Genomic DNA, 69,144 nt, shown 5'->3' with positions numbered 1-69,144 from the left:
GCGCCGCAGAGGAGGCCGGGGCCGGCGAGCACCGCAGGGCAAGGCGGGGGGCCGGGCGCACGGGCTGAGGGAGAAGACAAGGGAGAAAAAAAAAGTGAGAGGTTGACAGGTGGGGTCCATTGGTGGCAAATGGGACCCTCATTAACGGTGTTATCGTGCCATCCAACCCGTATTCCCAATTCCTCCAACCAAACATGAAATGGGTTCACTCCGTCCCCAAAATCAAAAGTACAACCAAACAATGGATGGGTCGGCTCCGTCCCCAAAATCCGGGTTGGATCCAACCCAACCCATTCATCCCGCAACCAAACACACGGTAAATGGATTTGGCGCGCGGCCATGGCCATCGGCAACGACGGCAGCGGCCGATGCCCGCGTGGGCGGAGTTGGGATAGGACTTCCACTGGAGTTGCGAACTAATTTGGGCTCCTATTTTTTTTAGGCCAGCATGCAAATAGAATTTTAAGGCCTCAATTTGCAGGCTTCCACTGGAGATGCTCTAAGAATATAATATTTCGAGTAAAATGCATGGCCGGCCCCTAAATTTGGCAGCAGCTGTCATTCAGCTCCCTAAACTCCCAAAATGCACATCTGGAACTCTAAACTTATTAATTGGTTCACGTGGGATCCAAATCACCGTTTCCCATGTTAATTGCCAGTGTCAAGCTAACCGGGCAACGGACATATGGGGTCCACATGTCAGATGCACCTCCCTCCTCCCTCCGCCTTTCACAGCCATGGTCCGCTCCGCCGCAGCTAGCTAGTTTCGTCCGGCAGCCTCAAGCCCTCAACGCCGAGCCATCCATGCACGATCCTAGCTAGCTAGCTACCACGGCAACCAGCCTTGGAACCTCTTCTCCACCGGCTCCGGCCGACTACCTCCAATGACGCCGATATGACGCGGTTGCTCTTTCGCCGCTGCTGCAGGCAGCCCGCTCCCCGGTTCCGAGCCTGCGTCCGGGTCGCCGGCCCTTGCGACCGCGTCCTTGACGACGGCGACCCTGCTCCGCATCGGCTTGCAAGGCGGCCCGGGGCGGAACAGCACGGGGGCACGCGAATGTGTCCACCAGAACCAGGACGCGCACCCGCCGCTGGCAACGCACGGGTCGGCGCACGCCGCGGCCACGCGCGCAGATCTCCCCGCTAGCGGCGACCACGGCGCCGCGGTCGAACGGGTGGGTGACGCGCGGCAGCACGTCCTCAGCGAGCGCCCGCTTGACGCGGTCGGGCCCGCGCAGACCGCGCGAGGGCCGCCTCCGCAGGGCGATGTCCCCGGCGACCTTCTGGACGACCCGGGTGCCACGTGGGCCGGCGACGGGGAAGTGCCTCCGAATGACGACGCGGACGTCCGCCGACAGCGCCGGGGGCGGCCCTGCCGCCGGGCCTCCTCGGCGTCGTCCGCCGCGGCAGGCGGCCGAAGATGACGGCGGCTGAGGGAAGAAAGAAGTGGCGGACGGCGGGAACGCCGGCAACGCGCACCACTGCCCCCTGGATGGCGTGATCCTGCAGTCCGCACCTTCTCCAGCGCTTTGGAACGATCGGTGCGACTCGATATTTAAGGCGGGGAGCGGTGGGATGCATGGGGCTCACCTTCTCCGAGTAGATTATCCGCCTCCGATACGAAGTCGAAGAGCCCACGCTCAGTCGGATTGAGATTTGAGAAACAAGAGCGACAAGAACCGCTCGAGCATGTCCGACTCGGAGTCTCGGAGCCGGGCAAAACAGAACGAGAAGAAATTGAAGCGCAGTGCGCTATTGGGCTCCTTGCAGCCCATACGACCTCCGGCCCATCTAAACCAGCCCGCAAAGCTAATAGATCAGGACTGAGCTACGCTGGGTTGGCTTGCTCGCCAGGTGCACGAGTGGCCAGACGCGGGTTCGATCCCAGTGAGCCACACCCGTGTGCCTCTCAGGGGATTTTCCCCGGTAGCTGTCAGGATGTGTTCCGATCTGGATTAAAGGTATATACACGTGCGTGTTTAGTGGCAGTGCATGTTTCCTAACAATGGAACTCTGGTGCTTCCAAATTCTCCTCTAGTGTGTGTGAGGATGTGCACGCGTGTGGTGTGCTTAGGTTCGTAGCGTCCTCATTGTACCCTCTTAAGAAAGGATGTTGCTCATGAATATACACCAATAAGGCAATAATCGTAGCCATGTGCATCCTACCGCAGAAGCACTCTGCTTGGCGGTCCGCTCGGTTCTTTTTTTTTCCTCAGCGGCAACCCATCTTCTCGCTTCATTTCAGTTCTTCAGAGTTCCGCCGCTCTGACGGCTTCCGCATAGAGGCGCCACTCGGCACTCGGCAGGGAGAGGTCTGTGCGGGATGGTTTAGAGGCGACGGCTTTGCGAGGAGGCCATTCACTAGCGAGAGTTTCTGCACAGGAGAATTCAGGTGAGGTGACATCTTCCACGAGAGGGGCCATTAACTGGCTAGAGTTTCCTCCGATCCTGGGAGGATTATGTCGAGCCATCGATGGAGGATCTTCGATTGGCCTCTCGTTTTGGTTTTGCTCGCCGATTAGTTAGTACGGCTTGCCGATTTCATTCCTAATATCCTACTGTGATGTTTCATTCATTTCTCCCACAATGTATATATGCAGTCGACAGATCTGCATTGGAGATGTGCAGATGCAACTTGTTGATGTGCATATGGTACTGTTTATCCTATTTTTGTTCCTTCTTTAATTCCATTCAACAATTATTGTATGCATGTCTTTGGCTATTTCTCCAAATGATTGTCATGAATTTCTTGCCTCTGAATTTCTTAGTAACAGCACCTGCTTTTACCCAAACTTGGGTTTACCAAGCCACATGATGCCTAAATGAGAAGAGTGGATTTTGCAGTCATGTTCTTTTCGGTCATTACTTTGTCACCACTAACTAAACCACCAAGCTTTATATTACAGTGTTCTTATTTCTTTTAAGACGGGGTGCGTGGTGCAGTGCAGAGTTTCCTAAAACCATTGAGCAAAAGAAAATGCTGATGAGATGTCCGACGACCCGACGGGCATGACCTGGAAGTCCTCCAGTCCTCCACAGCGAGCAGATTGTCCTCGGCTGCGGTAGGTAATTAGAGACGGTAGGTAATTGCATTCATCATAGGGGAACAACAAAAATAATGTTTTCGGGTATCGAATGTCGTCCGCGGTCATCTCAGTCCCGGGATGTATTTCTGCAATCCCTCCAGAACTCCGAAGTCTCCCTCCAACTTCCCCCGGCGCTCCGATCTCTGTGGCTGCAGCCCAAGAAGCGTCGAAGGCTCTGGCCGGCGACATGGCGGAGGCCATAGCCATATCCCTCTCCACCAAACTCGCCGTGGCGCTGACCAAACTCGTCGTGGCGCTGTCCCGCAGCGCCGCCCTCGGCCTCTCGCGCCTGTGGGGCGTCCGCTCCAAGATCGCCGCCGCCGCGCAGGACCTCGATCTCCTCCGCGCGTTCCTCCGGTCCGCCGACTCCCACCCCGGCACGGACGCCCTCGTCGCCGCGTGGGTCAAGCAGGTCCGTGACGCGGCGTTCGAGCTCGAGGACGCGGCGGACGAGTGCTGCTACCTCTCCGGCTCCGGCCACGGCCGCGTGCGGGGCTGGGTCAACGCCAGGGCCTGGTTCGCCCTCTCGAGGCGGCTGCGCAAGGCCCGGGAGAGGCTTTCCTGAGGAATATTGAGCACTCTATCTTGTTTGTGATGAGTGAATTGTCAACCGTGCGGTGTGATCGTGCGCTTGGTCTTTGGATTGCAGGTACACGGGCGTCAAGTGTTGACGGAGAACTGCCGTGGAGGTGCTGTGGCCGATGTACCGTGCGGTAGACGGCGGTGAAGGGCAGCCGGGACCGGAGCTCATGCCGGGCGGCAGCTGTGTCGTCCACTCCTGGATCAAGGGCGCAAGCGGCAACGGAAGGCGGGTTTCTTGGTTTGCGCCACAAAACCAAGGAGGCGGACGGCGGTTGAAGACGCCAAGTCGTGGAGGCACGGGCGTCGGTCTCGGGACTGACGGAGGCGACGGGCATCGACGGTGTCTAGGGCCTCGCTATGGGCGAGGAGGTGACGGGCGTCGGCGGCGTCTAGGGCCGTCAGAAGGCCAAGGCGGGAACAGCGTCTAGGGGCCACGGCGTGGAGGCGGGAATCTTCCCGCGCGTAAAGTTTTGGCGGTTTTCTCAAAAGCGGCCACCTACCCAGGTTTCGCGGACCCCCCCCCCAAAACCGCGAACCGGATCTTCATCGATATGGCGGCATCGCGGAGAAGACTTCGTTTCGAAGAAAGAACCTCGGCCGTCGGATGAGTCCATTGTATCTTTTCCGGTTTTTCCCCTACGGGCTTTCTAGTGTATAAATTGAGTCTATGTGTAGTTTAGTCATTTAGTCTAAAGTTAGTGGGTTAAATACCCCTTCACCCACTTTCTCTTTCCTTCCTCTCTCTTTTTGCCTGAGCCGCACGCCACCTCTCCTTCTCCCGGGCGCCCCTCTCTCTCACGGTTCCCTTCCTCTCCTCTCTAGAGTTAGGGATTTTAGCCACGGATTTGTGAAGACTTTGTATGTGAATTGATCGGGAAAGGAGGCCCATCCCTCCTTGTGCCCTCCGGGGTTTTGATTTCAATTCATTTTCATTCATCTTGTGATTCGTTTGATTGAATTTCGATTTTCTTTTGTCGATTCATGAGCACGAGTTAATGGCTTGATTCTTGATGATTTCGTGACTCTTTGTAGTGATTCAAAACAATCTAGCCTAGTGCTATACCTTCCGGAATCACGAGTCCCCCCTAATCAAAGTTGTTGCGTTCTTGAGAAAATCCCAATCTTGCTCGGATTTTCTTCGATTCCTCTCAAACCATGGAGTAATTCGTCGATTCCTTCCGTGGTCATGTTCACAAGTCATTTGTGATCGTGCCTACGAATTTTGGTGAGATTTGGACTTGATTTGATCTTTAGATCATCGGTTTATCCGGTGAGTGGGTCTGTGTTTTGTGCTACTCTGAGCATCGGTTAAACCGACGATGTGCTCCTTATGCACGTCGGTTTAACTGGTGACTACTAAGTCATTTTGCAGTCCCTCTGGACAACTGCACCGGCGTTTGGATTTGATTTTGCCGGATCATCCGGTGTGTAACACCGGTTGAACTGACACTGTTCAAACTCATCCGTCGGATCAACCGGTGCTCACTTTTTCTCTGCTGCCGGCTCTGCTCATCGGTTAAACCGACGCTGTTCAAATCTGTGCGTCGGATCAACCGGTGAGTTATACCATGCTATTTCTCGCGCTGTTTTTCGGTGATTGCTTCCACGTTGGATCTTATTTGTTCATAGGGCTTTCTTATATTGGTGTAGCTCCTCCATAGCTACTTAACACTGTGTCTAGGACTCTAGGGTTGGGCGTGTACTTAGGGACTAAGCCGATCTTTCCGTTTGCAAGAATTTTAAATCGGCTCCCATTCACCCCCCCTCTGGTCGCTCTTTCGGTCCCTCAATTGGTATCAGTGCTTGGTTAAGGTTTTCAGTACCTTGACCGGTTTGAAAACTATTTGGCGACCATGGCGAGTCTTGGTAAGATCCCTGTGTTTGCTGGCGAGGACTATGCTTATTGGAAGGTGTGTATGCGAGCTTTCTTGCAAAGCATGGGAGCCGAGGTTTGGGAGATCACCAAGAACCAGGCTTACGAGGTGCTTGCCGTTCAGACCACACATCTTCAGGTGTCCGAGCACGAGGCCAACGCCAAGGCTGTCAATGCCTTGTTCGCTGGCGTTTCTCGTGCGGAGTTCTCACGCGTCCAGAGTTTTCAGGAAGCCCACAAGGTTTGGACGTGTCTTGAGAACTACCACGAGGGCACACCTCAGGTCAAGGCCAGACTGTTCGAGACTCACCAGCGTGAATATGAGAATTTCACACAAGGGCCGGGTGAGAGCATTGGCGACATGTTCAGTCGGTTTCAATCGATTGTGAACAAAGTCAATGCGAACAGATCTGCCGATGCCCTTGAGTACACAGAGCATGAGAAGGCCCTCAAGTTGCTCTACGCACTTGACCGCTCTGTGTAGGATCTCAAGGTGAACACGATCATTGAGTCTGCAGGCTATGAGACTCTGACCGTGAATGAGCTTTTCAGCAAACTCAAGGCCACGGAGGTGGATAACCAGACACGAGCCAAGCTCAATGGTGCCCCTCCTTCCAAGAGCATCGCTCTTGTGACTGGCCCAGGTGGATCAAGCTCTAACGCTAACTCTGCTCTTGGCTTTTCTCTTGCCTCTCTGCCCTCTGTTACAGATGAGCAGCTAGAGATGCTGGGCGACGACGACTTGTGCCTTCTCATCAGCAAGTTCCAGCGTGTCTACCACAACCGGCAGAGGCGGAAGAACCCAGGGTGCTACCACTGCGGCAATCCGAACCACTTCATCGCCGAGTGCCCCAAGAAGTCCGGCGGTGGCCAGAACAACAACACCGACTACTACCGCCACCACGACCGCGACGAGGGAGGCTCCAACAAGGAGCGTCGGCGCCACAAGCACCGCAGTCGTGACCGGAGACGACGCTTCGACAAGGAGTCGCTCAAGAAGCGCTTCCAGTACAAGACCAAGAAGCGGGAGAAGGCCTTCCTGGCGCAGCTCAGCGATCTCGACAAGAGCTCCGACACCGACCGCTCTTCTTCACCGACCTCTGACGACGATGACGACAAGAAGAAGAAGAAGAAGCGGGACAAGGATGCCACCGGCTTCATCGGCCTTTGCTTGGCGGCCGGTCGGCGCAAGGGCTTCTGCACCATGGCGGGTGAAGCAAATGATGCTCGTGCATCTTCGGGTGAACATGCTACACCGACGCACGTCGACTCTTCTCCTGGATCCGAGAGTGATTCAGAGGTAAACTCCACCATCGACCTCCTTGATATTGAGGTTTGGGAGTTGTACGCCGCTCTCGACAACCAGAAGAGGCTGCTTAAGGAAGCAGCTAGAGAGCATAGAAAGCTTAGGGCTGAGCTGGCTTGTGCTAGGGAGAAATCTAGTGAGGATGAGTGCGTTGGCTGCATATCTCACATGAATGATCTTGTTGCTCTCCATGCCAAGTATGATGAGAACGTCGCGAACTTGATGTTGCCAAGACCTCGCTTTCTGACGTGTCTCACGAGCTTGCCAAGGCCAAGCATGAGCTTGAACTGGTTAAGGACGCTCCCATTGTTAGTGATGTGCTTGAATGCGATGAGTGTCCTATCTTTAAGTCTGATCTAGCTTCTTTGCAGTCTAAGTTTGCCCACTATTGTTTGTGAACTAGAGGAGCTTAGATCTAGGCCTGTTCTGCTTGGTGCCTGTAAGCTTTGTCCCACGCTTAGGTCGGAGCTAGATGAGAAGAACGCCTTGATTAAGTCTTTGGGGAAGACTAAGGTCGGGGAGTCTAGCCCACCTATTGATTGTCATGTTTGCCCTGGTTTGATCTCTGATTTGGATAATCTTGCAGTAGAAAAAGCCAATTTGGAGAATGAGAATACCTATCTTAGGACGATTCTTAGTTGGGTTTCTGTTAGTGAGCCATAGTTGGGCATGATGATCAAGCAGTTCAAGCGTGGTGATGGGTTTGGGGTCGGTTACACATACACAAAGTCAGAATTTGACAAGCTGTATGGTAAGATTGGCAAGGCTGCTAGAGCTCCAAGTGCACTAAACACTGCTAGCACGAGCACGCAGCCTTTGCTTGTTGACCCCGTGGATGGTGTGCTTAAAGAACCATCGAAAGCACCTCCACAGAAGCATGTTTGGTTTCCAAAGCGCAATGAGCTGAGGAATCCCCTTGATACGCTCCCTGCTGCCATAGCCAAGGTTGCCCAGAAGAAGGGGGCTGCTCCTCCCCGTCCACAGGCGAGGCCTCCACCTCCCAAGAGAGAACTGAGGTACCACTGCGAGTACTGTGACAGAGAGCGTCACCTGGAGGAGTTTTGCTTCAGGAGGAAGCGGGCTATGAGGCGTGAGCAGGAGAGACGCAACCCGGACATGTACTCTGCTCGGGTGCATGGTCCTCCTCGGCGTGGTGGTAGGCAAGATGCTAGGGCGCGCCATGTAGGTGGAGGACAGGGAGACGGTGGTGGTTACCGTGCTCCAGCGGGTGGTCGCTTTGCCAGTCGTGCTCCTGGTCGTCCTCAGTACGGCTATGGACCACGGGACTGAGGCTTTGGAGGAGGTTACGATGCACCACTCTTTCCTCGTGGTGGTGGTCGTTAGCCTCGCGGTAGACGGGACAGGGGATACGCTTTTACTGATTTTGCTAACCCTTCTGTAGAGCAAATGGCTCGATACTGATTTGCTTCACACTTTGCTAACCCCAGTGTTGAGACATTTGCTCACCCTTTGTCTCACTACTGATGTGCAGGTCGGAGGCTTGAAGAACAGGTGGATCATGGACTCCGGTTGTTCGCGCGATATGACCGAGAATGACAAATGATTCTCCAGCCTCACCCTAACGCGCCACAAAGAATACATCATATTTGGGGATAATGGTAAGGGCAAGGTACGTGGTGTTAGCGCTGTTAAAGTTTCTGATCGCTTCACCCTGAGAGAGGTTGCTTTGGTTTCGAATCTTAGCTTTAATTTGCTCTCTGTTTCGCAACTTCTTGATGAGGGGTTTGAAGTTCGCTTCAAGGAGGGTTGTTCTCGAGTTTTGGATTCCAGAGGAGACCTGGTTTGCCGGATCGTTCCTCGTGACCGAGTTTTCTTGGTCAATTTCTCTGGAACTCCTTTTGGCCCTTCTCGTTGCTTGTTGGTGGGTCCTTCTTCCGATCTGTGGAAGTGGCATAGGAGACTCGGACATTTGAGCTTCGACTTGTTGTCTAGACTTAGCTCACTTGGCCTAATCCGAGGATTGCCTAAATTGAAGTTTGAAAAGGACCTTGTTTGCCATTCGTGTCGTCACGGGAAGATGATTGCTACTTCTCATCCGCCTGTTAATCAGGTGATGACCACTCACCCTGGAGAGTTGCTACACATGGACACAGTTGGTCCTTCTAGGGTGATGTCAGTTGGTGGGAAGTGGTACGTTCTTGTGATCGTGGACGACTTTTCTCGCTATTCTTGGGTCTTTTTCATGAGAACCAAGGATGAGGCTTTTGAGTTTGTTCGAGACTTGATTTTGAGGTTGAAAAATGAGGTACCCTAGGCCATGAGAGCGATTCGCAGTGATAATGGCACAGAATTCAAAAACGCTCGTTTTGACACCTTTTGCAGTGATCAAGGTCTTGAACACCAGTATTCTTCTCCCTACACTCCACAGCAAAATGGAGTTGTAGAACGGAAGAATCGGACGCTGGTTGAGATGGCGAGGACGATGCTCGACGAGCATAGAACTCCTCGAAAGTACTGGGCTGAGGTGGTCAATACCGCTTGTTATGTGTCCAACCGCATTTTCTTGCGTGCTTTCATGCACAAGACTTCTTATGAGTTGCGATTTGGACGCCAGCACCGTACTGACCATCTCAGAGTTTTTGGTTGCTGGTATTTTGTGCTGAAAGAAGGAAATCTTGATAAGTTTGAGTCTCGATCGTCTGACAGCATTTTTCTCGGTTATGCATCTCATTCCAGAGCATACTGTGTGTTGCTTCTTGATTCTAACATCATCAGAAAGACTTGTGAAGTCACTTTCGACGAGACTGCACCGTGCAATTCTTCTGTCTTTGAGGTTGCAGGAGATGATGAGCTCGGCACCTCCATCTTTGAAGATGAGGAGGAAGAAGCTGCGGAGGGTGATGCTAAGGCTACCACGCGTGCTGTGGACCCAGTCGCCTCCGCCACGAGCTCGGACGATGATGACGGCCCCGATCCTACTATGCCTACTTCTCGGGGGCCAGTTGAGCAGGTGACTCAGCCTTCACCAGCTACACCTGAGGAGGCACCAGCCTTGGTTGAGGAGGAGGCGACTTCGACAAGGGAAGCACCGCGACACATTCAGCGTCGTCATCCACCTCAACAGATGCTAGGTGACCTCAATGAGCGAGTCACACGGTCCAAGGTAACAAGTATCGCTGGCTTTGCTCATTCAGCGTTTGTTGCCTCCTTTGAGCCCAAAGATATTGGACACGCTCTTTCTGATTCTAATAGGGTCAATGCCATGCATGAGGAACTCGAAAATTTTGAAAGAAACCAAGTTTGGGTTTTAGTCGAGCCTCCACCTGCTTGTAATCCCATCGGAACGAAGTGGGTTTTCAAAAACAAGCAGGGTGAGGATGGGTTGGTTGTTCGAAATAAGGCTCTTCTTGTTGCCCAGGGGTTTTGCCAAAAAGAAGGGATTGATTTTGAGGAAACTTTTGCCCCAGTTGCTCGTTTGGAAGCGATTCGGATTTTTCTTGCATTTGCTGCTTCTAAAGGTTTTAAAGTTTTCCAAATGGACGATAAATCTGTCTTCTTAAATGGTTTTATCGAAGAAGAGGTTTATGTGAAACAACCCCCTGGTTTCGAAAATCCCAATTTTCCAAACCGTGTTTATAAACTTCAAAAAACACTTTATAGTTTGAAACAGGCACCTAGAGCTTGGTATGATAGACTGAAAACATTTTTGCTGGCTCAGGGCTTTAAAATGGGGATGTGTGGATAAAACTTTGTTCCTCATGTGGTCTAGCACTAATTTTCTATTAGTTCAGATATACGTGGATGATATTATCTTTTGTGGCTCTTCTCACGCTCTTGTCTCCAAGTTTTCTGAGCAGATGTCCAGGGAGTTCGAGATGAGTATGATGGGTGAGCTGCAGTTCTTCCTTGGGCTGCAGATCAAGCAAACTCCTCATGGCACGTTCGTCCATCAAGCCAAGTACACCAGGGACTTGCTGCGGAAGTTCGACATGAGTGACTTGTCACCTCAGCCGACTCCGATCAGCACTTCGACGGCGCTTGATGAGGACTTGGACGGTGAGTCGGTGGACCAGAAGGAGTATAGGAGCATGATCGGCTCTCTCCTATACCTGACGGCGACGCGGCCGGACATTCAGTTCGGCGTCGGCCTCTGTGCGCGGTATCAGGCTTCGCCGCGCACCTCCCACAGGTAGGTGGTCAAACGCATCTTCAGGTATCTGAAATTCACCCCTGAGTTTGGTCTCTGGTACTCTGCGGATTCTTCTCTGATTTTGGTGGGCTTTTCTGATGCCGATTTTGGTGGGTGTCGGTTGGATCGCAAGTCGACATCCGGCACTTGTCAATTTCTCGGTACATCTTTGGTGTCTTGGTCCTCTCACAAGCAGGCTAACATAGCGCTTTCTTCCACAGAAGCTGAGTATGTTGCCGCTGCTAGCTGTTACTCCCAGATACTTTGGATGAAACAAACCTTGCAGGATTATGGACTGAGTTTTGATATGGTTCCCATCTTTGTAGACAACATGTCCGCTATTAGCATTGCAAAGAACTCTGTCCTACACTCCAGAACCAAACACATAGATATCCGGTTCCACTTCCTGCGAGATAACCATGAGAGAGGACACATAGACTTGATTCATGTCCCTTCAGAGAGGCAAACCGCAGATATCCTAACCAAACCGCTTGAGCAGGACACCTTTGCTCGCTTGCGAGGGGAGCTTGGGGTTTGTTACCCCTTTTGATCGCTGATTTTTCCTTGGTTAGCTTTGTAGGTATTGTTTGTTTTTCTCTTCGTTTTCTAGGTTTGGTAGTTGCATTGTGCATATGCATTGTACATTTATGCATTTTGCATTGCCTCACTTGCACTAGCATTCCTGTATACATTGCTATGATCTCCTAGTGCTTGCTAGTGTGAGTTTATAAATGTGATCATGTATAGTTTGCTCCGCTTTGTATATGACATCATCTGAGTTAAGCTATTTTGATTTGAAAATTTGAAAACATGGTCACCCTGTCCTGGCTACTAGCATGTTAGGGCGTGATTGATATGCTTTGCTATCTCATTCATGCTAGTGTAGCCTTTCGTACATCAATTCATACTTGACATGATCTAAAATTGATGAAATTGCTTGAATTGTGCTTGAAATGGAATGGAAAGATCTAGGTGGGATTGCTTGTCGCACTGATCGAGCTTTCAGGACGGCTCACCTTGCACTTGTGAGAACCCGGCCAAGGCTATACATGACTGAAACGAGTGTCTTAAGCTTCTGATTGCCTTTGGCATAGGCTTGGTCTCGTTGCTAAGTAAAGCATGACAAGCTTTCAACCCCTGGCATTAAATTGCTTGATATAATGAGTTTGCAAAATCAATGTTTACAACATGCTTTGGATGTTTTTGGCTCACCAGTATGAGTTTGATTAGCACTGTCTTTCATTCCCTACTTGCTAGTGCTAGATCAAGGGTGATGCTTTTCTTTCTCCTAAACTGGAACTTGCCTAGCTCTAGACTGATTTGATATACCCTGTTGAGTTAGATGCAGGTCTTGTTTATGGATGCACACGTGCTTGTGACTAGTTGTTACTCATATCCTTGTATCCCTGAATGCTTTCACTTACACCTCCTGCATTGCATTCATTGCATAGTATATGTTCAGGGGGAGTTTTAGGTCTAAGCCTTGATGTGTACATGTGCCACCAAGGGGGAGAAGGTTAGTGATCGAACAAGGGGGAAAATTGTTTGATTTTGGAGAGAACCAAAAACTTGTTGAGCATAGGACTCTGAGGGTGCATACATTTGGTGAGAGTTGCACTAGTAAGGGGGAAATGCATTCAGTGGGAGTTTCTGCTTTGTTTAGCTCCTGGTTTTCCCTTCGCTTCTGGCATGACTGTGTCGAGCCCTGCCTCTGTCTTTGAGGAGTCATGCTTGTATTTGATCGATTGCGTCGAGCCGTTGCCCTTGTCTTAGGGAATTGATCTTTGCTTGGTCAAGTGACTTGTTCTTGCTTCTTTCGAGCTTTTGTCACTTGTTCAAGTTCTCTCTTGCTTCTTTGTTCTTCACTGTTTTTGTTTCAATCTTTGTTCGTTTGTGGTGTGTTGACAATTCACTCATCAAGGGGGAGATTGACGAATGTTGAGTACTCTATCCTGTTTGTGATGAGTGAATTGTCAACCGTGCGGTGTGATCGTGTGCTTGGTCTTTGGATTGCAGGTACACGGGCGTCAAGTGTCGACGGAGAGCTGCCGTGGAGGTGCTGTGGCCGATGGACCGTGCGGTGGACGGTGGTGAAGAGCAGCCGGGACCGGAGCTCATGCCGGGCGGCAGCTATGGTGTCCACTCCTGGATCAAGGGTGCAAGCGGCGACGAAAGGCGGGTTTCTTGGTTTGCGCCACAAAACCAAGGAGGTGGACGGCGGTTGAAGACGCCAAGTCGTGGAGGCACGGGCGTCGGTCTCGGGACTGACGGAGGCGACGGGCGTCGACGGCGTCTAGGGCCTCGCTGCGGGAGAGGAGGTGACGGGCGTCGGGCGGCGTCTAGGGCCGTCAGAAGGCCGAGGCGGGAACGGCGTCTAGGGACACGGCGTGGAGGCGGGAATCTTCCCGCGCGTGGAGTTTTGGCGGTTTTCTCAAAACCGGCAACCTACCCGGGTTTCGCGGACCCCCCAAAACCGCGAACCGGATCTTCATCGACATGGCGGCATCGCGGAGAAGACTTCATTTCGAAGAAAGAACCTCGGCCGTCGGATGAGTCCATTGTATCTTTTCCGGTTTTGCTCCTACGGGCTTTCTAGTGTCTAAATTGAGTCTAGGGATAGTTTAGTCATTTAGTCTAGAGTTAGTGGGTTAAATACCCCTTCACCCACTTTCTCCTTCCTTCCTCTCTCTTTTTGCCTGAGCCGCACGCCACCTCTCCTTCTCCCTGGCGCCCCTCTCTCCCTCACGGTTCCCTTCCTCTCTTCTCTAGAGTTAGGGATTTTAGCCATGGATTTGTGAAGACTTTGTACGTGAATTGATCGAGAAAGGAGGCCAATCTCTCCTTGTGCCCTCTGGGGTTTTGATTTCAATTCATTTTCGTTCATCTTGTGCTTCGTTTGATTGAATTTCGATTTTCTTTTGTCGATTCATGAGCACGAGTTAATGGCTTGATTCTTGATCATTTCGTGACTCTTTGTAGTGATTCAAAAACCATTTAGCCTAGTGCTATACCCTCCGGAATCACGAGTCCCCCCTAATCGAAGTTGTTGCGTTCTTGAGAAAACCCCAATCTTGCTCGGATTTTCTTCGATTCCTCCCAAACCATGGAGTAATTCGTCGATTCCTTCCATGGTCATGTTCACAAGTCCTTTGTGATCGTGCCAACGAATTTTGGTGAGATTTGGACTTGATTTGATCTTTAGATCAACGAGTTTTTGGGCGAGACGCGGACTGAAAAATCGTTTCTGGACTCGAGCATAGTTTTTCCTATCACCGGATGAACTGTTGTTTTCAAGATTATCACGTCGGATCAACCGGTGAGTAAGATTCTCATGTGTTAGGGTTTTGTTGTTGAACCGTTGCACCGACAAGTGGTTTTTGTTCCTCATCGGTTTATCCGGTGAATGGGTCTGTGTTTTGTGCTACTCTGAGCGTCGGTTAAACCGACGATGTGCTCCTTATGCACGTCGGTTTAACCGGTGACTACTAAGTCATTTTGCAGTCCCTCTGGACAACTGCACCGGCGTTTGGTTTTGATTTTGCCGGATCATCCGGTGTGTAACACCGGTTGAACCGACGCTATTCAAACCCATCCGTCGGATCAACCGGTGCTCACTTTTTCTCTGCTGCCGGCTCTGCTCATCGGTTAAACCGACGCTGTTCAAATCTGTGCGTCGGATCAATCGGTGAGTTATACCGTGCTATTTCTCGCGCTGCTTTTCGGTGATTGCTTCCGCGTTGGATCTTGTTTGTTCCTAGGGCTTTCTTGTGTTGGTGTAGCTCCTCCATAGCTACTTAACACTGTATCTAGAACTATAGGGTTGGGCGTGTACTTAGGGACTAAGCCGATCTCTGCGTTTGCAAGAATTTTAAATCAGCTGTCATTCACATCCCTCTTGGTCGCCCTTTAGGTCCCTCATTTCCCAGCTGTCCGCCGCCAAGGAGCGGTACGGCATCCGCCCCGGCCGACGGCCCCGCGCCGCCTGCGGACTCCACGGTCCGGCGGATTCTGGCGGAGAGCGCGCACTTCGTGGAGAAGGAGGAGATCGTCGGCTTCTCCGCGCACGAGGAGCAGCTGCTGGAGTGGGTGGCCGAGGACGACGAGCCGCGGCGGACGCTGGTCTCCGTGTGGGGAATGGGCGGCGTCGGCAAGACCACGCTCGCCACGCGCGTGTTCAGGGAGGTCGCGGAGAGCAGGCGCTTCGACTGTGCCGCGTGGGTGGCCGTCTCGCAGCGCTTCACCATGGACGACCTCCTCAGGAAGATCCTCAGAGAGCGGCGGCGGCGGCGGCGCGCGTGCCGAGAACGACGACGCGGGCGCGGATTACCAGTCGCTCGTGGCGGCCGTTCGGGACCATCTCGGCCAGCAGCGATCTTGGGATTGGGGAAGCGGCCAGCATACTAAACCTCAGCATCGACGACCTGCCGCCCAACCTCAGGAAATGCTTCCTGAGCTGCAGCGTGTACCCTGAGGACTTGTGGATCAAGCGGAAGATTCTGATCAGGAAATGGGTTGCGCAGGGCTTCGTCGAGGACAAGCCGGGCCGGTGTGCAGCGGAGGATGTCGCCGATGGCTACCTGGACCAGCTAGTCCAACGCAGCCTGATGCTGCCCGTCACCAGGAACGACTTTGGCCGGACCAAACGGTTCATCATTCATGACCTTATCAGGGAGTTGATTATCCACAGGTCCAGAGAAGTGGAAGGCTTGTTTCATTTCGCAAAGTGCAAGATCACAGTGGATCACAGCACCAGGATTCGGCATCTTGCGGTGGATAGATGTGAAGAAGTGAGATCCGAGCATGTTCCGCAGTTGGGCATGCTTCGCTCCTTCAGTGCGTTTGGGTCAGAATTGGATGCTTCATTCGTGTCTCACTTCAGGCTCTTGACTGTGCTAAACCTCTGGTTCGTTGAGATGAGTACATTACCTGATTCGATCACCAGTCTTCACAATCTGCGGTATCTCGGGATCCGTTCAATGCTCGTTGAAGAGCTTCCAAAGGATCTGGGCAAACTGCAGAAGCTTCAGATTTTGGATGCCAAGTTGTCCATGGTACAAAGGCTACCAAGCAGCGTAGCAAAACTGAAGAGCTTGCGCCACCTGATAGTTTTAACGCGTGGGGCAACTGATTTGTTGAAGCCGTATCCCGCCATGGCAACAGGGGTTCCTGAAGGGCTAGAGAACCTGACCAACCTGCAGACACTCAAATATGTTCAAGCGAATCAAAAGATTGTTAGATCCTTAGCAAACCTGTGGCAGATGAGGAGCCTGGAGCTGTCTGGCATTGATGCAAGCCTTATCGCCGACTTGTCGTCATCGATCTCTAGGATGAGCTTCCTTGTGCGGTTGGGGTTGGGAATGAACCCTGGAGCAGACGCGGTGCTAGATCTGGAATCAATGTCTCGACCACCATTGAAGCTACAAAAACTCAGTCTGACCGGCAGGTTAGCAAGAGGGAAGCTGCCATCATGGATCTGCTCCCTCACTAGCCTTTTGCAGTTAAGGTTGAGTGGCTGCCAAATTGCACAAGACTCACTCGTGCTCCTCGCTGCGCTTCCTATGCTGGTAAATCTTAGCCTTGTCGAAGCATACCATGAGAGGAGCATGATGTTTACAGGAGATGGTTTTCCTGCACTTCGGAAACTCAACTTGGAGGGCTTGCCTAACCTTAGTCGCATAGAGTTTCAAGAAGGATGTCTTGTAAACCTACGTCATCTGGTGCTTGGCCAGTGCACTGGACTGACTGAAACACCCCAAGGTATGGGGAACCTCAAGCATATCCTGAATTTGGAATTGTTTGGCATGCAAACAGAGTTTGTGGATAAGTTGAAGGAGCAGAACGGTGATGCTGGATATCACAACCCTGCCAGTTCAGATTTTTATCAGGCGCCAAGGGTTTTGAGATTTGAGAAATTTGCTAGAAAGTATTAAGTGAAGGTGGATCCTAGTCTATCTTGCTGATCAATAAGAATAACCTGACAGCTACTGTTACCTGCAGATCAATGGTCAAGTTCTTTGTCACATTTTGCTCTGAGTTCGTAGTTCAGTAAAAATAAATCTCTTGCCTCTGAATTTCTTAGTAACAGCACCTGCTTTTACCCAAATTTGGGTATATCAAGTCATATGATGCCTAAGTGAGAAGATTTCGCAGGCATGTTCTTTTCGGTCATTACTTTGTCTGAAATCATTTGACCTTAGGGACACCACTAACTAAATCACTAAGCTTTATATTAGAGTGTTCTGATTTCTTTTAAGATGATTGGAGACCATGATCACTTTGGCCTTCCTAGATTCAGAAACAGGCATCTCATAGAAGTTCTTAGCAAACCAGAGTATACTGAATGAAAGTACCTTTTTTTTGTCCATCAGCCAAAGTGTATCGACAGAGTCGCAATATTCAACGAATGGGATGCGCAATTTATTCTAAACTAGAATGAGACGAGTTCTGTTCCTGCTACCAAGTCACCGCATCCGTGCCGTCATTTTATTCTAAGTCACTGAATCCCAATGAGACGAGAATGGGCTCTTACAGGTATCTGTATCTGTACAACAAAAGTTTCCTAGGATTTTATCTGTGTGTGCCGCATACGAATACACCATACATACAGTTGGGGTTTGGAGTTACTTATAACAGTCGACAATCGTACTATTGATCTACATTTGGCCATTTTATTGGATGAAAATAATACATCTTTACCAATCTCTTCCTCCTCTGGTACTCATCAGCTCCTGACCTGATCTATGATTCTACTGTCTAACTTTTCATGAGCCAATAAGCTCCTGACCTTTTTTTTTTTGCAACCAATCGAGTACGGGCAGAACAGACACATGATGATAGCAGCGCTCAGGTTCTGCATCTGGATACACATCGTAAGAAAACAAAACTTGCTAGTGGCAAAAGGGTCCGCCACTGTAATTTTCATTTGAACGAAACGATCCATGCACTGGTTACACATCTTTATCTTAAGAAACTCGCTACTGGAAGCTTAGAGATAACTCCTGCTACTACTGAAGCAGCAAGCTAGTCGTGCCCCGTTACAGTCTAATAGCTATTCTGACGTCTACTGTAACTGCAAAACACTACTAACAATCTGACCACTGTGGTGGCCAATGATCAGTGCAGCATCCGGGTGGTTATGCGGGAGATGTCCGACGGCCTGACGGGCTTGAGCAGGAAGTCCTCCGCGCCTTCTTCCATGCACCTGCAGAAAAAATGAACAGAAATTCAGATCGTCATCGCGGCTCTCATAATTCATATTTATCAGGAAGAAGGTGACATAAAGGATTGGCAATGGCATCGGTTGGTTCAGGAGCAGACCTGCTGATCCGTGTCGGCACGTTCTCGGAGGACATGATCACCACCGGGATCTGCTTGAGCTCCGACGATTCCTGGTTACCAAGATTCGTCAGATGGTAATGTCATGCGCATGAGCATTCCCCATTTGTGAAAGAACTTATCCGAGAGTCAATGCTTAGTTTACCTTGACCTTCTTGAGGAGGTCGTAGCCAGTCATCTCCGGCATCCAGTAGTCCGTGATGATCATGCTCACATTCGGCTCCTGAACCGCAAGAAAACAGCAGCCAATGTTCAGTTCAGAGAAAGGAACCAGATTGGAGCCAGTCATTTTGTTTTAATTTGTGCATCACTGAATGAACAAAGGTCGACAGAATGACACATACCGAACCCAGTATCTCGAGCGCCCTCTTCCCGCTGTCCACGGCCGTGACTGCATCATCAACAGAATCGCAAGGTTTTATTTTTAGTTAATGGAATCCGGCCGTAAACTTTGTTCTTGCTCTTGTCATGCAGTATAAGTGTAAAACCGAAGAGAAAGCAAACTGAACTCGGCGCGCCTGACCTCTGTAGTTGGATCGCCGGAGCAGCGCGGTGACAAGGGCGCGGTCGATGGAGCTGTCGTCGACGGCGATGACGCAGGGCTCCACCACGACCACCCCCGCGTCGTCGCCGACGACGGGCAGCACCCCGCCGTCCTGCTTGGCCGCAGCACCACGCATCTCCTCGGCGCGGTCGCCGCCCCGCCCACGGCACTGCAGGTCGTCCCCTCGGCTCCGATCACCGCCCGCCGCCGCCTTCGATGAGGCCTCCGTCGACATGGATTGGAGTGTCGTGCGGGTGTGGTATGGGCGTGCGTGCGAGACGACGGTAGCTGGTGGCTACTACCGGCAGACCCCACGCCGGCAGGGCGGCGCTATTTATACGGCGCGGCAGGGAAGGACGGATGCGCCGGGTATGGCAAGTGATCGGTCGGCGCCGCCGCGCGATCGGGGATCGGGGCCACCGGGTCGGATCGCGATGCGGGTACTGAATCGAATCTCCCCCGCGGCCGTACGTGGATCGCGTATCCCCTCGGATGTGGCACGGACATATCGGGGGCAGGCTGCCCCCGCCCTGTCCGGGCGCGCCGCGATCTCACGCGTGGCCGGCCGGCCGGACGAGGCGGAGAGGATCGGTGCCCTGCCCCCCGGCCGTGCCGTGCGTGATGCGGCGCCCGGCGGGGTCGCGGCCGGTGCCGCTGCTCGTTCCGCAGCTGCCTGCCTGCCTGCCTCCCCCGCGCCGAGCAGGCTGCCGGGGCAGGCGGATCGAGCCTGCTGGCCACATGCATCCGTCGGAGTAGGCGGGCGGGGTTCGAGGAATGTCGTCGTGTCGCGTCCTGGGCTGGCACGATGCTATCCCCCGTCCCATCCTGGGGCGCGCGGCAGCTTCGTGCCGTGCGCGGTGCACGGGCCGTACCGGCCGCACGCACGCCGCGCCGCCCAGTTCGTGCGGCGGGAGTGGGGCCGGCAGGAGTTGCCCGGTGTTTGCCTCACCGGCTCGCCCTGCTCCTGCGGCCTGCGGGGCCCCGGTCGGTAACTCGTGGTCTCACTCACCGCAGGACCTGTCACGGTGCTGTGGGATTTGCGCTCAGGTTGCGCTGACCCTGGTGTCTGAGCATCTGCCGACTCCTACGTGGAGTGGAGTTGATATGATCCCATACATTAAAATTCAGATTATGGCGAGGCTCTAATGGTAGGATCGCATGAGATTGTACACAACATGCACGATCCTGCTTAGCGTCAGTCAGATCACTATCATATAAAAAAAACCACCATAAAAAATCTTGCTTACCTTTCTACTCCGTCTGTTCCATTTTAATGGCGGTGTTTGGTTTCTAAAGTGATTTTTACGTGCACATTTTCCGAGAAAAGAATCTCCTATACATGGAATACTAAATGATGTCTATTTGCAAAACTTTTTCAGAGACGAGCGTAACATTTCGAGACGAATCTAATGACGGTAATTAATTGATCATTGCTACAGTTGTGCTACAGTAACCATCCTCGAATCACGCGATCAAAAGTCTCATTAGATTTGTCTCGCGATTTACACGGGGAGTTGTGGAGGTGGTTTTATGATTAGACTTTATTTAATACTCTAAATTGGTGGTCAAAGGGCCAAAAAGTTTTCGCGAAAACTTTTACACCCCAAACCAAACATGGCTATTCGCCGTTCTAACCTCCTCTGTCAAATTATTAGTTGTCCTTAGCTATGACAGTTCAATTTGCTTTTATCATTTCCAAAAATAACCACGAACTCACTGCCCTTCTTCTATCGACTCAGTTCCCTATCTAGAAGGAGTTGTGGCTCCATCCTCCCTAAGAGCAGGGCATCAGCCAATAGGAATTGCACAAATATTCATCCGCCCGCTTGGAGCCGGCGTCTCACGAGTCACCCGCACATGCTCTCTCTATCCACGTACGACTCTACGCCGGCTCCTTGTAACACCCATGTGTTAATCACCTGTAATTAGGGTTAATCATATGTTTAACATGACAATTAGTACTAATGTTAATCATGTAAAGGCATTTAATAAAGTTTGTTAGTACTTTAACACATGAAATGACGAGTTCTTCAAAGTACAGTTTTTAAACATTTAACGTATATTTCAAATTGTAACAAACATGTTTAAAAATAAATTTCAAACCTTTGCTTAAATGGACTTTTGCCTAGAACCAATGTTATGGTTTTCAAATGATGAACAACTTCCGTGTTCAAAAATTTTCGAGTTGCCACACAAAAGTAGGAGAAAAAGTTGAATTCCGAAGTGTATAGGACATTTTCAAATGCGCTCAAGTTTCAAATTTTATCTTTTAAACCATTGTTCCAATGGAAATGTGCCTAAAATAAAAGTTGTAGATCTTGAAATTTTAAGTAAGTTTGGTATTCAAAAGTTTTTCATTTGAGGCCGTGAAGAAGGAGAAAAGCTGGGTTTACAAACTGGAATTTTGGAACTTTGAGTTATTTACAAAACTGCCATTACCACGATCTTCATCTCTCTTCCTCTTATGCTCACGCCGTTCGTCGCCGTCTCGCCGCCAGCGCGGCCACCTGGCCGGCCACACGCCGAGCCTGAAAGGATCGAGGCCCAAGAAGGGGGGGTTGAATTGGGACTTTTTCAATTTATAGAGAGTCCTTAGCCTAGACTAGTATTGTCCAATCTACAAATTTGAAACCTAATAACTAGAGCACACTAGCAATGGGTCCTTAGGTAGGAGAACATACTAACATGATCATCTTTCCTAGGAAGAACCACACTTAGCAAGAACAAGTTCTAGTCAAGAGATCAAACTATCATGCCATTGTCCTAGTTAAACAAACAAGCAAAGAAGAGCAAGATCATAATAAAGGAAATTTAATGCTTGAATGTAAATGCGAAGGACACGAGACAACCGGATTTTTTCCCGTGGTATCGAGGAGTTGACGCTCCCCCCTAATCCACGTTGGAGCACCCACACAAGGGTATCACTCCCTTGCTTCACCAAGGAGCAAGTGATCACTAAGAATGCTCCTTCTCCATCTTCAGAATGGCGACCTTCACACCGTGTAGAAGCTTCTTGTCTTGGGGCTCCCACAAACTCCAAGAGCTCACCAAGAACCTCCCGATCACCGAGACCGGCAAGGTGCCGTCAAACACAAAGAGTAACAAGCTCCTAAGCCTTCACTTGACCCTAGCTCAAGCACACTTGCTACACTTGCAAGGGTTGAATTCTTCAAGGTTGAAGCACAATCAATGTACTAGATCTTCACTCTTTTGCTCAAAGCAGTCTCTCTTCTTCTCAAGGGTGGCCTCATGTATTCAATGCATCAAAGGCAGTTCAAATCAGCCAGGGGGTGCCCTTATATAGAGTGGAGAGGGTCACACAGCCGTTGGAAGTTCACTGCAGAAAAATCGTGACCATCGGAAGAACTGACGGGTGAGAATTTGAAGGCGTCGGTTCAACCGGTCTCTCTGTGTCCAAATAGTAGCCGTTGGGGGTTCTGACACAGTATCCAGGTTTGCGTCATTACACCGGTGCATGCTCCGTAGGTGCATCGGTTCAACCGGTGCTGAAGAGGTTCACTGATCAACTCAAACAAGCTTTCTGGAACATAATACATCCAATGCACCGATGGTTGATTCTGAGGCGTCGGTTCAACCGGTGCTGAAGGCGAATCACAGCCACCCAAACATGCTCTCTGGAACAAAGTACGTCCATTGCACCAGTGCTTATCTTTTTGACCATCGGTTCAACCGGTGCTATAGAGTTTGTTGACTTGATTTCTGCTTGCATCCAGAGAAGATAGACCGACAGGGCGTCGGTCCTTCCGCCAAGCATCGGATGCACCGATGCATGGGTCATCGGTTAAACTGGTGCTACTGTTTTTCTTGATTTTCAGCTGAATTGACTTGAAGTTTGAATGTTACTTTGATTGTTTCTTCTTCCAAGTATTTTGTTGACTTTTTTTTTGACTATCTTGAGCTGTTTTTGAGCGAGTGTGCAACATTTCTAAGGCCAACTCAATTTTGGTCAAGCTACTAACTCATGAACCCCTCTTAATAGTACGGTCAAGAACTAAAAACTATAAACCCTAGCTAAATCAAGTGTCCTTCATCTTCTTGTGACACTTGAGACTAGAAATGTCCTTAATCTTTGGAATTGAGTCCTTGGCATGCATGATTGTTTTGAATTGAGGGGTCTTCTTTCATATTTCATATGAGACTATTCTAATCATTTATTTTTCCTTCAAAAAATATGTTAGTCGCGTACGGTTGTCATCAATCACCGAAACTTACCATTAGCATCTATCGGCCTAGATGCGCTTCAATCTCCCCCTTTTTGGCGATTGATGACAACACAAAGTAGAGATTCACAAGATATGAAATTGAAAGCGATAAACAAGCATGCAATACTAGAAATAAAGCACATGTAGGGACATGTCAACGCAGAGCATACACAAAATCCAAAAAAATATGTCCATACACAAAATCCATGAAGATTCAAACACGCCACAAACCACCAAGCTCCCCCTATCTATCTCCCCCTTTGGCAACAAAGCACCAAAAAGGAAGGCGATCTAGTCCTGAGCTGGAGAAGGCGGAGTCTTCATGCTGGGTCCGGTGGAGAACTGAGTGGCAGAGTCGTCAGCATCGTCGTCCGTCCAGTCTTCGTCGGACGAAGAGGACTTCTGCTCGACCGGAGACGTCGGAGCAGTAGAAGTAGCCGGAGTAGAGGTAGCAACTGGCTCGGTGATGACTGTGGAGTCCGTCGGAGGAGCAGACGTGACGGGAGTCATGTCTGGCTGAGTAGGGCGAACAACAGACGGACGGAGCACCTCAGGCTGTGAGGGTGACTCGAACATGAGGGACCGAGCTGAGGGGTGCTGTAGCTGATGTAGAACCTGCTTCTGCCTGAGGAACTCTGCACACTGCTCAGCAGTCCAAACACAAGGCTGTGGAACAAGCGCCGGAGCAGGAGCAGGGCTGGCAAACATCCCGGTCTGAAGAAGAGGTGACATCAGGAAAGACGCCAAGGGTGTCTGCACAAAGCCGCCAACAGGTGGAGCAGGAGCAGTAGGGTCGAACTGGATCTGCTGGGGTGTAGGGAGCTGAGGCTCAGGCAGTCCAGTGTGATGGTAGAGCTGTCCGAAGCATCCCGAAAAGAATGTGAACATCTGCTGCTGAATCTGGGACTGCTGCTGAAGCTGTATCCTCATGGCCTCCTGCTGCTGCCGGATTCCCTCAAGCACAAGTGTCTGGGCCTCCTACTGGCGAGCCTGCTCGGCTTGCATGCTCAGCTGAGCTGCAGCAAATCTGTCCTGCTGGTCAGAGAGCCTCTGAAGAATAGCAGCGAGAGAATCAGGCTGAGTGACCTAAGCAGCGGTAACTGGAGGAGCAGGGGTGCGGGCTGCAACAGAGGATCCTGCCTCATCATCATGAGCACCTCGAGGAACAGTAATAGTAGGTATGTAGTCCTCGTCATCCTCCAAATCCTCTGAATCAGTGACCAGGTAGTGCGGGAGCTGGGCCTCTACTGCCGCGAGTGAAGCGTCCTCATCTGCCGTGGGATCATCTGCAGCTCGGCCCTCAGCCAAGGCACGCTCATCCAAAACCTGCTGTGCTCTGCGCTGGCCTCTCGGGCCACGGCGGCCATCTCGAGGAGTAGTAGGTGAGTAAACTGTGAAGTGCGTCCTCGACTGCGCCAGCTCATCCATATGAGCATTCTAACTGAGCTGGGCAAGAATCCAGCAGATCCAGTGAGCGAAGGGGTGACGACGGTGAACTGTCATCCCATCCATGATCACGTCCTCTAGCTCGCAGATGAAGAAGTCAACAAGGTCAAAGTCTCGACCTGTCATGATGTACAGTAATAGCCACTGCTGCAGAGCTGTGATCCCCTCATTGTGGCCTATCCTGAACAGCAGACTCTTCCTCAGAGCAAGATGGATAGTTTGTGCCACGGGAGTTAGCCTGTCCGGAGTCCTAGGAGTGCCAGGCAAAAATGGCTTGAAACGAACATGACACCATTTATGCCATTACGAGTGATTTTGGTGATCGAATGACAACACAACACTTAGACTAATATGATTGTTAAGATGACCATTCTCAGGCTTTTAGGTTCAAGTGATGACAAAGAGAAAGAGAAGATAGGCGTAGCAAGGCCCGAAGAATCGACGCAAGGGCATCGGTGCATCCGATGGTTGTCGGAAGAACCGATTCCATGGTATTTTGGTGCAGAAGGAAATCGAAGCCAAGTCAGCTTATAAGCACCGGATGAACCGATGGTTCAAAAAGGGGCATTGGTGCATTGGGCATACTGTGTTCCAGAGACGATGCAAGTCGCGCAAGAGACAAGTCTTCAGCACCGGTTGAACCGGTGAAGCATCGGTGCATACCATCGGTGTAATGACGTCAGCAGAAGAGGAGGATGCTGTGAGTGACCGGTTTAACAGACGGGAAAGCATCGGTTCAACCGGTGGTCAATGTGTCAGCTGTCAGGAGTTCAACGGCTACTTCGGGTATTAGAGTGACCGGATGAACCGACGCTACCCCATGCAGAGGCATCGGGTCATCCGATGATACGCAGATTTTCAGCTGACCGTTGGAGCAACGGCTACAAGACTTGGTGGCCTATATATATGCCTCACCCCGACCATTTGAAGGTTGCTGGAGTTGCTGGACATCCCAGACACACCCAAGAACATCTCCAAGCCATACAAAAGCATCAAGATCATATCCTTAGCCCTTAGCACACTTTGAGAGTGTTGTGTAAAGGTTAGCTCTTAGTGAGTGTGATTGCAAGGCCTTGAGCCTTTGTGCCGTGGTTCTCTAGTGAACCAAAACAAGAGCTTGGTGCGCCGGCACCTTCGAGCTTTGAAGCTCGCAAGCAACGTCATCGACCCTCCGACTTGGTGTGGAGCGGCGACGACACTTTGTGCGGGGGACGTGGAGACCCCCATCCTTTGTGGAGAAGCTCCTTAGTGGAACCCGGGGCCAAGGTGACCGTGATTGTGTTCACGGAAGAGACTTGGTGGCCGAGTAGCAATACTCTTAGTGAGTGCTACAACAACGTGGATGTAAGTGTGCCTTTGTGGCTAACCGAACCACGGGATAAACACCCGCGTCAAGACTTTACTATCTCTTATCCCGCTCTTTAAGCTTCCGCATTACTTACTAGAAATTTGTGTGCCTTTACTTTCATAGAATAGTTTCTTGATAGGAAAGGCAATAGGTTGCTAAACTCTTTTGGGATAGGGGTTTCACACTAGAACAACCTAGTTGCACATCTAGAAAGCATGTTTTAGTTTAAGTTTTATGCAAACTAGTTGGAGCCATAGGTCTAAGTTTTATTAGTGCCTAATTCACCCCCTCCCCCTCTTAGGCTAGAGCACCCGATCACTTTCATGGCTGCTGAAAAAGCACACTGACCTCCTCGTCAGACAGAAAGTGGGTCGCGTGAGGGCGACGAGGGGGCACCGTGTTGCCATAAGCCTGATAGTGCAAGTAGTGGGGCTCCTCGGCAATCCGAACTCTAAGTAGGGTAGCCAATCTGGCTCGAGTCAAACTTAGTGCCTCTCCTGGAACATGAAATCAATAAACTGTCGGTCCTCCTCAACAAATTGGGTAGCGTAGAAGACGCGAACCCACTCTCTGATGTATCGGGACCTCTCATTGAGTAGTACTGGCAGCCCATCATAGTGCTCAAAGAAGGGGAGTACTGGAACTCCACCGGCTGCCACACGCATAGCCACCCAGTGAAGCATCTTGTGCTCACTGATCTTGATATCCATCTGGCAATAAGCGTGGTAAAAGGACTCCTGGAGCAGAGTGTGAAAGCGACGGTCAACTCCAATATCCCTCTGCTCAGGAAACCACATCTCAGGGGTGTCATATCTCAACCTCTTGACCCTAGGTCCTGGAATACCCCTGAGATCAAGCAACTCAACCTGTGGAGGCTCCTCCTCTGCTTCACTGTCTTGACCAGCTGCCTCTCTGTCACTGCCACTATGCTGCTGCTGTGCACGGCCTGCTGTCCTCTGAGAGCTACCACCTCGAGTCCGTGGTCCAGAGCGGGACTGTGGTGAGGTCTGAGGCTGACGTGTACGCCCAGAGCGGCGTAGCAACTGTTGTGGCTCACCCTGAGCCTAAGGATCCCTGATCCTGAGCGAACCCTGCCTGTCTACTGCATCTGCAACTGCCTCTGCTCTTTCTCACTCTCGGTCCTCACGAGTGCGCTTCTTCCTCTGTTGTACCACCTGCTTGCCCTTACCCTTCTTGTCTCCTGCCATCTGTCATAGAGAATCGATAGAAGATAATGGAATTAAGGTGGGAAGTATATAATAGTACTAGAACATTATCTAGAGGAGAGAAATCCTAAGCAAAGCAGGGATTTGATTGAGCCTAAATATGTGCTTCTAGGGGATGACATCGTGTCTCAAATGATTTTGCTTCTAGTATGTGCTCTTAGAGTGAAACAAGTGCAGAGATACTCCTAAATGTGAGAGAAAATGTGCACAAGTGATAGCAAGATGTGACAAGATGAAGCTCTATGTGTGAGATAAGTGTGTGAGAGATGATTTAGAGTGAGTGCAACACACTGTAGAACTAAAAACAATCCATACCCTAAGGATCCGGAAGAAGAATGGAGAAGAGTGTCTCAGGAGCAATTCGTCGAGCACCCGATGTGTAGTGCTTGGGGTGGAACAGAGCCCTGGTGGAGCTCGAGCCTGGGGTGCCTGGGCACTGCCTGCGCGTGGCGCAGATGGAGATGGCGGTCGGAGGAGTGCGGCGGTGGCGGCGCGAGGCAGCTGCGGCGAGGCGGCGGCGCTAGGGTTTTGGTGGCGGCGCGGCCTGGGCGGCGCTAGGGCGACGCGAGCTTAGAACGGCAGTGCTGCACAGGCAAGGCAGCGATGCACGGCGGTGATGCGCAGCGGCGGAGCGTGGACAAGAGGCGGCGCTCAGATGCGCGGGCGGTGGAGCGGTGCGGGAGCGGGAGCGCGAGGAACGGCGGTGGCGGTTCGGATGAGGAATAGAGGAGCGCGTGAGACTGCCAGGTGGGGCCCGTGGAGGGGTTAAGTGAAACAGGGCAAGCGGGCCCGCAAACCCTAGATGACACCGGAAGATCTGATGGTGCAGAGATATGAGCATCGGTGTATTCACCGAAGTAACTTTGACCGGATTTGGACGAGTTTGAATCTTGGTCAACAGAGGGGCATCGGAAGATCCGCTAGGCAGGCACCAGAATATCCGACAGGCGTCTGCGCAATGGTCGGAGAGTTGTCCAGAGACGCTGCTGTGCCAAGATTTCCACACAGTAGCACCGAAAGAACCGTTGCAGGGGCATCGGTTCATCCGTCAACCATCGGATGCACCGGTGGCCGTCGGTGTAAGCGCCGGTGTTCAGTCCAGAGAAGATGCAGAAACTGAGCCACGAAGACTTAAGCACCGGTTGAACCGATGCAGAGGAAAACAAGGCGTCGGTTTAACCGGTGGTTAAGAGAATTTTCTGTTGAACTACAAACTCTACTTCTGATCCAAATTTTCAAAACCAAAGCCATAAACACTCAATTTGGACCATTTTAGAGAGACAACCTCACCCCTCAAACACTCATACTTAGTGCTCGAAAGCTTTTACATAGACATAGGCAAATTAAGATCCAAGCAAGGTTTAAAACACAAAAAAACAAATGTATGAGCCACTTTCTCTATGAACTTCGAGATTGAAACTTTAAGTTCGATAGGACGTGGCTCAATAGGCATGAAAGCGCAACATTGATCTTATCATCCTTGTAGAGTTGATATATCATATTTAGCATGAATATCTTTCTCGAAGTGTGATTTGCTCCCTTGTGATGCTACTAACGTGATGCAATGCAAAGCGAGAAATTTAAACATGGATGCATTCTATATGACAAGGCACATGCATTGCAAGAATTTAAATTTATCTTGTCAAGTTTGAACCCTTGGCAAGCTTCTTCATGATGAATCATTCTTCATGCCATGAGCGAAACCAAGACCACCGGCTCATGCAAGACCCATGTTCATCACTATCTTGACAAGGTTAGACAAGCCCCTAGCATTTGTACATATGAAATGCATCTATATGACAAGGCAATTACATGACATTAGAAGCATCTAGAACGTTAAGCACACTTCGCAACCTACAAAAGGTGCTCTCATCTAGAGGTTTTGTGAAGATATCCGCCAATTGATCTTCGGAACGAACACCACAAAGTAGTATATCATTCCTTGCCACATGATCTCTTAGAAAGTGATGACAAATATCTATGTGCTTGGTGCGAGAGTGTTGAACCGGGTTATTAGCAATTTTAACGGCACTCTCGTTATCACAAAGGAGCGGGATCCTATCTAATACTACATCATAGTCCAAGAGACTTTGCTTCATGTAGAAGATTTGAGCACAACAAGCCCCGGCGGCAATGTATTCCGCCTCCGCGGTTGACAAGGCCACGGAATTTTGTTTCTTTGACGACCAATAGACTAATGAACGCCCTAGCAAGTGGCACCCACCCGATGTACTCTTGCGATCCACACGACATCCGGCAAAGTCCGAATCCGAGTATCCCAAGAGTGTAAAACTAGCGTCTTTGGGGTACCACAAGTCTATGCTAGGCGTATGCTTGAGATATCTAAGGATCCGCTTAACGGCACTAAGGTGTGATTCCTTAGGATTAGCTTGAAAGCGGGCACACATGCATACGCTAAACATGATATCGGGACTAGATGCGGTTAGGTAAAGAAGCGACCCAATCATGGAACGATAGAGAGTTTGGTCAACCGATTTACCTCTCTCATCCAAGTCAAGATGTCCATTTGTTGGCATTGGAGTCTTGATCGGCTTCTAATCATCCATCTTGAATTTCTTGAGAATATTCTTTGTATACTTTTCTTGATGGATGAAAGTCCATTCCTTCAATTGCTTGATTTGAAACCCAAGGAAGAAATTGAGCTCACCGATCATGGACATCTCGAATTCCTTAGCCATCATTTCTCCAAATTCTTTGCAAAGAGTGGAGTTAGTTGAACCAAAAATGATATCATCAACATTGATTTGACATACGAATAGCTCTTCATTGATGATTCTTGTGAATAGAGTTGTATCCACCCTCCCGATCTTGAAGCCCTTGTTGAGAAGGAAGTCACGAAGGTGTTCATACCAAGCCCTTGGTGCTTGCTTGAGCCCGTAGAGCGCCTTGTGCAACCTATAAACATGATTAGGATATCTAGAGTCCTCAAACCCGGGAGGTTGTTCAACAAACACCAACTCATTAATAAAGCCATTTAAGAACGCACTCTTCACATCCATTTGAAAAAGTTTCATGTTGTGATGTGAAGCATACACTAAAAAGATACGGATGGCTTCAAGTTTTGCAACGGGGGCAAATGTTTCACCAAAATCCAACCCTTCAATTTGTGCAAAGCCCTTTGCCACAAGTCTTGCCTTGTTGCGAACCACTACACCATGCTCATCTTGTTTGTTGCGGAAGACCCACTTAGTACCAATGACATTCTTGTCTTGAGGACGTTCTTCAAGAACCCAAACTTCATTGCGGGTGAAATTGTTGAGCTCTTCTTGCATGGCCATCACCCAATCCGGGTCCTCAAGAGCTTCATCTATATTTGTGGGTTCCAAGCAAGAAACAAACGAGTAATGTTCACAAAAAGAGGCATATTGACATCTACGAGTTCTTACTCCACCGGAGGGGTCACCCATGACCAAGTCAATGGGATGATTCTTTGAAGTTCTTGTGAGCCTCTCTTGTGATTGAGATGATGAATCTTCTAGTGGTTCGACATCTTGGGCTTGAGCTTGGGCTTGTTCACTTGTGATGTATGTGTCATCAAATGGAAGTTGTTCTTCAACCACTTGTTCATCTTGGGTGTCATGGGGAGGATGTGAGGCGTCATCTTCTTCATCGGATGACTCGTAGTGGTGATGTGATGGTATACTCTTCTCTTCGACTTTGGAGTCATCCTTGGAAGTGGCTTCAACTTGAGTGAATGAACTTGGCAGCTCCTCAACTTCCTCCTTTGGCTTGACTTGCCCAATGGCTATGTTCTTCATGACTTCCCTTAGTGGTTCATCACCTACATCATCACAAGAAAATTCTTCCCCTTGGGAGCCATTAGTTTCATCAAACTCCACATCACAAGTTTCTTCAATCATGCGTGTGGCATTATTGAATACTCGATATGCTTTGGAGTTTGATGAGTAACCAACAAGAAAACCAACATCACATCTACTTTCAAACTTGCCTAGGTGCTTCCTTTTCTTGTAGATGTAGCATTTGCAACCGAAGACCCAGAAGTATGAGATGTTGGGCTTCCTCCCAATGAGAAGTTCATAGGGCGTCTTCTTCAAGAAGTGGTGAAGATAGACCCGGTTGGATGCATGACATGCAGTGTTGATGGCTTCCACCCAAAATCTTTGTGAGATGTCATAATCATCCAACATTGCTCTTGCAAGAGTGATCAAGGTCCTATTCTTCCTCTCCACCACTCCATTTTGTTGGGGTGTGTAAGTTGATGAGAATTCATGCTTGATGCCAATGTCATTACAAAACTCTTCAACTTGAGTGTTTCTAAACTCCGCTCCATTGTCACTCCGGACCTTCACAACACTTGACTCAAATTCATTTTGAGCTTGCTTGAAAAAAGTCTTGAAGATCCCCATAGTCTTGCTCTTGTCCTCTAAAAAGAAAGTCCAAGTATATCTAGAGTAATCATCAAAAATTATAAGACAATAGAGATTACCGCCAAGACTTTTGTAGGTGGTTGGCCCAAAGAGATCCATGTGTTGTAGCTCCAAGCTTCTTGATGTTGACAAATAAGCCTTCATGGGATGTGATGATGCAAATTGCTTCCCGGCTTGACAAGCACTACACAATTTGTTTTTGTCAAATGTAACATCTTTTACACCAACCACCATACCTCGTTTGAAGGCCTTCTTGAGTTGGCTCATGCCAATATAAGCAATGCGGCGATGCCAAAGCCAACCCATGGAGTTCTTGGAGCAAAGACAAGTCGCCAAGCTTGCATCATTAGATGAGAAATCAACAAGATAAATGTTACCATGTCGAAATCCTTTGAATATTAAGCTCTTGTCCTCCTTACTTGTCACTACAACCTCACTATCACTAAAGGTGCATATTAGTCCTAAATCACAAAGTTGAGCAATAGATAACAAATTGAAACTAACCGACTCAACAAGCAAAACATTAGAGATAGAAAGATCATTGGTAATTGCTACCTTACCCAAACCAACAACTTTTCCTTTTGAGTTATCACCAAAGGTGACATGTTCATGATCGCCCACATCTTCATCTAGTGAGGTGAACATCTTTACATAGCCGGTCATGTGTTGTGTACATCCGCTATCAAGCACCCAATGCTTTCCACCGGCTTTGTAGTTCACCTACACACAAATGAATCACTTTTGAGGTTTGGGAACCCAAGCAAATTTGGGTCCTTTGACATGAGTTACTAAAGCTTTAGGAACCCATAGTTAGCATGGTAACTTTCCCTTCATGTGAGTGCCAATGAATTTTGCCTCAACCTTGCCACTTTTAAGCTTGCTTAACAAGAAATGATGTTCATTGAATTGAGACTTGTAATTAGGAGGCAAGGTAGGAGGTGGGCGAGTAGGAATTAGACACTCTCTTGTATGATGCCCGGTGATTTGACAATGTTGGTAATATGAGCCAACTTCCTTGTTGAAGCATGCCTTGAGCTTCGGTGACTTGGGACAATTTTTCGGAGGCTTGGGAAATGATCCAAGTCCATTTGTCCCAAAGTGCCTTGCATTGTGGAAGAGAATCTCTTTATGCAAGTATTCTCCTCTTGTCACATTGAACATGCATTTGGTCATGCTTTCAAGTTCCTCCTCAAATTGTTTCTCCCTATCATGGTTAGTCTTTAAATAAGAAGGAGAAGTATGATGACAAGTAGTAGGGTGAGTCAACTCCACAAGATCATCACAAGAAGTAGATATATTGACTTCGATGACTTCCTTTTGAGTTTCTTTTAGTTCTTCATCCAAGGCATCAAAGGCAAGGTCAAGTTCTTGATACTTCATACTTAAGTTGGCATAATCAAGCTTAAGTTTCTTGTTGCATGAAGTAAGTGACTTATTAAGCACAACTACTTCCTCATGTTTAACATTCAATTCATTGTGCTTAGCAAGTAACTTATCATGCTCCTCTCTAAGTTATTTGCTAGAAACAATACATGTATCATGAGTTTCTACTACCTCATTGTGTCTAATAATCAACTCATTATTCGAGGCCTTAAGCTTAGCATATTCATTTTCAAGAACTTTGTATTTTGATTTATACTTCTTGATCACTTGTTGGTACTCATCTAGGATGGTTTGTACTTCATTAGGAGATAAACCATGTTCACTTTCATCACTAGAGGAGTTGTCATCATCGCTCACCTTAGAGTTACCTCTTGCCATGAGACACATGGGTGGTGGAGGTAGAGGTGGCTCATCATCACCGTCATCATGCATGGCAATCCCCACTATCTTCTTCTTGGATTCATCATCACTTGAATCTTCATTTGAGGATTCCCCATCGGTGATCCATTCTCCAAGAAAAGCCTTGATATCTTCTTTTCTCTTGAAAGATCTTTTCTTCTTGAAGTCCTTCTTCTCATGGCTTTTCTTTGAGTGCTTGTTATGATTGTCATCATCATCTTGCTTCTTGTTGAGCTTTGAGGGTTCGGGACAATCATAGGAGAGATGCCCATATTTACCACAATTGTAGCACACCTTCTTGGCATTGTCATTGCTTTTCCGGGTACGGAATTTGTTCTTCTTTGGATCATAGTTGTACCCTTTCTTGTTTAATCTTGACATCATCTTGGAGGTCTTTCTCATGAGGAGTGCAAGCTCAACATCACCATCCTCATCACTTGAATCTTCACTAGCTTCATCATCACTTGAGCTTGGTGAGGGAGCCTTGCACTTGTTTTTCTTTTTGGACTTGTGATCACTCTTAGCTTTAAGTGCAAGATCCTTCTTGGCATTTGGAGGATCAACTTCACCCATGAGAAACATCTCATGAGACCGAATTTTTCCAATAACCTCACCAACTTCAAGTGTTGCAAGATCCTTCTCATAAAGCAATGCGGTGACTATGTTGTACCTGGGCTTGTGTAGAGAATGTAGGACCTTCCAGATGATGTCACTAGTAGTCAAAGGAGAAATTTCAATAGGATTAATGTCCTCAACAAGTACATTCAATCTAGCATACATTTGTTCAACTAACTCATTGGGGAACATTTTGAAATCATTGAGTTTTTCCTTAAGCACTTGGTACTTCTCCTCACGAAGCTCTGTAGACTCAACATGAATGGTCTCAAGCTCTTTCCAAACTTCGTGAGCCGTTTTCTTTCTATGGACACGCGCAAAGACGTCCTCACTAAGAGCATCAAATAAAGCATTCTTGGCTCTAGCATGGTACTTAATTTGGTCTTCACTCCAATTACCAACAATAGGTTTTTTGGTAACCTCCCAACATATGACATGGAGAGCCTCTAGGTAACACGCCATGAGGGCTTTCCAATAGCTATAGTTTCTCCCATCAAGTTTGGGCGGTCCACTACTCCCCGGGGCCATCTCTAGGATTTTAAGCCTATGAAAAGAGAGCCTGAGCTCTGATACCAATTGAAAGGATCGAAGCCCAAGAAGGGAGGTTGAATTGGGACTTTTTCAATTTCTAGAGAGTCCTTAGCCTAGACTAGTATTGCCCAATCTACAAATTTGAAACCTAATGACTAGAGCATACTAGCAAAGGGTCCTTAGGTGGGAGAACATACTAACATGATCATCTTTCCTAGGAAGAACCACACTTAGCAAGAACAAGTTCTAGTCAAGAGATCAAACTATCATGCCATTGTCCTAGTTAAACAAACAAGCAAAGAAGAGCAAGATCATAATAAAGGAAATTTAATGCTTGAATGTAAATGCGAAGGACACGAGACAACCGGATTTTTTCCTGTGGTATCGAGGAGTTGATGCTCCCCCCTAATCCACGTTGGAGCACCCACACAAGGGTATCACTCCCTTGCTTCACCAAGGAGCAAGTGATCACTAAGAATGCTCCTTCTCCATCTTCAGAATGGCGACCTTCACACCATGTACAAGCTTCTTGTCTTGGGGCTCCCACAAACTCCAAGAGCTCACCAAGAACCTCCCGATCACCGAGACCGGCTAGGTGCCGTCAAACACAAAGAGTAACAAGCTCCTAAGCCTTCACTTGACCTACACTCAGTTGACCCTAGCTCAAGCACACTTGCTACACTAGCAAGGGTTGAATTCTTCAAGGTTGAAGCACAATCAATGTACTAGATCTTCACTCTTTTGCTCAAAGCACTCTCTCTTCTTCTCAAGGGTGGCCTCATGTATTCAATGCATCAAAGGCAGTTCAAATCAGCCAGGGGGTGCCCTTATATAGAGTGGAGAGGGTCACACAGCCGTTGGAAGTTCACTGCAGAAAAATCGTGACCATCGGAAGAACCGACGGGTGAGAATTTGAAGGCGTCGGTTCAACCGGTCTCTCTGTGTCCAAATAGTAGTCGTTGGGGGTTCTGACACAGTATCCATGCTTGTGTCATTGCACCGGTGCATGCTCCGTAGGTGCATCGGTTCAACCGGTGCTGAAGAGATTCACTGATCAACTCAAGCAAGCTTTCTGGAACATAATGCATCCAATGCACTGATGGTTGACTCTGAGGCATCGGTTCAACCGGTGCTGAAGGCGAATCATATCCACCCAAACATGATCTCTTGAACAAAGTACGTCCATTGCACCGGTGCTTATCTTTTTGACCATCGGTTCAACCGGTGCTATAGAGTTTGTTGACTTGATTTCTGCTTGCATCCAGAGAAGATAGACCGACAGGGCGTCGGTCCTTCCACCAAGCATCAGATGCACCGATGCATGGGTCATCGGTTAAACCGGTGCTACTATTTTTCTTGATTTTCAGCTGAATGCCTTGAAGTTTGAATGTTACTTTGATTGTTTCTTCTTCCATGTATTTTGTTGACTTCTTATGACTATCTTGAGCTGTTTTTGAGCGAGTGTGCAAGATTTTTAAGGCCAACTCAATTTTGGTCAAGCTACTAACTCATGAACCCCTCTTAATAGTACGATAAAGAACTAAAAACTATAAACCCTAACTAAATCAAGTGTCCTACATCTCCTTGTGACACTTCAGACTAGAAAGATCCTTAATCTTTGGAATTGAGTCCTTGGCACGCATGATTGTTTTGAATTGAGGGGTCTCCTTTCATATTTCATATGAGACTATTCTAATCATTTATTTTTTCCTTCAAAACACATGTTAGTCGCATACGGTTGTCATTAATCACCGAAACTTACCATTAGCATCTATTGGCCTAGACACGCTTCAGAGCCCCCGACCAAAACTGCTTTCCCCGCCCCCGGTTTCTCCCCGATGTTTCTCGGTCTCGCCACATGGCGCCATCTCTATGCGCGCACGCCGAGGATGTCCGCTCGAAGCGACACGGCAACGACGTGCCGAGGCGGCCGACCTGCGCCCTCGCCCTTATCCTTCTCCTTTTGCTCACGCAGCACACGTTCCCGAACTTCCTCTCCACTCCCTTCCCATCCCCGAGCCGAATCGAGCTCGCCCCTGCACGCCTGCGCGCTGCCCGCCACCATGGCCGCCAGCCCTGCTCCGTGGAGCCTTCCCCTCCGGCCCTCTTCCTCCCAAACTAAGCTCGCAACGAGCTTCCTCACGCCCCACCGGGGCTCCTTGGCCCGAGCCCGCCCCGAATCGGCCGTCGGAACCTCGCCATGGCCGCTCACCGCCGCCGCCGGCCACCTGTTCCTGTCGCCGGCCCTCCTCCGGCCACCCCGACATCAACCGAGACCACCCAGAGGTAGCTCTCGAGGCCCTCATGCTCCCCCACCTCTCCCTCGCCGCCGGGAAGCACCCCATCCTCTGTTCCAAAAATCGCGACCAAGGACCCCGTCCGAGAATTAGAACTTTTCCAGGGGCCTATCTGCACACACCAAGACTCAGATGAATAGTGTCGCGCTGGACCTTTTTGAATTTTTTGGCTGACACTTTGGAAAATCGTAGTAAATCATAGAAAAATCAGAAAAATGCAAACTAAAATTTGTTGAGTTCATTGTTCTAAGATCTACAACTTTCCTTACAGGTTGATCTTCAGTTTCTAAATATTTTTTGCTCTATTTTAAATGTTAGTTTAAGTGGTTGCAAGCTTTGAAAATGCTTAGTAAATAGTAGACAATTGGTAAAAAGGTAAAACTAGTTGGGTTAGTTTTTTTTGGCATGTAGAACTTATGAAAAATATTTAACCTACTGTTTATTTAATGTTTTTATGATGTATTGATTTAATCATGAGTAATGCTTGTTTTAGCTTGTTTATTTAATATCTGCAATTCGGAAAGTTGAAAAATTATGAAATTTATGCAGTAGCTTACTCTTTACATGTTTAGTTCACTGTAAATATTTCAGAACCAGAAGCTATGAGCATATTTGTAAATCTACTTTTGTTCAGTTTGTCTTGTTGAGGCCAAATAAATGCTTTATGTTATCAATAAATGTTGGTTAATTGTTTTTACACTCCTTCTCAGTAGCTTATCATGTTGGTAAATTTTGGTTACAAGTTTAAGGCTGCAAGTCATGTTTCTGGTTTTGTTTAGTTGCTAGCCATAGCTTTTCTGTTATAATGGTTGCTAGGCAATTCTTTTCCGCAGGTTTAATTTCAATAACTCATGTTGACCTGGTATAAGTTTTGTTAACTCTTTTAAATACTAGAATGTAGGTTACTTTTATATCATTTGGTTCCATGTATCTTGTTAGTTAAATGAGTTATTCTAGTTGCTCTTTCTTGTTTTATGTCTTTGCTTGGTCGTTCTAAATAAGTTAGTAATACTTCTTGTAGGAAACACTTCAGGTTATAACAAATTGAATGAACTCTCATGGTGTAGCACCAACCCATTTTGCCTTTTGAGCTTGTTTGCGGTGCTTACTTGATAAATGATTGCCCAGTCAGGCCTTTCTTGTAATTGCATTGCATCCTGAGTACTAATGCATCATGTGTTGTTTTCTTTATGTTCATGCACTCGCCTCGTTGCATATCATTTAAGTACGCTAGACGTACAACGTGTGGACGTGGAGCACGTGCTGACGGAACCAAACCACAAGACGGTGTTGGGTGGACGCATCCTGAAGAGAGAAGGACCCGCTGGAGCAACCAAAGACCCGGCTCAAAGTCAGAAGGGCCCAAGGCCTTGTTAGTACTAACATTGACTCAGTGTTATCCCAGGCAAGCCCCGGAGCATAACCCTTAATTTTAGTATTCAATGTTTACTATATAATTATTGTGCATTTACGTTTCTAGGAGTTGATTGGAACCTTAGATGCATAATCCCTAGGTTTCCTTAGTTACTCTACTAGTGTGCAGGTCGTTAGTACTGCAATGCTTAAATAGGTTTCGGTAGAAGTCGAGTGATTCCTGTCACTCGCGAGTTATAGGATCTTGTTACTTATGGCAAAGTTGTTGGAGAAAGAATTGATGAGGAAAGAGAAATGGAGACCGGGCGGAGATGAATATGATTATGGATATGAAATGGATGAAGAGTAAGCCTCCTCCTATGTCGATTAAGGCCCGTACCATTGTCTGGCCCTGCTGATCGAGTTTAAACAGTACTAACCACATGCCGGGAGTAGGAGGTAGTCGAAACCGGTAAGCTCAGTACCATATGCACACCGGTAGGCGGACTTGATACTGTCTTCACCAGTGGAGCTAGTATAGAAACTCATGGCTGACCCGTCGTTGGTATCGGTGGGGCTAGCAGTCCCGGGTCGCAGGGCAGTTTGGCTATTTGGTGTGCATATGTGAAGGGTTGCCACGTATGGTCCGATGGGGCCTATATGTGATGTGTGTGTTAGGTCCACCTTGCAAGGTTAAATCAGATCGATTCGCCGTCAGACGCTCTCGGATATGAGCACCTTGATCGCAGCACCGCATCGTAGTAAGGAAATTGAACATGAGGGATATTTGGAAATGATTTTATGAATTAATATTCAATATTTACCATGTTTGCTTTAGCTATGCAAATCTTAGCTGATAATTTATCTATATAGAATCTTGAGTTAAAATATTGAAAGTAAGGATCCACCCTTAGATGCTTTTCCGCAAAACCAACCCACCAGCCCAAAAGCCTTGCATGTCTAGATAATGGGCTAAGTATACCCTTAGTCGGGTAAGCCTTACTGAGTATTAGTATACTCAGGGTTTGTTGCCACCCTGTTTTCAGGTAACTGCTGCTGGTTGGAGCTAACCAGGAATCACATCGGTGGACTCGATGTGACGTCCTCACGTCATCATAGTTATCGTTGTTTTTTTAAACTAAACTTCTATTTAAATTTTCGCTGTATTTTGAACTCTGATATTTTACGTAAACTTGTTTGTAAAACTCCGCATTACAAATTAACTTTGAGAACTTTTGTCTTCTTGTAATCATCCGTGCTCGTCTTCGTGCGAGACTTCCAGTGTTTTTCGATCCTTAACCCGACAGACGACCGGATTACACCGTTTTAAGTGCGTGGTAACTTGATTAACCATTAAGATGATAGTTAGCGCACTTAAGCTGGTTTAATTTGGGCGGTTCTGTTGCACTCCTCACCACCTACTATACCTGCTCTAAATCGTCGTCGCAGCTGCAATTGCAAGCTCGCAGCCACCGCACGCGTAGCTCTGCCTCTAATCCGCACAACCACTCAGATTCAATCAGTCCCTCGCAAGAACGGCTGGCGGCGGTACGGTGGCGAAGCACCTCCGACAGGAGCTGCTCGGCCAGCTTCCCTTGCACGAACTGCTGGTGGCAGCTACGAAGCCTACGAGCATCGACGACGTGGGGAGGTGACAAGGTGTTCCATCTCATCTCATTTATCTAAAGCCACATTCTTCGTTGATTAGTGTTTCATCTATGGCATCGATTGGATCTATTAGATCCTGAGGCTATATGTTTGCTCTTCCCAAGCTTTGGTTCAATAGATCCAAATCTTTTTGTATTTTTGGTGTCCGGTGGAATTTCAAAGCAGCAATTATGTGTCTCACCACCTGATTCGGTGGTGCAGATTGAGTATCGCCTAATGAGCCAGTGATGCCCACGTCGACTATCTGTTGGGACGCTGACATTCACCCCCACCCCTGCATAACCGACTGATCTGGTGACGGCTTCCATGGACATTACTGAATCTGTCATTCCAGAGCCGTTCTCCTTCCTCCTAGTAGCATTGATTGATTTTGTGGGAGTCTCTGTGGACACGACCGAATAAGTCGGTCATCCTAGAGACAATCTTCAGCTTCATAGTACCACTAACTGGTCCAGTGGTGCCCTTGATGGACATGACAGAATGAGTCGGTCCCAATTGATACAGTGCTTCTTTTGCCTCTCAGCGAATAGTTCGGTCAAATGTGTGGTCGACTTAGTTTTGTCACGGATCTTTTCATGGGAATTTGGCGTTCTTGCCCCTATTTTAATCTCAAATGGTGATTTTGCCCTTATTTTTTTTTGAGTTGTGCGATTTTACCCCCGCTTTATTGAAATGAATGCTCTGTTTGCCCCTCCTTGTAACATCGTTAGGTGTATGTCTAGTAAAAAAATTAAAATAAATCGGAGGAAAACTGAAGGCAATGGAAAGAGATGTTGATACCCTTAACCCTATCCTCATCTCTCTTCTTTCTCACTGCACAAACTCAGTTTTCCAATCATGTGCCTCTCCATAACCCTAGCAGCAAGCGGAGGCTATAGATCTAGGCGATCACGAGCAGGGGATGGGCCAGCCCGGCGTGCGAACGCCTCATGGGAGCAGGGCTAGGCTGGCAGGCGCGTGCTCGCGAGAGGCTAGGCCGGCACACGCGTGCGAGCCGAGTGGAGGAGGCAACAGGCGGCGGGGTGGCAATAGAGGTGGAGGTTGCAGGCACCAGGGCGGGAGCATGGAAGAATCAAGGTACAATCAATGCTGTGATTCAAATCATGTGGATTGAAATATGTTTGTAGGGCAAATTAGATGTGGCTTCTAGACAGATTTAGCTAACTTTATATATTGGTGCTGTGATTTGTAGGTTAAATTACAAAGAGCAACAACAAGAGGAAGGTGAAGGGGAAGATGATGGGGAACGTCGGAGCAACAGCAAGTGGACCACGGAGGGGAAGGGGAGGAGGAAGAGCAAGAGGATGGAATAGGAAAAATGACAAGGAGTTTGGCTGCATTGTCAGGCATAGCTTCCGAGATGTGATGCAAAGTTAAGTGCACTTGAACTTATTATGTTGTATCATGTTGATGCCAAATTTTTTAAATTTTCTATCAGATTTTGATCATGTTTGAAAGTTATAAAAAAATTGTTTGAATTTGCTTGAGAAAATTCATTTCAAACGTATAAAAATGTTGCTCTATTCAAAATAGGGATAAAACCACCAAATTCAGATAATAGTAGGGGCAAATCCGCAAGGGCAAACTGGTCTTTTCGAAGCAATTTTAACACTGTTAACTAGCTTTCACGGAATAGAGACAAAAGGTTCCTTAGTTTTCAAAAAGCAAGGGTGAATTCACACAGTTCAAAAATAGAGGCAAAATCACTATTTCACTTAGAAACAGGGGCAAGGACGCCAAAACCCTTTTCTTTATTGATCATTTAGATGCACGGCTTCTATTGCATTTTTCGAACCCCCAAACACCTATAAAGGTATATCTTGACAAACACATTAGTTCCAATGATTACATTGTTATTCAATCACCAAAACCACGAACAATGTTTTAGGGATCATTTTCCTCACAGTTTCGTCTTTGCCATCGTGACATGGTATCGGTTGATAAACTGGTAGCCATAATTCTTTTTCTCCCGTTAACATGCATATTTCGTTAAAACGGCGTACATTTATTAATATGAAAGTTGCAAATTGAATAACATGAACTTAAGTTGAAGTAATCTTCAAGATTAAATTATTTCTAGGAATATGACTGAATTTATATAGCAGACTCTAATTTTCATATGTTGAGGAAACTCTGATAATTTCCACCACTAATACCAATTTACTATGATCGATGGCTTTGAATAAAGCTTTTAATACTCTTAATATAAAACTTTAAATTTTTGTAGCACCATTCAAAAACTTCAACTAACAAAAGTATCAAGACTAGATGAATAATTTGGATCATAGTATGTTCTCATAAGCAAACATGAATTTTATTATCACCATTCAACTTCAAATTCTATGATATGGAGTATGGTCGATCACTGACACCCATATTACCAGAGCATATATAAAAAAAACTAAAAGATTGCTCCCATACAGGCACACTGCAAAACCATATCGAAACCAAAAAAACTTCTGTGATATATGGTCGATCACTGCACCCATATTACCATATATATAGTATATAAAAAACTAGAAAACTGCACCCATATACAGGCCCACTGCAAAAAGCATATCAAACTAAAAAAATCTGCCCCCATGCACGATCGAACTACGGACCTTCAGTTTACAGTTATAGGGGCCGATCCTGGCTTCATTTTTCATACAGTTTCTCTGGAATGCAGAAATCGATACTGGATGCTTCTGATAGCTCACATACTGTCGCGTCGGCGGTGCGCATGCATATGGCCACGCGCCACCGAGCCATGCCCATGCTCGCGCCGTGACGACAAGGACGGCGGCACCTCCGTTCTCCTCGGCCCAGCCCCGGTCGACCTCGAGTGGCGGTGCTGCGGCCGTCCACTCCCCTGGCTTACCCTCGCAGCGCGCTCCATCTTGGAGCTGACCCTCTTGAGGCGCAGGGACTGCCGGATCCTGTCCTTCCTCCTCTCCCGCACGGACAAGGACGATGACGACGACGACGACGACAACGATCTCCCCCTCGACCTGCTGCCCGCCGCTGCGCCCCGGCGGCGTTCACCGTCGTCGTCGGAGGAGGAGGACGAGGATGAGTGGCGCGTGCCGTCGCGGCTCGTGCTGCTGGGCTCCCCCAGCTCGACGTCCCGCTCCCGCCGGCCGCGCCGGCCGCGGTACACGCGCTTGGTGTCGCGCACCTTGTGGCAGAGGAGGCCGAGCGCGCGGCAGCAGGCCGAGCAGGGCTTCCACACCACCTTGAAGGCGTTCTTGGCCACGCACTTGACGATCCCCAGCTTGCAGAGGGCATACCCGAACAGCAGCACTGTTGTGGCGTGCCAACAAAAGGTAATTAGTTAATTAAGCAGATGATGCACAAATTGGATGCATGAAAACTCTGCAGGGTGGTGGATTGAATCACAGACCGATGTAGGTGACGATGATAACGACGAAGAGCCTGAGCAGGCTGGAGATGCAGACGTGCTCGATGAAGCAGGGCAGGTCCCATGTCCCCGAGCAAACGCCCCTTATTCGACACAAGACGACGAGCGACAAAGAAAGGGGAAACTGTCAATCATCAATCAACGGCGTGCAGATGCCGTCGGTGAGGATGAACTACTTAGTACTTACTCGCACGAGGCGCCGAAGAGAAGCTTGAACGGCGCGGACATGACGTTCCAGACGAGCGTACCGACGCCGTTCGCAGCCGAGCTCACGACGGACCCCATCGAGATCTCCTCCGACCTGGAATCAAAGGGCCTGTTCGTCGGCTGGTCGTGGATGTGTCCGGGGCGAGCGCACGGCGCACGCAGGCGGACTCCCTCCGTTCTGCAGCGAGGCCGCGGCGGTTACATTCACGGAATGAACGATCACCAAGTAGTAGTAACTGTCTAATCGCTTGTCCCTTTTTCCCCCTTCCCTTTCGGTGGGAACTGTCTAGCTCTAACCGCTCGTGCAGGATGCTCGCAAGGATTCAGATGGCAGCCCAGCGATGTGGAGTCAAGCCAGTGACCTGAAATTCAGCCAGGATTCAGACCAGCGATGAAACTTTAAGTTCTCGTTCGCTGATGCTTTCATGATCGGTGACCGGAAAAGATGGGAGATTGCAGCAACACCATCAGGTGCCGATTAACAATGCGTCGCAGCGTTTGAGATTGTCAGAACTTGAAGTCGAGAGGAGGAAGAAAGAATTGGAGAGGCAGTTAGCCGCCACAGATGTTGGGCCGGGGCTCTCTCTGTTCAGCAAGCAAAGCAAAGTCATGGTTTGGAGGCCCAATCTAACGATGACGCAGGCCCAGCCCAATCTAACAAGGTCGGTTAGGAGACTGGACCAGGGCGGCACTGGGCCCCGACCGAGCTACTCTTTCTTCTTCTGCCTTGCCGTGTGCGCGGTGCGACGGCTGGGACAGGGAAGAAACCACCCAAACCCTCCTCTTCTCCCCTTCTCCGCGCGTCACCTGCCACCGGAAACCCTAGATCTGCCCCGACCCATGGATCCGCAGCAGCCGGAGCCCGTCAGCTACCTCTGCGGAGGTAATTAATCCTCTCGCCCGCCATCAGCTTCGATTCCTTCTCGGTCTTCGGTCACGCAGGCCTCGCGACGGCTGACCTCGCTAGCAAGCAGGGGTCTCTAGGATAGGATTATCTGATTCCTTTCTGAAGCTGAGGCTTCGGTTTTCGTATCCTCCAGCCCTGCGACCGCTGCTAAATAGAGGGTTTAAGCTGGGATTGGCCCTGAGATTCCGCGTTTTCGTGACTCCCGGCCTGTTCTGCTTTTCCCATGACTTGTACTGTTTAGTTTTGACTTTTAGTCTCCGCTACGTTCCTCAATTTTTTTGGGAATAAGGATGAACCGGATTTCTCGTTCGTTTGTCTGATTGGAAATTTTTTATGTTTTGCTTCAGATTGCGGAGCTGAGAACACCCTGAAGCCAGGAGATGTCATCCAGTGCCGTGAATGTGGCTACCGCATCCTCTACAAGAAGCGGACCCGCCGCAGTAAGACCACACCAGCCCCTTCCCTTTCCAGCTCCAGTATATGATTGCTTGTGTTCTTATTACATGGATTGAGCTAGGTAGAGCAAAGAATGCTATCTGTAAAAGTAAAGACCATATACTGTTGTGGGAGCTGGTGCATATACTTGAGTGGTTTGTCTTAGCATTTGCTGTCACAATGTGAGCTGGCTAATTGGGGGCATTATGGTGAGTATCTTGTGACAACTAAAGGTGCTGACAGAGATGTCGCGATAGGGTTTTGAAAAGTAGTATCATATAATGGAATAATCGGTTAGCCAATTGGCAATGTCAGAAAAATGTTTTGAAAAGTAGTGTCGGATGATGGAATAATTAGTTAGCCAATTGATATACTGGAGTACACATGTTAATTGTTGAAGACCCAGTTTTACTTGCTTGTAACAAGTTAGGCCACTGTTGGCTGGTTACCTGGTCAGCTGGGTTTGATTGTACAACATTGGTTGCAAATTTCAGTTAGCTGTATCGTTGCACCTCCTACATGTTTATTTTGAGCCTGGATGTCATCTATGATATATTTTTCTGAATATTTATCTTTCTAGCTTCCATGTGTTGATTACAATTCTGTAAGGTATCTCGTTTTTGTCATCTTATGACTTCTCATTTCATTCTTTCAGATTTGGAAACCATGTAATTTGAATCTCTTCTAGTCTATACGCAGGGTGTTACATGCTACTTTAATTCCTACCCTTGGCACTTGTATATTTTGTGAGATGTGATGCGTTTGTTTTTCTATGTGTACAACTCTACCATCACTTGTATCTTTTCTTGACCCCACTAGTAGGGCTTCTGATATACAACTTAGTGAGGTAAACATTTTGCAGTCTGCAGTGCTACACTTAAGTTACTCGATGAGGTTTTGTAGGATATTGTGCTACTGAGAATTGTAGGTACCTTTGCACAAACTGAAAATTTGGGTGATTTTGATTTTCATGTGTCCACAGTTAGACCACAACATTTCATTTATCTGATTATCCATGCGTTTTCTGGTTCAGTCATTACAGAAAGGGCCTGAAGCTGTCATGTAGCTAGCAACCTATAGCCTTGTGCGGTTAAAAAAACAAACTAAGTGTCCATTCAAAGTAATGATTGTTTTAGTTATTGTTATGGTTAGTAATTTAACTTAATTGTGTCCAAATGTCTTGTCATTAACAATTAAAATATAGCCAGGTGTGAGCCCTTATAAACATAGGTGGGACTTTTGTCACAGTAGCCTTTGATATATCCTAAATGTTTCTCACCTAATAGCAAAGTTCATCCCAAATCTTACATTATTTGAAATTAGCCCATAGCCGCAGCTTGCCTTCGAAACATATATATGGGGATATGATGATGTTAAACTTCGATAACTGAACCTAATGGGTTTAGGAGGAGGTTACCTGTAATAGGTGGAAAGTTGTCGCCTGTCTTTTGGTGAAAGCCATAGATAGTTGAGGGTTTAGTGTGGACGTAGGGTTATCCATTAAGATCTGGTTGTGGTGGCATGCCACAAAATGTTGGGACAAGCAGTATTTCATGTATCATGTATAGGAGCGTTGCTGATTTTACTCCTGAAATGCAGTGAGATGTCCTTCATTGTCATTGATTAACACAAGCACTTGATCCTTTAGACACTTTTAGTCTGTATACTTGCGGCTTTGGAAAACGACAATTTTCATACATTGACCTTCATTGTTTGACAAACATAGTGCAATGTGTAGGAACAACTTACTTTGAGAATGTCAGGTGAATTAGGAGAGCGAGGTTGATAACCCGAATTTTATATGCATTCTTCACTTCATCATTGCCCCAATGTGCAATTTCTCACTGAATGTTTTGTTTCTTGCACAGTTGTCCAATATGAAGCGCGCTGAAGACAAGGAGAAAACACAATGCTGTTAGTCGTCCCTCTACGAATGTAATGAGCTTCCTGGGGAAAATGGAAATGTAAGACTGCAATTTTTGCATGCTGTGTGTGGCCATTGTACTAGAGAGATATTGCAGTAATATGATTGGTGATGGGTCTTGACTCTTGAGTGGTGCAGATCGATTAGCATGCGTCATACCTGTATTATTCACGGGCATTCGCCCCCCATGATCTAAAACTGATGGAAACTTTGTTGTCGGCGTAGACATGCATTTGCCATTCACAACCAGCCACGGCTAAGTTGTCGGCTCCAAATCACATTGTTGCGGTATGGGGTCGCCTTATCTGTTTGCTGGGCGAAATGTGACGGCATATTTGGCTTGACCCGACGCCAAGGTTGGCACCGACGCCTGAAACGGCAAGATTGAAGATGGCGTGACGAAGCCGGCGAGCGTGGCTAGCGCCATGTTTGTTTGGCACCAAACTTTTGCTTGCCGATAGCATCGTCGTGTCGTATATGTGATTCAAGAGATTGGGATTTATTTTGAGTTGGAAACTAATTGCAATAAAACAGATTGATAGTTACAATAGGAGATCAGGAATTAATCAATGATATAAATGCGTGAAATTAATCTCGGTCTCTTGTTGTAACTATTATGAGTTTAATTTGTTGCAAGTAGTTTCTGATCCAGAATAAATTCCGATCTTTTATTATATCTCTATTTGTTTCTATTGTTTCTAGCCCGGAATGAAATGTGTAACCTGACGTGGAGGAGATGGTAACTTTGTCTGCCAAGGAAGGTAGGTACCGGCACACCTAATCGAACAGTCCACTGCGCGCGCACATGATGCGCGAGGCTTTTGTCTCGCTGCAAGGGCTCGCAGACATGATGATGCGCGCGCACGGTCACCGGTCGCGCGCCCCGACGTCTGGCAGGCCACGGAGGCACGACAAAGAGAGAACACGTTTGGACAAAAAGGCAGCCAGCGGCTCCATCTCGCGGTGCTGCAGCCCTGCATCGCATCCATCAAGTAAGCGTGCGTTACGTGGTGGCCTGACCTGACCACGCAGAGGCTGCTGGTCAGGAGAGGCAACGCGCGGCGCGGATGGCGCCCCCGACGGCGGTCCTCCTCCTGCTGATGGTGACCGCCGGATGCCTCGCCGACGCGCGGCCGCGCCCGGCCACTGACGGCGCCCGGCGCACGCTCCTCGCCAACGGGCTCGGCCTGACGCCGCAGATGGGGTGACTGGACTACCCACGAATCATCATCTTTTCCAGTGTTCAGAATCTGGCGATGCTTTTCTCGTCTGTCTGTGATCCGAGCTTGGGTGCTGGCTTTCTTCTCCGACTGATCCCTCGTTTCCGTCCCAGGTGGAACAGCTGGAACCACTTCCAATGCGACATCAACGAGACCGTCGTCCGGAGCACCGGTCCGTCAGAGACCACTCTCGCTCAACTCATCGTATCTGAATCTATGGATGCTGCTGACTGACTGACTGACTGACCCGCGGTTGATTTCGACGACGGACAGCGGACGCGCTCGTCGCCACCGGCCTCGCCAAGGCAGGCTACACGTACGTGAACCTAGGTGCGGTCTCTTTGCCTGGCTCTCAAATTCAGAGTTCATACAAGTTCGTTATCAGAGCGGCTGGCCAAAGTTACTGACAGATGACACTGCGGCACCTACTTGCTGGTTGCAGATGACTGCTGGGCAGATTACCAAAGGACCAAAGAGGTATACCAGCGCAGCAGTGCTGCTCCAGCTCGTCCTCAGTTCGTTACTGCACTTTGCAGTTGGTTCCTGCGCTGATGAGAGCATTGTTCCTGCACGATCGGTTTAGCTGCAACCTTCAACAGATTATCTTAGCTGGTAGTAATGTAATCGACTTGCTGACAGGGGCACATGGTCGCTAATCCCAAGACGTTCCCATCGGGGATCAAGGCCCTGGCGGATTATGTTCACAGCAAGGGGCTCAAGCTTGGCCTCTACTCTTCAGCTGGGTACATTATATTCTTGTTTTTCCAGCTTATTAAGACGTGTAGTGCCGTTGATCTGCTCAGTCTGTAAAAGAAAGCTTCGACAATTCACGAGTATACGATGCGAGGATGACGTGAAAATCAAAACTTCAGGACAAGAACCTGCAGCGACAGGATGCCTGGATCCCTGGGCCACGAGGACACGGACGCCAAGACCTTCGCGTCATGGGTACACACGCTGCAAATGTTCAGAATTCAGACTAGTTGGTTCTGATATAGTAGCACACAGCTACTCTTTCTGAAGCTCCTTAAACCGCTTCTTCACTTGATTTCTGCTCAATTGTGAATCTGTGATGAGTGCGTGCAGGGTGTTGACTACCTGAAGTATGACAACTGCTACAGAGACGGCACGCCTGAAACCGTGAGGTGCGTGCAGTTCAGTTTTATCTGCACATTTTCGTGTAGCCCAAACGAAATTCGTTCAGTCGTCAATGTTATTAAATCGTCTAATCGAACCTAGCCGCCATGGCACCGATAAGATCCTGATCGGACGATAGTCGCGATTTATCGAACAATAAATCCGACTAATCGGGGTTTTACCTAGTCGCCTTAGTATCGACTAGGATGACTAATCATGACTAATCGTGATTAGCTGGACGACTTGGTATACAACTATACATATCTGTAGAGTTCTTGACTTCTTGTTTCAGTTGCATGAATTGTGACACATGATCCGGACATCAAGTTTCTAAGCAGGCAGAGATGTGATAGATTAGTGTTGTGTGAAGATGTTGCAAGGTTGAAGCAGGAGCGAAGAAGAAGATTGAAGCTTAGCCTTCTAGTTTTTTTTTCTTTGTTCTTTAGTTTCTATTGTTTTCGGAGAGTCTAAGAACTCTTGTAATTCGAGAGTTTGATCCCTCTTTTGGCTGTAGACACTCCGTTTTGAGAGTGTTCAAGGCCGGAATTTTCCTTTATCTAAAAAAAATGAATTGTGACGCAGGTTTTCGAGGATGTCTCGCGCGCTCAAGAGCTCCGGCCGCTCGATCTTCTACTCCCTCTGCGAATGGTCCTGCTGCATCCACAAGCCATTCGTTCCTCATCCTCTCCTCTTTTCTCTTGTGTCTGTCTTCACTTCTGCTTGAGATGTGCCTCACGGTTAACTTGTCGGTCGGTCCTCGATCAGGGGCTACATGGAGGTGGCGAAGTGGGGCGGCGCCTCCGGCAACAGCTGGAGGACCACCGGCGACATCAACGACACATGGACACGGTAAGAACGTGACGCCGCCGCTCGTCGTCGATCGGATCACTAGGCGAGTAACCACTGACGGGCGCTGATCGCCACTGCAGCATGCTGGACAACATCGACCGGAACGACGCCTACGCCCAGTACGCCAAGCCCGGCGGCTGGAACGGTCAGTTTGCTGCCTCTTCGCTTGCTCGCATCATTCTTCTCCATCCCGCCCTGAATGGGAAGTCGGAGATCGATGGATGGAGCTTTTCCTTGTCATCTGACACTGGCGCTGCATGCGCACAGACCCTGACATGCTGGAGGTCGGCAACGGGGGCATGACCTACGACGAGTACGTCGTGCACTTGAGCCTGTGGGCGATCGCCAAGGTGACCTCTCTGCTTCTTGATGTTCAGAGTTACTGATGAACGTGGCAGACACTTCGTTTCGTTGTCGATATAATTCGTGGCGCCGATCTTGTTTCTGCAGGCTCCTCTGGTAATCGGGTGCGACGTGACGGGCATCTCCAAGGAGGCGCTGGGGATCCTCGCTAACGCAGAGGTCATCGCGATCAACCAAGGTCAGAAATACAGAATCCGAAGCCAGATCTTATCATCAGAACAGAAACTCTTCTCGCATCAGCTGAAGCGTACCAATCTGGCGCAGACCGGCTCGGCATCCAGGGAAAGAAAGTGACCAAGTATGGCAACGATCTTGAGGTACAACAAATTAGTGTCTTGCATTGTTAGAGCTGATGAGGAAAAGGGGAGAAAAAGAAACTGAGGGTGTAGCTTTTTGTTTGGTTTGTCGTCAGAGCCTGAAACTAACGAATCCATTATCCATGGCGTCTGCAGGTGTGGGGCGGGCGGCTCACCCGGCACAGGAAGGCGGTGCTGCTGCTCAATCGCGGCGCGACGCGCTCGGCGCCCGTCACCGCGGCGTGGCCGGACGTCGGGATCCGCCCCGGCGTCGCCGTCGAGGCCAGGGACGTCTGGAAGGTAACGCACGCGTTTTTCCCTCGCCCCAGCCGATTTTGATCGAGCTCCACCCCCTGCAGGCCATGTGTGTGGCTGGGCTGACTCGCTGATGTGCTTGTGGCTTCGTCTGCAGCACGAGACGCTCCCGGGCAAGTTCACCGGCAGCCTCACGGCGGCGGTGGAGCCGCACTCGTGCAAGCTCTTCGTTCTCACGCCCGTCCCGCGCTGACGACGGCAGCTTGGAGAAACCATGGAGATGGAGCGGTCGGGCTGTTGATCGAGCAAGAAGACTTGTAGTACGATTTGAAATTATGATAGTGACCACTAGTGCGGTAGCAAGAAAGCTCGCCAGTGCATGTGATGATTTTCAGAGCTGAGGAAGAGAGATATAGTGCGATGCGACACATGTTTTGGCTCAGATTTGAGGCCGCCCGGAGACTATATGAATAAATCAGTTGGTGCTTCTGCCGTGACAACTTCGCTACCGATATCTTCATTATTTATGTGGTCGCCGCGATCGAAGGAACGCAGAGCAATTTGAATGTTTCATCTCGAGTCCATGGCATCGCAAAACTCCGTTGCTTTTAATTTCGGAATTGGTAGTGGTGATTTAATTTGCACACTAGTTTTTTTCTTCTTCTTGGAACTAGGTGTATAGCCCGTGAATTTGCGCGGCTAGTATTGAAAATTCAAAATTTTGTATGTTATTGTATCCTTACTTAAAGATTATACTATTTTTTATCATACATCACCTTGTTCATTATCGTAAAGTATGTCTTATTGTTAGTTAAAACAATTCAAATATGATCTACCTATAATAACAATTTTATTTGTTTAGCTTTAATAATATTATGCATATAATTATTCTTATATTTATTTTATTTTGATTAATTATTATTAGCTTTAGTTTTTATTAATAGTATATATATATTTAATTTTTCATAATGGTATTGGTGGGTGATTTTTAATTAGGCACATGGGTATTTTAGGCTAAATTTATCATAATGACAGTGGTGGGTAATTTTTATTTTTCTATATTTCTCCGATTAACGTGATAATTTCTAGATCTTGAGAGCAAACGTAGAGGCTCCGTTTGTTGGCTAAATAATAAGATAATAGATTGAATGATGGAACCCACTGCCAGAGTTGTAATCATTCGAGCTTTCGGGAGAATTGGTGTGTATAAAACTAAGGTCCTATTTAACGGAGCTTCCAGAACAGCTTCTCGGTTGAGTCTAGAGGATTCTTGGTTGAATCTAGAGGAAATTTTACCAAACAGTTTTCTAAGAGAAATGGTTTTATACTGATTCCGTGGAGCAATTCTCTGAAGTGAACTAAGGAGCTGAAAGCTTTAAAAAATAGTTTATTTTGATTCACTTCTCCTACTAGATCTATTTTTTATAAAGTTATTTTAAAGAATCATAAATAATCACTTTGAGCTAGAAAATTACTTCTCTTAAAGATTCAGCTCTCATAAAAAAAATCAGAATTCGGTCGCCAAATTTTCCAAGTGCATATATGTTTGCCAACAAGGCAACAAGATTTACATGTTCAATGGATTTTTAATTGATGTTGATGTTATTTTTTTAAAAAAAACATGCATTATGCATAAAAGTGACCTTCGAACCTGAATTTGGAAATTTTGCTGTACATTCCGTTCGTGAATAATCCTCCGAGGAGATGCAAATTCGTATTGTTTTCACCAACTTTTTGCAAAGAAATTCGTTGGGCCAGCTCCCGTATTCGTACACCACCGCTGCCACGTATACTCGCGGCCCATCAGACGGAGTGGAGTCGTCGTGCATCGTGCTCCCCCTTTCTCCTGCCGCACCGATGGACCCCGCGCCGGCGCCCCCGCCCCCATTCGCAGTGCGCCTCGTCACCGGCGGCGGGTCCTCGCCGGAGCTTGCCCTCCTCCTCCGCTCCCTTTCCGCCGCCCGCGTCGTCGCCCTCGACGCCGAGTGGAAGCCGCGCCGCCGGGGCAGCCCCGCCGCGGCCGGCACTGGCGGCGGCTCCTCCCCGGCGAGTGCGCCGGCGCCAGCGCCGCCGCAGTTCCCCACGGTCACCCTCCTCCAGGTAGCCTGCCGCGGCGGCGACGGAGGCGAGGACGAGCGGGAGCGCTGCGAGGTGTTCGTCGTCGACCTCCTCGCCGTGCCGCTCGCCGACCTGTGGGCGCCGCTGCGGGAGCTGTTCGAGCGGCCCGGCGTTCTCAAGCTCGGGTTCAGGTTCAAGCAGGACCTGGTGTACCTCTCCGCCACCTTCGCCGCCGCCCTGGGGGGCGACGCCGGATTCGATAGGGTAAGGGCGTGCTGACCAAATGTTGTGGGGAAGCCTCGAATTCGTTTCCTTGAGGCGACATTGATGTAAATTGGGATTCGGCTTTTGATTCCCACGTAACTGATAATGTTGTGCCGGGGTGAACTTAAAACTTATCATTGCTTTGGTTTGAAGTTTCTACCAAATTCTACTGGTCCGACTCCGACATCCTGTGTCTGTCTTTAGCAGCTTGTCTATGGGAGAGGAATTATGCTGTTGAAATGTTTTGAATTAGCAGACTAGCACCCAGCTATGATTACTATCGATCCAGATGACACTGTTTTAGTCCCTTTTCAACTGATATTTTGGAGAACATGTGCCTGATAGTAGTCATATGTATGCTTCCACTGTATATGGAAGAAATTAAGGATTTTATTATGTTGCCCCAATAAAACGAGCAATATCAAAGACCAACCAAACTTTAGCAATAGACTGCCAATTATGTGGATCCCCAATGCATTAGTTGATTGCTTCTTATGTTCCACAATCACAATCCCTTTGCTAAGAAAGTATAGGCTTACTCCATGCTTGAATTTTATGCCCTGCACTGGAGTTATCTCCCCAATTACCTAGCCATCATCATACTACATCACCTGCTCAACATAGTTTATTTAATTTTTCCTAATTAATATGCTGAATTATGAACGTGGACTCGTGGAGGGATTATGCATGGGTGCGTGACAATATCTTTCTCCTTTTTATATTAATGAGAACTTCTAGGATGCTGTCCTGCTATCGTTGATTTCCATGAAATTACGATGAACACCATCTGGTATATATCACAATAACACCATGTTGGCATTCCTCTCTGCAAGGTGGAGCCGTTCTTGGATGTCACCAACATTTATTACTACCTCAAGGGCCATGACAGGCAGAAGAAGCTTCCAAAGGAGACCAAGAGTTTGGCAACAATTTGTGAGGAGCTGCTCAGTGTTTCTTTATCAAAGGTTAGCATTGATCAGATGCCTTGCCTTCATTTGTCGGACATGGCATGTAACTGTTGAGAAATAGTTATCATCGGAAGTTATTCTTTTCGAAGTACTTTACAAGATTCAGTAGTCAGGACAGATTGCTTGAACGGATAGATATTCATGCCTTCCGTTCAACTGCAGTATAAGTTCTAGAATTATTAATTTTGATATTGTAGCTGGTCTTAGTATTGGAATTGTTAACTTAAGTTTATGAGACAAATTTGAGCTTGATCTTCCTGCCTGGTCAGGGCTCTACAGCACTAGTAATGTTCTTTAGAAAGCATTCATGTTGTTTTGCCTAATTGTTCTCCTTGCCTTTTTGTTTTACTAGGAACTCCAGTGTAGTGATTGGTCATACCGCCCCTTGAGTGAAGGTCAAATACAATATGCTGCATCAGATGCCTACTACTTGCTAGACATATTTGATCTGTTCCTACAAAAGATCACAACAGAAGGTAATTCTTCTTATGTTTTGTAAGTGAACATTATTTTCTCGTTAGGTCATCTTTAAGTACCAAGAATGACTACCATTTATGGACTATTTGTGTTTTCTTTTGTGTATTTGTTAATTCTGTCGCAGGAAAATGTTCATCTACAATGGAACTAAATTCAGATAGGCATTGCTCATCAACAGTGATAGAATGCTCATCTTCTGGATATGACATCTGCTCTGGTGGTTATTCGATGTCCATAGTAACTAAGTACAGTGAGAAGATCTTGTTGGCGGAATCTGATACAAAACCACGTTCCTCAAGACGAAAGGAAAAACCAAAGCTTGCTACTAATGTTAAATGCAAGGATAAGGTGGATTGCAGTACTGAATGGCAGGGCCCCCCTCCATGGGATCCTTCCATTGGTGGGGATGGGTATCCAAAGTTCTTGTGTGATGTGATGGTATGTTCTCCTGATCCTACTTCCAACAGCTGCGTAACTTATAATTTCATTTGATTAAAACTCAGCAGCAGATAGAATGAACTTAGGTCAAAAGTTACGACCATACATGTCAATTATGTTCCTTGTTTGCAAACTACTGTATTTGATTTTGAGTAAATTTTAACAGATTGAGGGCCTAGCTAAGCATTTGCGTTGTGTTGGAATAGATGCTGCCATTCTGTCTTCAAAGAAACCTGAACCAAGGTCTTCCCTATACTTTCTGTGATGATATTTGACACATTCCTTACGTAATTTCAATTGAGAAACAATTCTCAATAACTTGTGTGCCACCCATTTTCTCACCTGCAGGGAGCTATTAAATCAAACATACAAGGAAGGAAGAATATTACTAACACGGGATGTCAAACTCTTGAAATATCAGTATTTAGCGAGTAACCAGGTATACAGAGTGAAAAGCCTTCTCAAACATGATCAACTAGCTGAGGTATGTGTGTATTGATCCTTTTCATATTAAAACTTGATTGATCTGCATGATCCTTAACAAGTTAATGTTAAATCTCCCATGGGCCGAACTTAGTTATATTGTTAGCATTGATTTCGTAATAAATCCAGTGTTAGCTCAACCACGTTTGAGAAAAAGTATTAGCTCAACCACAGCAGAGAAAACTGTCAATGTTTGGACCAATCAAAGTTAAACCAAGTAGTTTGGTGTAACTTCTATCAAGTCTCAATATGAAATGCAAATTGGTGTTTACTTATTTACATACAGTTTACTGACTAAAAGTTAATTAATTCCCTAATTAGTCATCTATACTTTATAACAGTATTAGGAAAAAAAGATGAGAACAAATATTTTCTCACTTGATTCAAGGAATTTCATCATGTTCTAGAAATTTCTAGAACTTCTATACTAATAACAAAGAATCAGGATTATATGAATAGAGAACAAATCTTGGGTACCATTTCAAAGATCATAAATTCGAAAATACCACATGTGAGGCTGATAGGAGTGCCAGGGCCTACATGTCAGTGGCATCTATGGTATTTTCCGACCCAGGTGATCTTTGTGATGATATGGAGAATTCACCCCATATAAGTACTGAAACACATTGAGCTGGTGTTTATTTGTTTTGCCTAGCATGTTTGATATGATGCTGGATCATTCTCATCAAGAATGTTGTGTTAAAACTTTCAAGAAAAAATAATGATATGTTAAACCCATATCAAGAATGAGAGTAACTGTTAGTTATCACCAGTGATTCAGTAACCCATATCACGAATTTTTATTTTAGTAGCCAGAGGAACTGGGGAGATTTGGGGGCTAACTGATTTTTTTTTAACTCGCTTGTTTTAGGTAATTGACATGTTCCAGTTAAAGATCTCTGAGGACCAACTTATGTCGAGGTGTACAAAGTGTAATGGTAGTTTTATTCAGAAACCACTCACCCTTGAGGAAGCTGTTGAAGCCTCAAAAGGTTTCCAGGTTATTCCCTCGTGTTTGTTCAACCGAAATCTTGAGTTCTGGAAGTGCACTGATTGCAATCAACTCTACTGGGAGGTAGTTAATCTTCTACCATATACAATTAATTCAGAATTATTATTCATTTGTTGTAACAGCTATCTTTTGTATCCACAGGGCACTCAATACCACAATGCAGTTCAAAAGTTTTTGTCTGTCTGCAACATCAGTGACTAAGCAGTGTGGTCTTATTTTGTCTGTAAGCTACTGAGATTCCATCGAGAGAAAACTGGATAATCATCTGAATATGATCTTTGGCATCCGATTGCGAGCGATCAAGCAGACCTCCGATTTTAGTGGTTTGCTGTTTGCCCCGAGTTGTTGTAAATAGCCAAACATGCTTCAGTTACTGGAACTATTTTGAAACGCTTCTTTTGTTTTATACAGAAATAGAGACAAACGATGGAATGCCCAGCACAGTATCTCTGTACAATTGCTATACTTTGCCAGTCTGATCCGACATATACAACGCTAACTTGGCGTAATTACAACATCTTTAATCTTCAGTTTGCATCCATGTTCCATAGATAAATCAGTGACAATATGCGTTTAGGTTTCATCTATCGATCTATCATCGACATGACTGCATGTTGACCTATATTTCTGGTGATGCACACGCCGGCCGGTCATCTGGAACTCGCCGTCGCTGGCTGTCCGTCGTAAGGATCAGTCCAGGACTCGTCCTCCGCGGCAGTCTCCTCTCACCGCCTGTTGAAAATCTGCATCTCCTTGAAAGACCGCAACCTCACCGCGGCCCGCCCCGCCGACTTGCCGCCGCCGCCGCCGAGCATGGGCACGCCGCGGTGGAGCACGTACTCGCTGTCGACGACGCCGACGTTGGTGGCGCGGTCGCCCTGCGCGCAGTAGCCGAGCCTGTAGTCGAGCCCCCAGCCGTGGACGAGGTCGTTCTGCACCATCCGCCACGTGCACCGCCACGCCGCGCGCGAGAACACGGGCACCATCACCTCCACCCACCCCGCACACGGTGGGCCGGCGCTGCTGCCGCCGTCGCCGCAGCGCACGTTCCGCACGCGCCGGTGCACGCCGCCTGGCGCCGGCGGCCGCGCCCGCGCCGTGATGGCGTGGTGGATCTCGGAGCGGCGGTCGAGCGCCGGCTGCGACACCTCGAGGCCCTCCCTGCGCACGACGTCGAGGTACCGGGCGGGGTCGAACGCGCTGACCTCGATGTCCTCGTCCCACACGAAGACGTAGTCGTACTCCGCCACCACGGTCCACGTCCGGGTGCAGGAACCGCTTGGCGAACCACCACTTGGTCTGCCCCGGCGCCGCCACGTGCACGGCACGGCCCGACCACTCGAGGTCGCCCCACTGCTCCACCGCGCCGTCGTAGTGGAAGAGCATCACGGCGAAGTCGCCGGCGGGGAACTTGGAGACCAGCTTGTCGACGACGGCCTTGTTCTTGATTCCCACGGGGACCGCCAGGAGGCTCTTGTTGAGCTTTGCCGGCGTCGTCTCCGTGGCCGCTGCTTGCTGCTTCTTCCTGTGCTCGGGGTCCCCGGCCAGCGAGGGCTCCATCTCCAGGTTGGTCGTGTCGTGGGAGACGCCTCTCGGGAACGGCTCGCTGCCGGACGACGGCCGGCGGTGGCTGGCGCCTGGGATCTTCCTGGGCGCTTTCGTCGGCTCGACGGCCTCGGCGAGAAGCATCTTGCGCGGAACCCGCCGCATCATCGTTCCGCGAACCTCTACACAGGGCCGGCCCTGAGGGGGGTGCGGACGGTGCGACTGCACCGGGCCTCCAAAAATCGGGGGCCTCCAAAAATTTCTATGTTATGAGGCATGTCAAGTTATAAGTAACATCTTTGCTTATAAGCCAGCTTATTTAGATATTGAAAGAGACTCGAATCATCTAAGTATTTGGCATGGGCTTTGGAACATTAGCCCAGGACTAATTTTGAGAGCTAATGTTTAGTTTTAAATTGGTAGGCTAAGCATTAGCCCAAAGTAGATTGTTTGGATCCATGGGCTAATGCCCACCTTCTCTCTCATTCCCATATCTAGGTGTGTGTATACTCACATTTTTTGTGGGGTTCATACTAAATTAGCCCCATTATCACCTCTTGAAGGGGCTAAGAATTTTGGGAGAGATAATCCATTTTAACTTAAAATTATCTCTCATACATCCAAACAGGTGGGATAATTTGGAGCTAAAAGGTGAGAGATAACTATTATCTCTATGTATCCAAACAGACCCATGACCCCCTCATAAATTTTGTAACCTATATTGTTGGGCGTGACATCTCTGTCCAGTTGGAGGAATAAAGCCGCGCCCTGATTTGATAGAGGAAAATCAATGGACAACTTCTCCAACATCTGCCCAACTACACGCTTCAGTGCCTTCTTGACATCCTCGCGAGACGCCGCCGCTGTCTACAGATCGCCGATTTGCTACCTACTTGTCATGCCGATTAGCAATTTGACTTTTTATATTTTTATAGTTAATGAGGGCCTCCATATTTTTTTCGCACTGGGCCACCAAGAAGTCAGGGCCGGCCCTGCCTCTACAAGGACGCTACCCCGTACTGGCGGCGTGTTCTCACTGTGGTGAAGCGTGGCGACTCCGCCGGCGATCACCAGGAGCAGCGCGACGCAGACGATCGCCGCGGCCGAGCCGATCCGGCGCAGGGACAAGCCCTTGGCGTTGGACGAGAACGCGGAGCCCATGGCGGCAGTTTTGCGGGGGAATGAAGGGGATGATCGGAAGGGAGAGCCGAGAGGTTACTTCTTCCGTTGTGGCGCTGTGTTGTGTTGCGGGATGGCTGGTTCCTCTTATAGGCGCTCCGGCTGGGTGTCGAGTTCATCGACTCGGACTTGGTTGTGGCGGTGGCGGTGGCGGGAGTCGGAGCCGGGAGCCCATCACTGCTTGGTTGTGGCGGGATCGGAGTCCGATCGAGTAGGACACGTTTGTTGCAATGCAAGCCTTGTCCGAAAGACCGAAACTGGAGACACTGGCCACAACAGGGGAAACGCATTCATCTGCCTACTGTTCGTGAAAAGCTATTGCAAAAATCAGATAGCCCTTCCGTAACGATATAGGCACATGTTGGTAATTGGACCCAATTTTTCCTGTTGTTTGACAGTTTGACTTGCCAGTAATAGCGTGGAATGGGAAAGAGGAAATGTGGCTTGTGGCCGTGTGGTTCTCGCCCTCTTTATCTTAACATTTATTTATTATTGATTCTCTTTCACCATTGGACAGGAAAGGGTTATTTCTTGCCTACTTATTTAACTTTTTGTTTTACTATAATTCAAGAGATTTACTCCTCTTCAATCGATTGAAAAATTGCTTTTCTATCAATCGACGTGCCGGAGCGTCGGATCTGTGATGGACGGAGCGGAACAAACCCCCGTCTAAATTATTTATCGGATATGCTTTTTTGTACTTTATGTGACCGTTACTCGCTATCGGGTCTGCTGTTTAGTCCAGCCGCCCGTTTAGCTCTCTGGGTTGGCCGCTTTCGTCTTCTGCCGTTCTGCGAAGATGCCGCAAAGCAGAGCAATGTCTAACCCTAGGTCTGCACCATTTCTCCGGCATTTTTTTTTGGCCTTTGTGTCCCACCGCTGGCTAGTCTCCTCCCTCCTTCGATCCACCTCTTCCTGCCTCCGAGCAGTCTCTCTCTCTCTCTCTCTCTCTCTCTCTCTCTCTCTCTCTCTCTCAAGTATCGGGCGCCGCCATGGTCTGCGATTCGACGTGAGGTCCTTCCTATCCGCTTTGTGCTCCAGGTCTCGAACTGGCGCAGCACCTTTGGCAAGAAAATGATGCACACAATCGAATGGACAGGATAAAGGAGCTCATTCGCGGCCAGCGCGTCCTCAACACCGGCTCCCACGTCACTGTAAGAACTAAGAACGCCCGTGATTTCTTCCTTATTGTTGACTGTGGATTCCATTTTTGTGATGGTATAATTCGATCTGGTGAAATGTTAATCTAACTGTGTTAGATTTGATCTGGGCACTCATATTTGAGTAGCCAGTGATTTAGATTTTTAGATCCTCTGCTAGTGAATGTCTATTTGGCAATCGATTTGAGATGCATATGTCGTCGATTTGGAGTAGTTTTGGCTCCATTTCGTTGCGGATTTTGGATTTGCAGAGCCTAGTCAAAGGTGCTTGCCTCAGGTGGCGGGGATTTTTTATTTTTCGTTCTTGTCTTGACCTGTAGTTCTCTAGTTGTCCTTTTATGTTCTGTATTTGTCCCCATGTAGCTGAGGCCAGCTGATGTTTGCTACAAATGGGTTCATAGTAGTGGTAATCATGATGGCTTTGGATGTCGGAGGCTGGGGGTGAGGATCAGATGTACCGGAACTGTTGCTATGCATCAGATGTATGTAGAAACAATGGTATGATCTCCCTGTTTCTCTTTCTTTTGGGTGGCCATCTGATCAATTAGTGTTTTGTGTGTTTGAAAGTCAAATTTTAATTTATGTCTCCTTCAGGTGTCCACTTCCATACTCGCCACTTCTCTTGTCATGCATGTTTGCTAGCGACAAAGAGAAAATTAAGCATCTTTGCAATTTCAGTAGTTACTTATTTCCACCAGGGTGGAAGCATGAATCTCTCGATTATTCCAGTGCGCCATATCCCGCATCCTTTTTGGCTTCCTGTATTTTTTGTGCTCCATGCCTCCATTATTCAGGGCTTTTTTTAATCTTTGTGAAGTGCTTTTCACTCTTTCCTTGATTGGGAAGGGAGTACCAAGTGTCAGATGCTCACCATCCCCTTGGAAAAATGTACAGGCATATACGAATATTACACTGTTTAGAATTCAAAAAAATTTAGTATGGTAGAACTTAGTTTTATTCTAGGATAGCAAATATGTGCTTACCAAGTTTAAATGCAAAATCACAAACAATTAGTACTGAAATTATGCCATATTATAGCTGTATATTTTTTACAGCATATATTTTGTTAAAAAAATGGCCAAAGGATGCTAGCCCAGTTGGTTAGACACTCCGGCGGCACCCCTCAGGTCCTGAGTTCGACTTCCCATGGGAACGAATTTCAGGCTGAGGGTAAAAAAATCCCCTCGCTGGCCCCGTGTGCCAAAGCACTGGTTGTGAGACGGCCCAGGTCGGCCTGAGGACCCTTACATGGCACAGGCACAGTTCCCAGGGGTTACGTCTCCCAGTGTCAGGGCGGGGCTAGGGTTCGGGGATTTTCTCGGTCGGGGAAGCCGAGGCTTCTTCTTAAGCCAATACCAGTGGGGCGGTCTTTCCCCACCCGACCGAGTTTTTTTTTGTTAAAAATGCATTTCTGCTTGCTTTTAGTCTAATAGACAATTAAAACTTGCATTCTTCATGTATTTGTTTTGTGACACAAGGACTTTGACATATTTTGCAGGATTTCAAATCACTCTTATGAAGCGTTGTTATATTCTCAGAAACACGGATACGTGGGGGTGCCACCGTATCCCGTATTCGATACGTATCGGATACAGATACGCCACGGATACGCCGGGGATACGTATCCAAGCCGTATCGGCGTATTGGGCTGTATTGGGCCTGGAAACTTAAGATTGGATACGTATCGGGGTGTGATACAGCCCAGTAGCCCAACTCCATGGAGGGGCTGGGAGATGGCGCGCGGAGGCTAGGAGGCTGCCGGAGGGGGGGGGGGGGGCGACGATGTCGCGGCGCCCTCTGCGCGAGCCCGAGGGGAGGATGGGGGCGGGGCGGCGCGGCGCGGCGAGCCGGCGGGTCCCCGGCGAGCTCCTCCCGGCCCGCGCTCGATCCGCCGCCGCCCGCACTCGATCCGCCGCCGGGAGAGAGAGAGAGAGAGAGAGAGAGAGAGAGAGAGAGAGAGAGAGAGAGAGAGAGAGAGAGATGGCGTGGCGCGGCGAGCTCCTCCTGGCCCGCGCTCGATCCGCCGCCTCCCGCACTCGATTCGCCGCCGGGAGAGAGAGAGAGAGATGGCGTGGCGCGGCGCGGCGAGCTCCTCCCGGCCCGCGCTCGATCCGCCGCCAGGGGGGTGGGGTGGTGGGGGGGGGGGGGGGCGAGAGCGAGCGAGAGAGAGAGAGAGAGACGGCGCGGCGCAGGTAGGAGCAGCGGAGAGGGAGGGGCTGGCCGGAGAGGGAGGGGCCGGCCGGAGCCGTCGCCCCGTCGCCGTCGGGGAGGGAGGGAGAGAAGACCGAGAGATAAATAAATGGTGAGGAGAGAGCTGGAGAGAGATGGGGAGAGAGCGGCCGGACACCAGATATTAGATAAGGTTTGGGGTTTTTCTGTTTTGCCCCTTTTCTTTTTTGATAATAATATTTTAATCCCTAGAGCTTCTATTTCCCTACAATTTAATCCCTAAAGCCCTTTTATCTGCTTGTGTGGTTATTTACTTCACATTAAAGTAAAATGCCCACTCTGTTTTATGTGTTTTAACTGTTGTTCCTTGTATCTGAGTGTGGCTATTTAATATGCATTATTATCTATTTATTTAAATTTTTTTAGGTGAAACGTATCCGCGTATCGGGTTTTTTTGAAAAATGACGTATCCGCGTATCGGGTTTTTTTTGAAAAATGACGTATCCGCGTATCCGTATCCTTCCGATACCGATACACGTATCCGTATCCGTGCTGCATAGGTTATATTACTAAGTAATCATACAAAGAGAGACACAACAATCCAGTAAATGTGCATTTTTTGTTATTGACCCCACAATACCTTGCAAAAAATAGCGGTCAGTAGCTACGAGCTTAGTTACTCTCATAGAAAAGTAATTTACTATTCTAGAAGTTTGTGTAACTTTTTGGAACAAGATTAGTGCAAATTATACTTTCTTGTGTCTTACTCTTTTATATTATTGACTAAACGTATGCTTCTTTTTTTTTACTTTTCTGTGTTGCTCTTCTGGGTCTGCACTCTGCACTCAGTGCCTAGTCATTAGTATGTACTTCATGCTTTGACCATGATTGTTGTTAGTGTGTTTGCTGACCATAGTTGTGGAGCTTCCCTGCCAACATTTAATTTGGGGGCAAATTACTTAAATTTCAAGCTCAGTTATCCATTACACGGAAGGTCCCTGATGGCCCTAACTATGCTCCAACCCTAGCTGACATGATCAATCACTTGGAGATGCTGAAGAATTTTTTTCATCGGCTGAGCTGATTATCTTATTTTTTATATGAAAAAAATAACCTATCTACTTGAAAGCTACCTTTATATTTGTTGCTTTGAGTTGTTGTACTGTGTTTTATTCTCATGTATCATATTTGTTGTCACTCAACATTATCATTTCTCATGTATTTTGTTTATCTCTGACTTCATAGATTTAAACTTTAAAGAGTAAAGTATCTTTATGCAACTACGGTAAATAGTTAACTAAAGTCAAGGCTGATAAGATAAATAGGCTCATTCGGCTAGGAGAATTTTATTTGTAACTTTGTTGTCAGCCAAAAAAAATATAGAAACTTTTTTATTTGTTTGTTATTTTGGGGAATTTTTGTTTATACTTCAGCTGATAGAAAAGGAAAGCTACAAACAATTACTTATCCCTGCTTACTTGTTGTAGAATGGATAAGCTTGTTGGAACAGTCAGATGAATAGAAGAAATTACTTTTCATGGTAGTAGTTGTTGGATAAGGTGTCTCTATCGGGGCTTGTATTTGTCGTTACCATTTGCCTTTCACAGAGGTAAAATGCAACTCCTGAATGCTGGTTCTTTAAGCATATATCTTTGGAAGAGGTTAATCAGAATGCTATGCTTTGGAGATTGTCCATATTATTATTTGTAAAAAGGAACATGATTGGATATCTATGGTGCGGGGGATATACTGTTCTTTTTCTCAAGTTGTGCACTTGTGCATTTGAGTTGAAAGTAGCATCATTAAAACCTAGCCTCAATTAGACGAGCAATGAGTATCTGATTCCGAGTTTGAGGCCAAATGTTGGTTTGGTTCTCATTGCACCTTGTTTGTTACCCCCACTGCTAAAAATTGAAACTAACTTGAGATATCACACTTTGATGTTCCAGATTCATCATTTCTTCATATTGTCTGTCCTTTCATCGGGCACATCTGCACATGGAAGATTCTTTCCCCTGGAGAACGATCCTATTTGCTCATGACCCCTTTATTTCATAAGGTTTTGGTATTGTCTGTCAATAGATGATTTTGAATCAATTCTCCTTTTTGGTTCTCATAGATTCAAAATTATTATTGAATTAGATGTGTTTTAAATTTTCATTGTATATGTATTCCATGCTATTCTATTTCTCATTTGTGAACCTCTCTTGTAGCCTGCTACTGCCTTCACCTTATCTGTGGATGTCTAGTTCTTGGTAGATGTGGGAGTAGGATGTTGTGTTTTGCATATTGAAAAATGGCCTGGCAGTAGGGCGGAGATTTTTGATTCTGCAATAGTGCCTTTTGTAATTCTTACCTCTCTCAAGCATGAATGCCTTTGATAAATCGACATATGTGAATGTGGAGAAGGAATTTTTAAAGGTGGACACACTATTGGATAATTTTTCATCATTTATAATTGGATTTTATTTTGTTTCATTTGGTAGTTAGCAAATTTTGTTGTGGACAAATACGCACAAGCAGCAGCATCACGAGGAATGGATTAGACGACCTTATTATAAGTACATGAGTCATTTGTATGCGATATAAGAGCTGCATATAAGATTTGAGACTTATTTATATAAAAGGAATTGGGATTTGAGTGATTGTGGTTTCTGAAACAAAATTTTACTTGTAACTTCATTATCAGCCCAAAAAATGTTGCATGTAACATTTTTTTGTTATTTTTGGGTTATTTTTGTTGTACTTTAGTAGCCAAAATAAAACACAAACCTAGAAGTTTTGCATGTAATTTTTACCAGCCCATAAATTTTACCTGTAAATTTTTTCAGCGATTGACATGGCGACATCTTTTTTTTCTTGTTATCAGCTAAAAAGTTGCATTGTAAATGCGGTTTTTCTCATGTGTTTTTTCTGTTTTACCAGCCTACAAATTATTATACCTATAAATGTGTGCTTTTTTTGAGACTTGTGGCTTTTTGCTTGTTATATTATTATTGGCCCATAAATTGTACTGTAAATGTAAATTTATTATCAGCCAAAATTGGACAAGTATTTTATTTGTTCATTTGTTATTTTTCTATTATGAGCTAAAAAGTTGCACTGTAAATGTGGTTTTTCTCATATGTGTTTTTTCTATTTTACCAGCCTAGAAATTATTATACCTATAAATGTGTGTTTTTTTAGATTTGTGGCTTTTTGCTTGTTATATTATTATTGGCCCAAAAATTGTACTGTAAATGTAACTTTATTATCAGCCAAAATTGGACAAGTATTTTTTTTGTTCATTTGTTATTTTTTCTATTCTAGTTGGAAACCAAACAGATTAGGCAGTTACAGACCCAATGTCACGTCCAACCGCTAACGTGTGTGCGGGACCACCAGCGTGTCCGTTTTAGCTGTGTCTAAATCATTAATGTGTGCGCTACAGTAGAAGTGGACCAGATAAAGCCTAACACACAGAAATCGATTGACAGATAGTTAAAAAAAAGAAATCGATTGACAGATAGTTAAATCTCAGTCGATTGACGAGGAGACACCTCCATAATTCATTGATAACTTGTATTGAGTAGTGTTGGGGTTGATCCCTCGACTGGTAAAAGAAAAAAAAACATTACTCATGGGCTTAACGGTTTACGACAAATAGTACACTCTATAATTATGGAAAAACCATCGACACCAGACCAGATGTTACATGCTCTCAGGGGTGGGCTCTACTAAATTTAAAGGTAGTCAGTTGAATACCTAGTGTTTTTGACAAAAAACTTTTTATATATAGTATATCCTACATATATGATTCAAAAAACGAAAATAGCACGATAAAATAGGCTCCTAAAGCCTCAAACCTCGGATGCGGTTAGGCATCACTTGAGGTGATGCGCCTCGGCCATCTGCTCGTCTCGTCCCCGTTGCATATCGTGTAGGGACCAGGCTCCGGCTGCCTACTGCACCCCTAGCTGCCCACGCCGCCCAGCCAGAACAGGGGCGCCGCCGTGCAGCGCAGGGCTAGGCTCCAGCCGCCCAAGCCACGCGGCGGAGCCCCGCGGCGCAGCGCACGCGCAGAGCTGCTAGTGAAGGGAACCAAGATGAATGCAATTCGTTGATGAGCGGTTGCAAGACCCGATGCTGTTGGAGTTTGCGTGTGCCAGTGGTGCTGCGGCGGCACCAGCAACCGCTGTCCTCTCCTTCGCCCCGCTACGACCGGTTGGGTGGGTCGGGGGACCTGGGCGGGGGGTGTGCGCAGCAGGGTGAAGAGGATCTGTTTGACCCAGGCGTCCAGGACCATGGGCCAAACTCGCTGGAGCAGCTGGCTGATCATGTGCACCAGATGGTGATCGACATCCCACCTGCTGTGGCTGCTGCTGCTGATGAGCAGCCTGATGGCGGAAGGGCAAACTTCCTCCGGTCAGTGTTCACGGCGATTCCGCCGGCTCAACTGCAGGTGCCAGATCCCGTTCAGCATCAGCCTCCCCCTGCTCCACCTTCTCGTAGGCAGAGCAATAGGCTCCTTGCAAGGCCCTCTTCTGTGCCAGTTTCCAGGAGGGCAACTCACCGTCTCGATTTGGTTGGGCAGGAGGAGGCCATTGGTGATGAGGCTGTGGAGAGGTATGAGCGGATGTATCAGCGCCCGCTGCCAAGGAAGACGAGGGCAGCGCTAAGCGCGGTCACCCGTATTGTATTGCTAGTGGCGCAGTGATGGCGGCGTCAGCTGCTTTGGCGGTGGAGGCGGGTGCCGCAGAGGTGGAAGGTCCTGTTACCACTCCATAAACCCCGTAAACATATCATCACATTAAATGTTTCGACACATGTATGGAGTACTAAATGAAGTATATTTACAAATTTTTTTGCATAGATGAGTTGTAAATCGCGAGACGAATCTAATGATCCTACTTAATCCATGATTTGCAACAGTGATGCTACAGTACAATCCACTAATTATTGATTAATCATGGATTAATTAGCATCATTAGATTCGTCTCGCGATTTACAACCCATTTATGCAAAAAGTTTTATAAATAGACTTCATTTAGTACTTCAAATTAGTAAGATTGCAACGAAAAAAATTTTACGCGGGACTAAACAGGGCCTTAGATTTATATGTTTGCCTGTGTTACCGGAGGTCCTTTTAGTTTCCAATGTTAGTACTGTTATCTGTTGAATGGCCAGCAAATCCCAGCCTCACGTGGGGATTGGTAGTTTCGTTTAATTCTCAGTCCTGTAGCTTTGAAAAAAGTGTTGGGTCTGGGGAGGAGCAGTGCTTCGGTACTGCTGGTGGTTGCTGCTTCATCCACTGATTTGTCTGATGGAAACTCCGACAGACCAGAGACGAAGGGAGCCTGCTTCCTAGCGTTTTTGGTTGCTTGGTCATTCTGGTGTGAACGAACCCGTAGAACTTTCAATGATGAAGTGAAGACACCAAGTAGAATCTTTGACAAAATAAAGGAGATGTCAAGGCTGTGGGTCTCGGCTGGTGCCAAACACCGGGCCTTTCTAGTTGATCGATCCACTAGCGAGTAATCAGTGTATTTTTCTTTCTTTGTTGTGGGGCTATTCCGATGCTCCAGCCTAATTCGATTTGTTTCGTCTTAGGTTAACTTTGGTGCCTCTGGCGCCTGTAATTGCTACTTCTTCTTATTAATTAATGCCGGGAATCTGTCCTGGTTCTTTCGGGAAAAAAAAATTCGTTGAACAATTTCAAGTTATGAGCAATTTTACACTGTTGATATTCAATTATGTGCTAAAAATCTATACTTTAGGCTATAAAAAAGCTAAGCCTTTGAAAATTTTGAATACCAATTACTCCAAATCCTGAGCCCACTCTGCATGCTGTGTGCTCGTACAACTATGTACTCATGCACTATGTTCACTAATGGCACACATGTAGCTCTATAAACATATACTCAGTGGCATGATGTACACCTAACCATAGATAACTCAATACTGCACCGGCACTGCACATTGCACGCCAGTCGTTGCTCTGCACAACGGGCAAGGTGTGTGGGTGTGTCTGTCATTTCTGAACCAACTACAGACACAGTCGCGACAGAAGATGAGAATTCGACCGCTACATCATCGCAGTTAGAGTCGGAGTCGGAGACGCCAACGGTTAGGTAAGGAAGATTAGACGACTCCAACGGTAAGGTAAGGAAGATTAGAAAAAGAGAAGATAGAATAAAAAATTTCTATAGACAAATAAGAGACTACTATTTTATAAGTTGGCTCTTACAACTTAGCTAATAGCTGACTATTTGGCTCTATTACGTAGTGGAAGTTGTGCGTTCATGCACTACAAATTTCCGTTCGGACCATGATGGCCGGAGAAGGTGTTGTGTAGGCGAAGGCGAGCGGCCGATGGCTGGCGGCCGGGCCGGTTCGGATCGATGAACGCCAGTCGCCATTGATGTGAGCATGCCGAACGCCAGCAGGGCGACGGCAGACCCGCTGTCCACGGCCTGCGGTAGGAATAGGATGATTTTTTTTTATTTTTATATTATTTATTTTCCGATTTTTCAAAAATATATACCTCAAATTTTTTTGTAGATCTGACCTCGTGCCGCTCATTCAACTGGCGGTAAGAACTTACCGCCGGTTCGGTAGCAACCGGCGGAATTTTTCAGACCTTGG

General features: G+C 47.6%; 6 protein-coding genes and 1 pseudogene across 6 annotated transcripts; 4 read left to right on the top strand and 3 right to left on the bottom strand.

The window, feature by feature from the left end:
- Nucleotides 1–14,400: 14,400 nt before the first annotated feature.
- On the top strand, nucleotides 14,401–16,927 carry LOC120662467 (disease resistance protein RPM1-like). Its single transcript, XM_039941609.1, has 3 exons — nucleotides 14,401–14,404; nucleotides 14,908–15,292; nucleotides 15,409–16,927. The coding sequence occupies exons 1-3, from the start codon at nucleotides 14,401–14,403 to the stop codon at nucleotides 16,925–16,927; spliced, it is 1,908 nt and encodes a 635-aa protein (XP_039797543.1).
- A 940-nt stretch (nucleotides 16,928–17,867) lies between these two features.
- On the bottom strand, nucleotides 17,868–19,350 carry LOC120658756 (two-component response regulator ORR11-like). The gene is made up of 5 exons (XM_039936961.1): nucleotides 18,856–19,350; nucleotides 18,677–18,723; nucleotides 18,478–18,555; nucleotides 18,315–18,385; nucleotides 17,868–18,198 (listed from the first exon to the last, which is right to left on the bottom strand). Exons 1-5 carry the CDS (start codon nucleotides 19,109–19,111, stop codon nucleotides 18,111–18,113), a joined length of 540 nt encoding a protein of 179 aa, XP_039792895.1. The 5' UTR covers nucleotides 19,112–19,350; the 3' UTR covers nucleotides 17,868–18,110.
- Nucleotides 19,351–36,664: 17,314 nt separating this feature from the next.
- Nucleotides 36,665–43,459, bottom strand: LOC120662466. The gene is made up of 4 exons (XM_039941608.1): nucleotides 43,362–43,459; nucleotides 43,157–43,257; nucleotides 42,563–43,056; nucleotides 36,665–36,865 (listed from the first exon to the last, which is right to left on the bottom strand). The coding sequence occupies exons 1-4, from the start codon at nucleotides 43,457–43,459 to the stop codon at nucleotides 36,665–36,667; spliced, it is 894 nt and encodes a 297-aa protein (XP_039797542.1).
- A 604-nt stretch (nucleotides 43,460–44,063) lies between these two features.
- On the top strand, nucleotides 44,064–46,871 carry LOC120659917 (DNA-directed RNA polymerases II, IV and V subunit 12). Its single transcript, XM_039938186.1, has 3 exons — nucleotides 44,064–44,264; nucleotides 44,636–44,728; nucleotides 46,592–46,871. Exons 1-3 carry the CDS (start codon nucleotides 44,222–44,224, stop codon nucleotides 46,612–46,614), a joined length of 159 nt encoding a protein of 52 aa, XP_039794120.1. The 5' UTR covers nucleotides 44,064–44,221; the 3' UTR covers nucleotides 46,615–46,871.
- A 545-nt stretch (nucleotides 46,872–47,416) lies between these two features.
- LOC120659916 (alpha-galactosidase-like) lies at nucleotides 47,417–51,346 on the top strand. Its single transcript, XM_039938185.1, has 15 exons — nucleotides 47,417–47,851; nucleotides 47,981–48,039; nucleotides 48,141–48,197; nucleotides 48,310–48,344; nucleotides 48,507–48,610; nucleotides 48,740–48,815; nucleotides 48,954–49,012; nucleotides 49,587–49,652; nucleotides 49,770–49,853; nucleotides 49,934–49,998; nucleotides 50,121–50,203; nucleotides 50,304–50,394; nucleotides 50,481–50,533; nucleotides 50,669–50,812; nucleotides 50,925–51,346. The coding sequence occupies exons 1-15, from the start codon at nucleotides 47,715–47,717 to the stop codon at nucleotides 51,018–51,020; spliced, it is 1,209 nt and encodes a 402-aa protein (XP_039794119.1). The 5' UTR covers nucleotides 47,417–47,714; the 3' UTR covers nucleotides 51,021–51,346.
- A 1,233-nt stretch (nucleotides 51,347–52,579) lies between these two features.
- LOC120659915 (exonuclease mut-7 homolog) lies at nucleotides 52,580–56,966 on the top strand. The gene is made up of 8 exons (XM_039938183.1): nucleotides 52,580–53,089; nucleotides 53,923–54,054; nucleotides 54,410–54,533; nucleotides 54,659–54,972; nucleotides 55,139–55,215; nucleotides 55,321–55,456; nucleotides 56,327–56,530; nucleotides 56,609–56,966. The coding sequence occupies exons 1-8, from the start codon at nucleotides 52,625–52,627 to the stop codon at nucleotides 56,666–56,668; spliced, it is 1,512 nt and encodes a 503-aa protein (XP_039794117.1). The 5' UTR covers nucleotides 52,580–52,624; the 3' UTR covers nucleotides 56,669–56,966.
- Nucleotides 56,967–57,117: 151 nt separating this feature from the next.
- Nucleotides 57,118–58,180, bottom strand: LOC120662465 (annotated as a pseudogene).
- Between the last annotated feature and the right edge of the window lie 10,964 nt (nucleotides 58,181–69,144).

The sequence above is a fragment of the Panicum virgatum genome, chromosome 2N, assembly GCF_016808335.1.
Source record: "Panicum virgatum strain AP13 chromosome 2N, P.virgatum_v5, whole genome shotgun sequence".
NCBI classification, from domain to species: Eukaryota; Viridiplantae; Streptophyta; class Magnoliopsida; order Poales; family Poaceae; genus Panicum; species Panicum virgatum.
Note: the sequence above shows the minus strand (reverse complement) of the source record. Positions and strands in the feature narration are given on the sequence as shown.

Coding starts and splice junctions, on each gene's coding strand:
- LOC120659916 (XM_039938185.1), top strand. CDS start 47,715: ATGGCGCCCCCGACGGCGGTCCTCCTCCTGCTGATGGTGACCGCCGGA. Junction 49,854..49,933: donor ATCAACGACACATGGACACG/GTAAGAACGTGA, acceptor TCGCCACTGCAG/CATGCTGGACAACATCGACC. Junction 50,204..50,303: donor GCCTGTGGGCGATCGCCAAG/GTGACCTCTCTG, acceptor TTGTTTCTGCAG/GCTCCTCTGGTAATCGGGTG.
- LOC120662466 (XM_039941608.1), bottom strand. CDS start 43,459: ATGGGGTCCGTCGTGAGCTCGGCTGCGAACGGCGTCGGTACGCTCGTC. Junction 43,057..43,156: donor TATCATCGTCACCTACATCG/GTCTGTGATTCA, acceptor ACGCCACAACAG/TGCTGCTGTTCGGGTATGCC. Junction 36,866..42,562: donor CTGGGCCGAGGAGAACGGAG/GTGCCGCCGTCC, acceptor TGGTGTGTGCAG/ATAGGCCCCTGGAAAAGTTC.
- LOC120659917 (XM_039938186.1), top strand. CDS start 44,222: ATGGATCCGCAGCAGCCGGAGCCCGTCAGCTACCTCTGCGGAG. Junction 44,265..44,635: donor CGTCAGCTACCTCTGCGGAG/GTAATTAATCCT, acceptor GTTTTGCTTCAG/ATTGCGGAGCTGAGAACACC. Junction 44,729..46,591: donor CAAGAAGCGGACCCGCCGCA/GTAAGACCACAC, acceptor TTTCTTGCACAG/TTGTCCAATATGAAGCGCGC.
- LOC120659915 (XM_039938183.1), top strand. CDS start 52,625: ATGGACCCCGCGCCGGCGCCCCCGCCCCCATTCGCAGTGCGCCTCGTC. Junction 54,055..54,409: donor TCAGTGTTTCTTTATCAAAG/GTTAGCATTGAT, acceptor TTGTTTTACTAG/GAACTCCAGTGTAGTGATTG. Junction 55,457..56,326: donor AACATGATCAACTAGCTGAG/GTATGTGTGTAT, acceptor CGCTTGTTTTAG/GTAATTGACATGTTCCAGTT.
- LOC120658756 (XM_039936961.1), bottom strand. CDS start 19,111: ATGTCGACGGAGGCCTCATCGAAGGCGGCGGCGGGCGGTGATCGGAGC. Junction 18,556..18,676: donor CGCTCGAGATACTGGGTTCG/GTATGTGTCATT, acceptor CTTGCGGTTCAG/GAGCCGAATGTGAGCATGAT. Junction 18,199..18,314: donor GTGCCGACACGGATCAGCAG/GTCTGCTCCTGA, acceptor TTTTTTCTGCAG/GTGCATGGAAGAAGGCGCGG.
- LOC120662467 (XM_039941609.1), top strand. Junction 15,293..15,408: donor CGGCGGCGGCGGCGGCGCGC/GTGCCGAGAACG, acceptor ACTAAACCTCAG/CATCGACGACCTGCCGCCCA.